Source organism: Protopterus annectens, chromosome 5.part0 (genome assembly GCF_019279795.1).
Source record: "Protopterus annectens isolate FY-2018-M chromosome 5.part0, PAN1.0, whole genome shotgun sequence".
In the NCBI taxonomy this organism is placed as follows: domain Eukaryota; kingdom Metazoa; phylum Chordata; order Ceratodontiformes; family Protopteridae; genus Protopterus; species Protopterus annectens.
The window spans coordinates 1,552,305,368-1,552,377,456 of NC_056735.1; positions in this window are offsets into that span (position 1 = coordinate 1,552,305,368).

A 72,089-nucleotide genomic window follows, 5' to 3' on the forward strand; every position below is an offset into this window, starting at 1 on the left:
GTTGCTACACTTTCTTGTTCAATGTACCCACTCTCTGACTGTCGATATCTGAGGATTGAGCATGTGGAGGAATACTGACTGTGTGCAGTGACAATGAGGGCAGAAGAGCTATGTCAACCTCTGGGACATATTCTGCCCCTGAAATCCCCACATGTGCCTCACTGTGGCCACCATCATCATCAGAGTCTGAAGAGACACTGACATCAAGTTGTATAGGGGACAGAGACCAACCCCCCTGGTCACCTGTGATAAGAGAGGAAAAAGCAGTACATTAATACCTACAGTATTATGCTCTGCAGTACTATGTTGCATTAAATGTACAGCTCTATACACTTTGGCACTATTACAGACTGTTGAAACCTCAACCTCATATAGTAGGTGAATAAGACATTACTATTCCCACTAACAGCTGTAGTTACTTGAAAATAAATGTTCTTTACACAGCAATCTCATCCACAAAAATAAGGTTCACGTTTGACATTTGTACAGTTGACACATATTGCAATCTGCAATGTCCTGACAATACCATTGCATCTATCAGTGTGGTGACACCTACAAGGCCTTAGTATGACTGCAACATGTGTACAGTCATAAAATATCTGTGCAGTTGACAATCATGCCAACAGTACAGCACTCCAGGCAGCAGGCCTGGGATGACACTTTAGAGATTGCTTTACTGTAAACCTACATCCATAACAAAACAGTGTTGTGCTTACCAGGAGCTGAACCTTGGCCTTGTCCAATACCTCATGGACCTGTGAAAAGTAGAGGGAGAGATAATGTCAGCACCCCTGCATGTTGCACCACAGCAGGGTAGTACATCCATATATCTCACATTTACAATAGCTACTATGTTAATGATTATATCAGTCAACATCTGAGCAGGAGAGTCAAACTGCAGTTAAACCCTTCCCCCAGAAAGAACACAGACCTGGCATCCATGTAAGAGTATATATATCCTGACACACTGAATTCGACAGTATTGCAATGGTGATCAAACTAAGCTTACCTGCACGTTCCTCTGCCATGGAAACTGTGGCACCCACATCCATGATGTACAGTATGATGGATGCCTGGGAGATGTCACATGTGTCTAGGTTCACCAGGAATTCCTCAGTGTCTGAGAGTGGTTGTTCTGCTGCAGGCCCTCTACTGGTGATGCCACAATCCCTGGCTATATCTGCTACTCTTCTGCATTGAGCATTGATCATGTCTGTTGCACTGTGTCGAACCTACTTTTATGTCCTGCTCTTATGACCTGCAGCATTCACATCATGGACAAGGTCAGCCCACAGTGCTACCCGCTGTTCCCTGTTTTGCTTTCCCCTGGACAGTAGGAGTGCATGGTGTTACTGGAGGCCTTCAAGTATAATCTCATTCTTCGAATCCATGAAAGGTGCACTGCATCTTGGGTACATGTGCCCTGAAAGACAACAGAATGGGAACTCATGTCAGGATCACATGCATGGAAGTATACTATGTAGTGATAGAGCAAGAGCAGAATGGCTGGCAGTATCCACTGCTTGCTCACACATGTCATATTTCACAGTGTGCAAACATGCTAAGTGCTTGGACACAACTAAGATACTAGTGATAGTTAGCTATTCCCATGTGTACCAGACAGATACAGCTGTATCATCATGCACCCAACACTGGAGTCTGTTGTAGTGTGTTCCCTAGTGGCAACCTCCCTTGATAATATGTCGAAACAACAGTACCAAACAAATAGTATTGTGCAATTATAACCGTTATAAAGGGACAGTCCCAAGAGACCAATGTGCTACATTGACAAAAAACATTCCACCCTTGATGTATTGTACTTCCTCTGTAGGTGTAACAAATCTGGATATCAATGATATGTCATTATCACAGTTCTAAGGAAGGCATAATGCTCTAACCCTTATTCACTGTAAGTATATTCACACATCTGCATCCTGTTGTAAGTAAAAAGGTTACATACTGTACCTACTGGAGTGCAAAACTGCTCTGTTGATACGTGGTGATATTTAAGATTTTGCAAACACATGTTCTGTGTGCAGAACATCTCATACAGAATTCTTCCCCATAGCTAGCATATTTGCCTTTTAACATGCTTCTGATTAGCAGATGATTGCCTTTAACCAATCTGTGGTTCTGAAATGCTAATTGCAGACAACACAGCTTATTTACACTATCATTAGCCAATGACATGCAACCATTGTACAAGATATAAGGCATCCATGTAGATTACAAGCTCTTTCTGATATGTTGTGCTGGACATTACTGTGGTGAGGAGACTACGTCATTGCAGAGAGTTGGTCTTTAGAAGCTACTGTTATTCAGAGACGTGTGTGGTACAGGCTGCAGCTGCTGTTGCAGGTAATAGGCCTAGGCATAGAGTGTGAACACTTTGGAGGACAACAAACTGTAGGTGTAACTGTGGCAGCTGTGGCAGCCTTGTAGTAGAGGCAGACCCAGAGTGATGGTAGCCATTCCACTCCAATTAATGCATGTGTTTAAGGTAATTATGTTAGGCAACAGTATCATTAATAGAGTACTAGGCTACACGTTTGTTGCATCCTTGAGCAACATAGGCGATATATATATAACATCATATCCACCATTTGGGCAACTGCCAGATGACATGTTACAGTCTTTTACTCATTTGGAACATGTATGCTGGCAGTCCTTGTTACAAGCAAGGGCTGCATATGTGTATATTAGTTGTGCAGCTATGTTAATCTGCACTGTGAGTTTGAAAGTATTGTGTACTGCACTCTGATAGTAGTGGGCCTCATTTGCATTACCTGAGTTAAAATCCTCTGTGAATGCATATTAATGCATGAGGTGACACTTTATGCACTTATAGTTTTGTTATAGGGATATGTGAAGTGTGTTTCCATCTGCAGGCCTGTGACTTCCATCAGTGACAAGCAGACGTTTCATTTGTAATGCATTTTGTGGATAAAGACTGCATGACTCAGTGATTAATTGGCAGTTTTACAATAATATTATTGCTGCGGTGGTGCAGTGGTAGCGTTGTTGCCACACAGCAAAAGGTTCTCCTGTTCGATTCTTGGCTGGAGTGCATTCTGTGTGGAGTCTGCATGTCCTCCCCATGGTCGAGTGGCATTTGAAAGACATGCGTGAATGGGCGTGCCTTTGTTGAAAGTTGAGTGTTGGGCTGGTGACTTGGCACCATAAAAATCTACTGCCAATCATTAGTGGACCGGAGTTCCACTGTGGCGACCCCTAACCGGGAAAAGACAAACAAACAATAATATTATTTAAATGCTATACACCACTGAATTTGAACCAAGGACTGTTTGTGGCAAAATGTGTCTGCGTGCAAGGCATTTAACAGATTGAGTCACTGTTACAGCAGGTGTATTTGCAAGATATAAGCAAACACATACAGGCTGCGACATACTATTTTTACAGCCATCATTATGTGCATGGCTTTATATGGATGTATTTCTGCACAAAGGTTCCTGTTGCACATGTATTTTGCCAGTAATGCCTTAGCAAGTGCACTTGTAAATGTTGCTGAGAAAAGGGGACATTTACCTGCTATTAGAGACCTCACTTGAATCCATTATTGTCTGTTCTGGTAGTGTACTCTTGCACAAGACTCCAAGGTGAAATCTTAATTTTTCCATTTATCTTTAAACAAGTTTGCACGACATGGTGCAATGTGCTGATCAGTGATAACATGCTTAATGCTGTAACCTACAATTACTATGTTTTTCTTAAACCGGCTGTTATAGTTAACAGCTGTGTGGCATGTCAGGCTAATGCAGCACCCCACAGGTGTGATGTTCGTGGGTTTGCAGTAGGGGAGAGGTGTTTATTTTGTACATGTTTATTATTTAAAACACATATATCAATATAGCTCCATTTAGCTGAGTTTAGAGAAGCTGCGCAACACGCTGAAAATATATAAAGAAAAGAAAAATGGGGAGATAGGAAAGTGGTGAAATGGGGTGCAAGCAGGGGGAACAACATAGTGAAAGGCAGGTAGGTATGTGCAGGAAGGGTGCAGGAAAGAACCATAGCTACCCATTTCATACACAGCAGCAACTGTGCACAGTAATAGAATTTGTAGATGACTTTGGACTCTAATCTCCAGAGAGAGGAGTGAGGACAACATAATTGCATTAAACCAATTGGACCAAATTATGTGAGTCCAGTGGACCATGTGTGAAATGGACAGCTATGTATGAGACAGTTTTTTTTATTGGGGGGGGAGGGGCAGGTGCCCATTTTTTTAAGGTGATAGTGAAATGTTGGGGGAGGGACATAGGTACTTGTAAGGGAGGTAAATTGGGTAGGTGAGGAAGCTTTTGCAGACAGACAAGATAGACAAAACAGCAGACAGGGGTGGTGTGTGACACAAGAGGGTGGGTAAACACCTTGGATGGGGATTTTTTTTGGAATATCAGTCCCATGTGCCTCCAGAAGGCAGCAGTATGACTCACATCCCCACCCATGGGAATGTCATCACTGCTCTGTCACTGCCCTGAGGGTGGCAGTGGTGGAGGCTGGGCTCCAGGGTGAGTTACCCACAAGGGTGGCCAACATGCTCTCCATCCAATGCAGGCATCATCCAAACCCATGCATGGTAGATGATCCTGCACACCAAACCCAGCAGTTCATCATGGATGACAACTGCTCCCCCGCCACCGCTCCCAGAAGGGGGTCTGTCCCATCCCATGGGGCAGTACTACCCGACACCAAAGGTAGTACAGGTGCAACAGATGGGGCACCACCAGGCTGGGTTCCAGATGTGTTGGGACCTAGTGCCACAGTCAGAGGAGGCAAGGTAGGTGGATCACGTGGAACCAGCTGACATTGATACACTGTAGTAAAGTACTTATACCAATAAGTTAAAGTTAATATTAACCAAACCAATGTTAGTATTAACAGAATGGAACATGATATTTATTAATCCAAATACATATTAAGGTCCTACTCTTATTCACATTCTCACTACTACCTCCTTTAATCTTCACCTACTTACTCGCCTCATTTGAACACCCACTATGTCCACACCCTCACTACCCGAATAAGGAAACCAACTTTCCATCCCTTCCTCTCCTTTTTATCCATGCTAATATAACATCTTCACCCAACTACATACTTCCAAAGTATCATAGAACACTACACATTAAATACAACAATCTAAATCCCAGGAAAGGCCTACTTCTATATAGCAGATTCCCAGATTCCCTAACCCAAACTGTCTAAGTCCACTACTCTCATTAAAGGATGGTGACATCCACCCTAACCCAGGCCCAACAACAATTCCTATCTCTCTCCATAACCACAAACAATCACCTACTCATGCCCTTACTAAACCATCTAACTCCCTCTTAATAGCCCATCTTAATATACGTAGCATTAACAATAAAGTAACTCAACTCCATGCTCTAGTTGAAGTCTACTCCTTTGATGTTCTCTGCTTAACAGAAACATAGTTAATACCTGTAACCAAAGACAATGAAATCATCCCACCTGGATATAATATCCTAAGACTTGACCGAGTAGCCAAGAATGGTGGTGGGGTTGCTATTCTATATAAATCTAGCTTACAGTTAACCACTTACGACTGTAAATTACCTCTAGATTCCAATGCAGAAATTCTTATCTCCAAACTTCATCTTAACAATGCCAAATCCATCTATATTATCTGTATATATCTACCACCTGGTAATAAAACTGCCACCATGGAAAATATCCTTTATTGGCTGTCCCAACACCTGCTCCAAGAAACCATAATCCTAAGTGATATAAACATTGATTGGAACTGCTATTGTAGCAGCCCCCCTACCACCCACATTAACCTATATGGGTATTCACAAACCATTACCTCCCCCACCAGGATAAACAAATCTAACAAGAAAGCAAGCTTATTAGACTGGATTCTCATAAACCATCATCCTCACATTTATGATTCTGGAACCCTCCCTGATGATATAAGTGATCACTTACTTACCTACATCATCAGGCATAAAACCAATACTCCCATTCCAACATCTGTCAGAAATATCAGATCTAAAAAGAACTTTAACCCTGATCTACTCCAAATGGAACTAAGAGCTTGCAACTGGTCTCCCTTACGACACCTCCCTTTAGAAGAAGCCGTTAATTACTTTAACTCTAACTTCCTTGCCATTCTTAACCACCATGCCTCAACCAAATTAATTAGAATTAAACCCAACTCTGCCCCATGGCTGTCAAAAGAAACCAAACACAAAATACATCTTAGAAATAAATTTTGGGCAAAATGGAGAATGACGAAAAACCCGGTAGACCAACAAACCTTTAGACAGCTAAAAAATGATACCAAGAAAGCTATAATTTCTGATAAAAGAAACTACTACCTACAATCTCAACAAGCTAACCAAAACAACCCACAGAAATTTTGGACTAGCATTAACCAACTACTCCATCCAGGTCAACCCACTACACCAAACCCTCAAAATACTGACCAAAAACATCCCAGGAATACAGCCAATGCTTTCAATACCTTTTTACTAATGCTATCCAAACACTAGCTAGTCAGCTATCACCTAATAACTTCACTCTACCTTCCTATAAATCAATCTCACCCCCCTCCTTTTCATATTCAACCTGTCCCAACAACATATATTCTAACCCTACTACAGAAACTAAAACCATGCTCTCCCTCAGCAGACCAACTACCTGCTGAATTTCTACAGCAATCAGCCAAAGTTATCGCTTATCCCATTTCCATTCTGATCAATAGAACTATTACTGAAAGTTATAACCCTAGCTTATGGAAAATTTCCCATATTATCCACTTCCATAAAGGTGGACACTCCACTGAACTCTAACTACCACTCCATTGCCCTTCTCCCTCCTTTGACAAAGATCATGGTGAAATGCATCCATAGACAATTACTTGACCACTTAACCCAAAATAATTTACTTTCCAACTGTCAACATGGATTCAGGCCTTCACATAGCACTACCACTGCCCTTCTTTCCTTCACTGATTGTATTAATAAAAAACGCAACCTTAACAATCTTTCTTCAGCACTATTTATTGACCTGTCTAAAGCATTTGACATGGTACATCACCAGATTCCCTGTCACTAGATACATCTTCCATAAAGTAGTTCCAGTCCTACCTAGATAAAAGACAACAGGCTGTACTATGGCACAAGTCTCTATCCACCCTCCTGCCCATTAACCTTGGTGTCCCTCAAGGGTCCATCCTAGGACCACTACTTTTCTCCATATTTATTAATGACCTTCATCTAGCCATCCCCCAAGCCACATGCATACAATACGCTGATGACTCCACACTGATATGCTCAGCCACTTCCTCTTCTGAACTTCACTCTCTTACCCAGAAAGTATTTAACACAGTTGAACAATGGTTCACACAGTGGTGCCTTCTCCTAAACCCAAAAAAAACTCCTCCTCTTCTCTCCTACTCACAAGTCCTCTCCTTTTGATTTCTCAGTTATATTTACCAATAAAACTATTATATCACCAGACCCAACCACCAAACTACTGGGTATCACCATTGACAACAATCTGAACTTTGATATCCATATCAACAATACTATAAAAACTGTCAACAAAAAACTTGACTCTCTCTATAGGATTAAACCCTTCCTTTTAACTACAGCTAAAACCACTATAGCTCACACTCATTTAATCTCTCCACTTCGTTATGCCTCACCCATTTTTACTAAGCTATCTAAAAATAACCTCAGCAAATTGGACATGTCCTACAATAACATTGCCAGATTTGCTACAGGCAACCCATTTAGAACCCACCATTGCATTAATATAAAGCAGCTTGGATGGCTTGAACTACAAAACCTGATTAAATTCCACCAACTATCCATAGCCCATAACACTCTTTATAAACCTTCCAGTACTCCTTTTCTATCCACCCTCATCACCCCCTATAAAAAACTGAAGTCCTTAAGGTCATCTCACAAACTTCTAGTACATACCTCTAAACCCAACAACAAGGCTGGTGACTCTCTCTCTTCTCTAATACTGTTGGAAAAGCCTGGAATCTTCTCCCCAGTGAACTTTCCTCACTTCCCTCATTATCACTCTTCCAAAACAAATTGAAACTGTTCCTCAGAACACACTGGTTATGCCCCTGTACTAAACCTGGCTAGTCATCTGTCTCTTCAAACTTGGCTCTACCTACCCTTACTACTCGGTTGTTTGTCCTCACTGAATTTTCTGTGTTAACCTGTAATATGCATTGTAAATATGACTCTTGTTTACTGTTGTTTATTTGTTATGTGTTGTTTTCATTGTTCTGTCTTGGAGCTTATCTCACCGGGCCTCTACTGAAAATGGACATATATCCAGTTAGACTAGCCCAGTCAACACATGTAAAATAAAATAAAAAATAAAATAAATAAATAATAAAAGGTATATTATATGTGCCGCAACATTAAGCAACATAACAGTAAGCATGTTAACAGCAAACCAGTATGAATTAAACTATATGGCCAGTAAAACAGTTAGTTAACAAAATATGTTAATATTAAATCACAATAATAAATAACAATAATACATTAAAGAAGATAAAGGGTGGGGACAGAGAGAGAAAAACATACCATTAGTTACCTCACAAGTAATACTACTACTCAGAGTACAACTACAAATTTCTACAGGTGTGCAGTGTCAGTTGTGAGTACAGTGACTACAAAGGTGTTATGCAAATGGATTTGAAAATATATAATATTCCAGGTAATCATTTATGTGGTAATCATGGAACAGACATATTCGGCAGTTGTAATTACATTATGAAAAATCATGACAGTTGAGAGGCATGTTTGTGTACATTAAGTAAATAGACAGGCATCATGCCTTAGTTGACAGGCATGGGAGTAGAACCCAATAGCTGTGACTTCTGGGGATATCTGCAAATAATATAACAATTGACTGCAGCAAATTAGAGCAGACATGCAATGACTACAGCCCTATTGCAAATATTAAGACAGATTTATTTAGGAACCCACAATGCTGCTTAACACTTTATTGGTATTTCTGATAATTCTCGTGAAATCTACACACACTATCGGCTCATAACGTGGGCTACCTCAGCCATATACCTTTTATTCCTGCAGTGGAAAAAAATGTGAGTATTATGTGACTGAAATTGGTCTGGAGACAACCTTGAACCATACTATTAGTTGAGAACAAACATTTTACAGGGCATTCCTTTTGCACTGCAGCACTATTACACAGAGGGACACTAGTCACTTTAAAGATTTATTGCATATAGTTACCTTAATTGAATGTAATTGGATGTAATTGAATTTGGTTGTTCATTCACTATTTAATGTGTAGTATGACTTCCGCAGTGGTGCAGCGGTAGTGTTGTTTCCTCACAGCAAGAGGTTCTCCCGTTTGATTCTCGGCTGGAGTGCGGGGAGTGCCTTCTGTGTGGAGTCTGCATGTCCTCCCTGTGGTTGGGTATGCTCAAAGACATGCATAAATGGGCATGCCTTCATTGAAGGTTGAACGTCGAGCTGGCACCTCGGCGTTCATGAAAATCTGCTGCCAATCATTAGTGGATCAGAGTTCCGCTGTGGCGACCCCTAACCGGGAAAAGCTGAAAGACAACAAGACAACAACATTCACTATTTAATGTGTGAGCATTTTGTACTTTTTCATCCCATGAAGGCGATAAGCTGAGGCACCAGGATGGATTAAACTGGTAAAACTCTTCTTCGTTGTGTTTTTTTCTATTACAGTTTTATACTTGACTGCAGTGACATTAGAACACACATGCAATGAATAGAGCCATGCTGCAAATATTAAGACAGATTTATTTAGGAACCCATAATGCTGGTTAACACTTTATTGGTATTGGTGATAATTCTCTTGTTTATTGCAGTACACTTGTTATTGTTCATTTATTGCACTACAATTCTAATTGCCCATTTATTGCACTACATTTCTAATTCCCCATTTATTGCACTGCAATTTTTATTGTTTATTCTTTATTGCAGTACATTTTTTTTATTCTTTATTATTTATTGCACTACAAGTAGCATAATATATCCATACTTACCACACTCACGGCACGACCTGACCAGGCACCTGGCATGGGACTGGATATTGCAAGTCCTCTCAGTTGCAGCTGTTGGGAGAGAAGCACACCATTATGCATACCAGTTTTGCACACATTCAGCTTGTAATTTGGTAAAACAGTGGAAAAATACTTACATATTTGTGGGGCATGCAAGCTATAGCCTCTTGGACCCAGGTGTCCAATGTTCCCCTCTTTCTCTGCTTCAGGTTGTCATAGTGATGACGACACTGCTCACCAGAGTGGGGGATACCAGTAAGTACTGGCAAGATCCCTGGCCAACTAATCCCAGATTTCAGACTTACACTCTGAGCCCTGGTAACTGCCCTGCAGCAGGCTAGGTTCATAATTCCATATGAGGAGTCCAACAAAAACCTGGACTCATGCACACCCCATCTCTGTGCCTGAAAGCACACACCTTCTCCATCACCACCTGACATATCAGCAGATAAGCAGACTCCAACAAATGGTGCAGAATTCCTGCCTATTGGCCTTAATATAGGCTGTTTTCCAGCCCTTACATGTCATTCACCAACATTCAAAAAAGCGCCACATTGCTTAGCATCGTGCAAACCAGCTAAGTGAAGCTGAACATCACAAAAACTTGCAGAACCGTGGTTTTAGTGAAACTTAGCAATCAGCAAAAATGTTAGCCTTTAACCACATTTAAGCAGTACTTAGCAGCGTGCAGCTATCGCAAATGTAAAAATATTGATTTTAATTTAAAAGACATTTTACATTGCATTCAACAAATGATATGTGTGCTCGGGAATCAAACACAGGACCTACAAAACTTTAGATGATCACTCTACCTATTTAGCTACTTGAGTAGTATATAAAGTAGTATACCTACACATACACTACTAAGCAATTGTGGCACACCACACAAACGGGCTTAAATGAGTGTAAACAAAAGCAGGAATAAATAATTAATTACATCCACTTTCTATTTTTATTTGTCTGGCAGGTATCTGCTGTGTATGTGCACAAGTGCAGCTTGGCATTGCTGTACTCCACGCTGCGCAGACATTAAAAAAAAATCCCCCCAACAGTTATCATAATTAATTACATCCATTTTCTATTTTTAGATGTCTGTTCGGTGTCATCTCTCTATGTATAAGCGTGGCTTGGCATTGCTGCACACCATGCTGCTCCATGCAAATGGCCATTAAAAATCTAAATAAATAAAAAATAAAAAAAAACACATAAAGCTTTGTACAGTTTATACACAAACTATTAATACACAGTAAATTTCACCAATAGTATGGAATATTACAGGGAGCCACGCCATATACGTAACATCTGACCAGCCTCTACACTTTTGCCTATACAAATTCAATATTCCTGTTACTATGGTCTCCCTCAACAGCATGCATAGCAAGATGCCAAGGGGGAACCATGGGCGTGTACATGGGTACATTCCATATAGGTTCTACATGAAGCCTACACAGAGTTTATTAAATCCTAGGGAAAGTTTATTAAGGATGGACCAAAAATAAGAGGCAAAAATCTGGATAGTTTAGGGGTATGGTGCATGTATGCAGTTGTCTGTTAGTCCATGCTGTGATTATATTTGGATGATGTGGTTCCAGTACTGGCTGTGTTAAGATACGCTTGTCATTCATTTGTAAATATGTAACTGGGCACCCTGTCCATACAGTAAATATGTCCAGTTAATCACAAGTTCTGCATTTGGTGTCACTGGCTCCAGTCCTTGCACTGCATGTTTTATGTTTTGTTTTAATGTGCCAGTGATCCAAACAGATCTAATCCTCAGATATGCCAGTTTAGACTGGGTGCTGTTTTAGTGGGGCTGCACTTGGCTTGGCTCATCACTTAAATGTTAGTTGCTTTCCATACAGGGACAAGTGAATGTCGGTTGGTAGTTTTTTACATTTTTTTTATATATGGCAGTGCAGGGTATGTATCAAGACTCCCTTAAATTGGCTGTAAATATGTACATAGTACATGCATGCATTGCATGTGTGTGTGTGTGTGTGTGTGTGTGTGTGTGTGTGTGTGTGTGTGTGTGTGTGTGTGTGTGTGTGTGTGTGTGTGTGTGTGTGTGTGTATTCTTTGTTGGACTCATCATGCTTCCAGGATTTATTATATGGCTTATCCTTATTGAGTTTCAGGACAGGTTGTGACTTCCCTGAGATCCTGAATGGAATAAACTGGGAAGTGGAAAGTGAATAAATAAATGAATGGATGCATAAATGAATGAGTAGAGGGTATGTCAGCTGGGCTCCCTATTGAAATGTTAGCACTCAAAATGCAGAGTACCAAAAACCTGATAAAAAAAAGACTAAAAATGCAGGAGAAGAGTGAATCTCAAAAATTGCTCTTCTCCTTGAATCTTCTTTTGCTACCCTCACCCCCCACCCCCAGACTTACATATACCATCTCTGAGATTACCATACCTCTGCCCAAAAGGAATATTCTAAGAAGTATCATCTCAGGCTTAGAATATGTAAGCCTGATCTTTCGGCCATTCAGTCTCCATATTTCAGGACTCACTCTAGAGGATCCTGACGTTTCAAATGGTTACTTGTCAGCTGACTATGTGCTGGTGGTTGTGTTAGCAGGCTATCATCTTCTTTGACAGTGTTTTTTGCTATGTGATCCTGATTTTTTTGTGTTATTATACACTGCTATTCACTGCTGCATTTTCCAGCAGCACAATGTGTGCGGTGAGCTATAAACCAAACCAACATAACTGAATCTGTGAGGAGTGCATTGCAGTGATTCAGTTGGGGATTCAAATATCAGAAATGCTGCTTCAGATGACCATATGTAAACTAAACAATGCCCTAACTGTGTATATTAGTAAAGCTTTATGCTACTTACTCTACATCTGTGGATGACTTGTGGATGCTATCTGTCATGTTTGCAGGGAGTATGCACCACCTTCTGAAAGATCAAAGCAATATATTGATGTCAGATGGTATTGAGTGCAGGTTGGTTTTCTGTGTATTGCTGGTGTCATTGATTTTATTTAGTATATATAATATGCATTCCAGGGTTTCTGCAATGTTCATGGTAATTCATGAATGCATTGGAAAGACCACTGAACTGACATATGTATGCAGGTGTTCCCTGCCAGGATGTCAGACACTGATGCTTGTGATGAGGTTACTGGCACTGACCATAGACTGGCAACTGATGCTGTAGTATCCCTAGTAATTGACTTACCACTGTGTTGCAGGACCTGTGGGTACCTAGATGCATTGGTGTGCACTGCATGGGCTTAAGCACAAAGCCATATCTCTGAGTCTGCAATATACATCTGTGGCTTAATGCTGCTGCAGATGAGTCCCTGGGAATCCCTTATGTTTCTCAATTTACTATGCTATGACAACCAAGAGGGTATCAAGATCTTGAATGACGTGGCTGTCTTACTCCGATATTCCAACAGTCGTGTTTTGAATGGTACTTTGGCCAAGAAACACAGGGGCTTGTAATTCTTATTTTCCAGTGGATTAACCCAAGTTTGATCATACTATCGCATATTCAGCTGGTGATTTTTTAATCTAATTTTGCTCATAGTGAAAAATTTCTGGACTGTGAAACCTAGAATTGCTTGTGCACTTATTTGCTGTCACTGTGTTTGCCTATTGCCATTAAACTGTTTTTAGGCTCTTTTCTGCCTGCTTACTACTGCAGTGTCATTGGCTGATATAATTAACAGAACTGTAGGAAGGGTGGGCTGTGAGAGCAGCTGTCCTAGGTGCCAGGGGGAGCTAAACAGGTTCATAACTTGTTAATAACCACACTTTTAAAAGTAGCAACAAGTTATTCATTTGTAATATAACTTGCTGCTACCAAAAAAAAAACTAAGCACTATAGCAACAGAAACTGTCATACAGAGTGTCAAATTGGTGTGTTTTACCCACAACATCAAGCTCCATAGGTGCAGCTGTGAAAGAAAACCACAAATAACTGAGAGTTGCCTGAAATTTGTGTGATGAATAATAACTAACCTATAAAGATCATGCAGATGAAATAAGAAGTACATTCTCAGATCTGACACCATTCTGTGAACCTTAAAATATGAGATTCATAGACCAACATGGAGTTCCCACTCATTTTTCACCAGACACAAGTGACATATCTGTGGAAGTCACAGCTGAGGAATATGTCTTTGTTTCAGTTATGAAAGAAGTCAGACATCCAATAAAATCTTTAGAAGTGTTGATGCCACTCTATTTAGACATTATATTTGTGAAAATAATAGCTGAACTTGCCTCAAAACAACTTCTGATTGTAGTGAAACACTTTTTCTTTGGAAAATGCAATAATTTTTTCTAGTTTTGTGGAGGTCTGTTTATCTGTCCAAGTCTAACCTGTGAGAAACTGATGCTAAATAAGGTGTAATGGTCTAAATGTTTTTTTTTTCACTTTTTTGTATTTTGTTAAAGCTGTTTTATCTATGACTTTGTATTGCCAGTTTTTTAGCATTTAAGTCTATTTTTTCTTGTAAGTGGCACAGCTTTTTTCATACTGTAGCAAATTTCTTATTTCTCCTTTTTTCTTATTAATTACTTAAAAGCATTCTAAAAACTTTTAAATATTTGCAAACTCTTGCATATTTCTGTTGTTTGTTCATGATGTTTATTCTTGTCTGAGGCCAAACTTCATGGCTGCAGCATCACAGAATTTTTTCAGGCAGCAGAGTGTGATTTCATAACACAGGATTAATGCTGGAAAATTTTACAGACAGATTTCAAAAGCTCGGCACAAGGACAGTTTTAGCCTTGCGACGAGCGTCCTCACTACAGATGGTGCAGCTGCGCCATATGAATATGTATGAGGGTGCGCCGCCGCACCCTCGACATGCACAGAAAACGTGTGCAAGTGCAGGGGGTGTGTACAAGTGCTCTACGGAGGCGTAAACATGCCCCGACACTTGCAAAACCTACTATACCTACTAGTAGAGCCCGCCCCTAATAGTAAGTCAGTAAGTCAGTGTCTGTGGATACCGAAATGTATGCTAAACATAAAAGAGTGTCCATGAACAGTGAAATAAAATCGAAGTAGTAAACACACAAGCACGTAGTGGAATGTAGAGCCCTGTCCCTAGAACTTTCACAATTAGATTCCCTGTCCCCGTGTCCCTATTATACATTCGAATTGCAGCAATAGCGAAGGTGTAAGCAAAGCGCAGCATGTCTGCGCGTCGCCGCCCTCCGCCAAGCATAGCTTACACATCATATTCATTCAAATAGAGAAAAACAAGCAGAATCAACGTAAGTGTCAATAGTGTAGTGTTTAGAGCATCCACCTATCAAACAGGCAGTCACGGTTCAAGCCCAACAATAGCACATATCATTTTCCATGTGGAATGAATGTCATTTTGCCATAAAACCGACATAAGAGTATGGCATGAGATATTTAACTTAAATATAATTCAAGCAAAGTGGCACTGTCATAATGAATAAGGTACTAGTAAGCAGGTGTAAGCGCAAATAAGCAGCAGTAAACACATATAAGTACCAGTAAGCAAGTCTGAGTGCGCTTGCACAGGTCTAAGCAGTGCCCAGCATAAGAAATGTATATAAGTATATACAGATATATATATATATATATATATATATATATATATATATATATATATTAATATATCTATGAAGAAAGAACGACGTAACAATAAAGCATACAAAAGGAATGAGAAGGGAATCAACAGCAACTCCAGTATTATATAGTGCTGTCAGCGTATGTCATATCCAGCTGGGCAGGAGTGAGCAAAGCACTGCTACTCACACCACAGGCACCAGTGGGAGTAACATTGTTGATTTGCTAAATCTGCTTTACACACAGAGAGTAATCTCTGGTGGGACTACCCAAAAATAGATAGACCATTTGGCCTTCTGACCATTACACAAGCAAGGGCAGGTATGTTCAAGGACTAAATGGTGGGAGAGCTGAGAATACATGGGGTGAGACAACATACATGTAGGGCCCCTAACGCTCTGAAGAGAGCAATGTGTGGAGGTGTGTCATGGCTGCGATAACAAGTGGACAATGGAAGGTATGCATGTATTTTGAACACAGGTGGGATGGAGGAACTATAGGTATGAAATTATGGAGCCAGGCGTGCCAGGAGTGGATGGGCTGGTTCTAATTGGACCACCCCGTGGAGGTCAGCGAGTTCGTTATAGGTATATATGCATACACACATGCAGACATCAATATATAGAAGTACATTCTCTGTAATACATTCATTCCATTTGCAGACATAAATAACATCAATGTTACAAAACTCGACAGTAGATAGAATAATAGGTTGTACAGAAGAGGGATGGGACGAAACTGCTAAAATGCAGAAGTGTGTATAATGTCCGAAGTCAGTGCTGTGCTGACAATAATCAAATGTGAGGACTTCCCCACACATGGAATCATTCCTATGATCTGCCTGCTACGGCAACGCCAATTACTAAACCAGTCTATTTGTAAAAGAAATACGCCGAACATGTACATAATTAGGCTCTCATGTGTAACGTGTGCATTACCACATAGTCATCCATATTAATTAATTGTAGTGTCATGTTAACGGGAGTAAGTACGTAATGAAGTATAGAGTCTAATCTTGACATAAACACATGCGTGTCCCATGTGGTACAAACCAAAAATTGCGAATAGTATCCTTTTGGTCGCTCACGTCACCAGTGTTTGTGGACTAAATGTTTGGGAGTTCTGAGGATATGTGGAGTTAGTCAACTGATGGGATAGGTCTATAGGAGTAGGGAGTGGCCAATGTGTAGTGGTGTGGCTACACCGCAAATCTGACTGGAGAATGGATGACAGCAGTGTTAGGGAGGCATCGGGGTGTGTATTTGGGGAACCAGGAGCCATAGGTATATGGGTATATATACAAATAAAGCAGCACAGCAGTAGTGTATTGGTTAGAGACATTCCCGTACCGAATCCCATTGTATCACATACCATTTACCATCAGTAATCTGTACATAAACATATTGCAACATCTGACCACTGTATAACCTGCGAAATATCAGTTAAAAGATAACTAGAGTGAAGTGTCAGTGTCATAATGAATAAGGCACTAGTAAGCAGGTCAAGCATATATAAACACCAGTAAGCATGTGTAAGTGCGTTTGCATGGGGTATGTATTGCTTTACAGACACACACACACACACACACACACATATATATATATGTATATATGTATATATATATATATATATATATATATATATATATATATATATATATATATATATATGGTTGCAGACGTATATATATATATATATATATATATATATATATATTCACACACACACACACACACATATATATATATATATATATATATATATATATATATATATGTGTGTGTGTGTGTGTGTGTGTGTGTGTGTGTGTGCGCGCGCATAGATATACACAAATATACAGCTATGATAGGAAACAGCACACAAGAATAACATATGTTCACAGGCTATGCCAGTGGAAGTGAGGAGCCCAAGCAAGAAACATGAAACATGTAGCATGACCTTCCACTCCCCCAGCTTGACACGGGAAATATGCACACAAACAATGTAAAGAGTCCACTGCTCCCCAGACTACAGGCAGGATACATCCAGGGGGTACACAGTGCACCCATGAATTCTATTCTTGGAACAGAGACTGGAGCGTCCCTTGTGGTACACTCCAAAAATTGCCAAGATCAAAAGAAGGTGATAGACTGGCCATTCTGGCTGCGATGTATACATAGTCGGAATAAAAGGGTGGGAAACCCTGATGACCCATGGGCGAAGGCAATTGTATGAAATGGGTCCCATGAAGTGGAGAGTGGGCAGTGTGTAGTGGTGTCTCCAGAACAGACCAGGACCCAGAGTAAGGATGGGTGCTGTTGAGGAGGTGCTGGTGGGGGAACTATGGGTAGCTACTTATGGGTCTAGGTGTGCAGGTGTTGGCTGATGTGGGCCTATATGGACAGCCTTAGGGATGAAAGTGAATGTGTTCATTGGGCAGAGGCATTGCCCAACGAGCAGCCACACCCACTACGAGTCCCACTGCAGCAAAGTGTAATCTATATGGCAAGGAACGGAATAACCAGATGTAGACGTATATATGTAGAAGTATGTGTGTGTATATCTACCCATAGCAACATAGAGATAAGTCTCTCCCTCTCCGTAGTACAAATGTATACATACAGAGACAGAATACAGATGCATACCCACATATAAATATATACATATGTAGATACCCATAGATCCATATGTTGTGAGATATAAATATACATGCATGCATACATATACAGATATATCTGTATATAGTAATGCAAAAAGATATATATATATATATATGTGTGACTGTAAATATACACATGTATATAGCTAAGATATGATACAGCAGTTACGAGTAACATATGTTCACAGGCCGTGCATATGGGGGTGATGGGTCCAATAAACAAAGATGTAACACGTAGCATCAAACCACCCCAGCTAGGCTAGTGAGACATACAGACACACAATAAAGGTAAACACAACACTGCTTCCCAGACCACAGGCAGGATATTACCAGTGGGAGAGCCCTGCCAGCTCTAATCTTGAAACTTAGACATCGATGTCCCTTGTAGGACACCAAAAATTAATGATCGGAGGCAGTCCCGGTAATGACATATCAAACCAGCCTGTAGATGTACACATACCAGTAGGTTGTGCAAGCCTGATAACCCATGGGTTGACACAACGTACAACGTGTCCCAACATGGGGTGAGTGGGCAGTGTGTAGTGGTGTGTTGATACCCCACCTGCACCCACAGTAAGGATGAGTGCTGTAGAGGAGTGGCAGGTGGGGGAACTATGGGCATGCAATTATGGGCCTAGACATGCAGGTGTTGGCTGGCAAAGTTGTATTAGGACCACCCCGGGGATGTAAGTAATATTCTGAAATGGGCATAGCTGATGCCCATACCTCTCAATCCCTAAGAGCACATCCACTGGACAGGACATAAACCATTGGGGGAACAAATAGGGACCATACCTCTGAACTGTCCCCGATTTCCAGAACGTCCCAGATTTTGACTCAGTTTCTAACTCTGCCCCACTTAATCCTTCCTAAAACTAGTGACATTTGGAGGAAAGGTGGTGAATTACACGTAATGAATAACGACAACAATAAAGAGCTATAAACATCATTTACCTCACAAAATGTGTATGAATTCATATGCTCTGAGTCTGTCAGTGTGTCAGGTTAATAGCACCAATACTTTAAATGTGTCCCTGATGTTGGTATGCCGTGTCCCTGATTCAGTTTGTATATTTCCCCAATCATATGAGAGGTCTGATAGGGACAGAAAGCACATATTCCACTGACAACCTTAGAAAGATGATAGAATATTAGGTATGCAGTAGCATGACTCGGCTGAAGGATGTGGATTCCAAAACACAAATACTTGTTTGTATTGAAGAGTGTCAGTTCCCATGTATTAGCCACACAGACGCAGATTGTAAGAGGAACACACCAATAATATGACTCAAACTCTGGACAGGCCACGGATTCCGTACAGTCGAACAGCATACTGTCGCCTAATGGGCAGCCATTCCCGATACTGTAGGCATGTAATCCGATGTAATAGGCATCACAAGGTAATATTGTAGTCCTCACTCCCACGCAGGCGTGTGAGTGTCAGATGCAAACACCAAATGCACTGCATTTCCAAGTGCGGGAGCAAGCAGGTGTAAGCTTGTTTGGCCACCAGTATGCTAATATTACACTGGTAAAGCAATGTAGAGGCTAACTGAGTATAAGAAACTGTAACCAGAGGTTAGCATTGCTTAGCACCATGCAAACCCATGCACACCTGCTCACAACTGCTTTAATGTGCCTTAATCACACTGTATCCAATGGCATTGTTCTGCCCAGCAGCAAAATAAATGGCTTCTGCAAGGCTCCAAACCAGGACCCTGCACACAGAGCTATAGTGATTTACCACTAAGCCATAGCAGATATACAGGCATTGGACCTTATCACAAACATATCATCCAGCTCAGTCATTCAACAGTATAGGAAATGTATTTCATCATGTAGATATATGTGTGAGTGTTTATGTCCAGATATAGATACATACATATATATAGATATATCAGGAACATCCCATGTGACAACAAAGCATTACAAAGGAATGAAAAGGGAAACACCAGCAATGCCTGTATTATGTAGTGGTGTTGTCCTATGTAATATCAAGACTCCCTCAGACATACCTGTGTCATTAATACATGCAAACATTTGTACATTGGCCATATACATCACTCTGTGCATGTTATTTACATTAACACAACAGTTCCTGTCCAATCATTATGTGAGAACAGTACTCTTGCAAGGTGCTGTGTGTGACATCATCATCATCATGCTAAAGGTACATGGGGTAACCATAGAGGTACTGGTAGTGTTGTGTGTACAATGGGGTCATCTGCATCATGTGTACCTGGAACATTTAGGAGTCATGTGCATACTAGGATCGTGCACCTGAGAGACAGGGGTGAGGACAACTGGAGTATGTTGTGATGCATATTGAAAGGGTTACATGTGTCCAGTGGACATGTGTGAGAAATGGACAGCTATGTATGGGGCAAATTTTGTTCTAGGAACCGATTGGCCTTTTGTTTCCGTAGGGTGAGAGTGGGATGTGGGGGAAGAAGAGTAGGTATGCTTGTGGAGGATAGATAGGGTAGGATGACAGACAAGACAGCATACAGGGTCGGTATATGAAACATGTGGGGGGATACACCTCGGACGGGGAGGGGTGTTCGCCATTCACAAGCCCATGAGCCCCAAGATGGAACCAGTGGGATGGAGTTCCCCAGCCATGGGCAGCCACCACTGCACCAAAACAGCTGCAAAGGTGGCAGTGCTAGGGGCTGTCTAGGAGGGGTAGCCTCACCCTATAAATGTGACACTCTGCCCTTGAGCTGGCGTATCTGGCCTCAAAACCCCTTATTGAGCTCCCTATGCACCACGTCCGGGACTGTACAACAGCGGACATATCCCTGTCTGGACCTGCTCCCAGGGGGGACAAGCCCCATCCTCAGTGGCGGTACTACCAGAAGGTGGTGCAGAGCCAACAGAGGTGGAGGTCCAAGGCTGGGCCCCAGATGTGCTGGTGCCCAGTGCCATGGCCAGCTGAAGTGGGACAGGAGGTTCTACCAGGACCTCCAAACCCATACAGCCTATGGTGTTGCAGTTTAAACACAGATATGGCTTAGTAATAGTCAACAGCATTCAGGATTACTTACAACAGCATGCATAGATATCACCATCAACCCAACACAACAGATGGTATACATTTGCAGAGAGCACAGCACATGCATATATACTGCATGGCATCTGTACAACGTGTAGAAGACTTGTGACTGCAGCTATGAACAGTGGCCCATTATTGGCCTATCACTGAGAACCCCAGACAGTGTCTGTCATACCACTGTTTCATGTGACATATGTCCAGTCAGGGATGCAATGGCAGTAGCTCATCACTATCACCATGTACTGGCTGCAATTCCCACACTATGCTCTTGCTGTTCATAGATGTGTGTTCAGTGAGTAACACAGGAAACAAATGGTTCCACACACTGACCAGTCCATGGATGGCCCTACAGATGGGGGTCCCTCCCACACAGAACACTGTCTTGTCAGTTTTAAAACATGCAGAATAACCATTATTACACACACCTTGTTAAACAGGCAGTTGTCTCAATGAAGCATAGCTACACTTACATGCTGTAGTCATGTCTGGCACATCACCCTCCTGTCTTTAGGCTATTTACCACTGTGTATATTGTTTGAGGAACATCCAGATATCCTCTGTGATGCCATTTACCAAACACCAGATCCAGGTACTACTCACAGTGACTGTCATGGGCAAACACCAACATGATGTTCTTAGATATTGTACTGTGTTTTTCATGTGAATGGCTATGGGAACATCATTGCAGCTGTTCCACATGCAATCAGCTAGAGGAGGACTGCAATAGGTGCAGAGGCCATCACCCGAACATGACCATCACTTACAATACACAAGCTGCTGCTGAGCAGGTGTATACCTCCACATCCACCAGAGAGTGTGTGGGAGGGACAGACAGAGGCAAAGTACATCAGAGAAGGGCTTGGGGACTAAATCCTAAGCATCGTCTGTCACACACCTACCAGTACAGGGGTTCAAACCCCTAACTGACTAGTCATTACTATTACAAGTACATATAGTTACTCCATGTGCCACAAAGCTGACATGTTGGGGTGCTGTAAGAACATATATGTGTGTGGGTGTGCGACATTTGCAACAGAAATATAGTACACCCCGGGGATCACTTCTGTGTCTCTGCTCGACAGTGGCACAGGAAAATAACTTTCTTGGATGGTGTAAGCCATTGAACCTTGTTGGCTAGGCTTATGTAAGCCCTAGGGCCGATAGCCTAGTACCTACCTATGAATCTATGAACCTATGAACCTAGACAGACATTAGGTGTAGCACAAATGACTGTCCACATGAATGGATGTCATTGTCAACACAACCGCACTCTCTAATGGACTCACATTGACACTCTTTGCCAGGCCCACAAATAAAGTCTCAAACCACTTAGTGTGCCACACTGCAGTAATGCACAGGTACTACATGCACCACAGGGGATATCCGGAGGATCTGTGGGCTAGGGCATGTTAACATGTTTGACATCTGTCGGTATGCCAATGGGAGTTATACTCAGAGTGACTGTGGCTGGGAGCATCATACCCCACACGCAGACACAAGGTGCCAGTACTGACATGCATGTGTGCATTGCTTCATGGGTGTGTAGTAGTTGGCTGTGCAAGATGGCTGCACAAGACTGGGTGAGGGGTAATCCTTGGCATCACGCCACCCGACAATGGTGTGCAGTGTGGTACAGGGGTGTAGTGTTTGCAATGTCCCACACAGATGGGTATTGTATGAACTGACATCCTGGCTACCATTGTGTATGGCCATAGCTTTGCAATGCATGCCATGTCTGTGTTTGATAGTCCTTGACATGGACATTGCTTGGGATGTGCATGTCCCACAATAATGTACAGTGACATGTACAGGTGTACTTGGTTTGGCTGGCACATGTTGTGTACACAAACCGTTATCCTCCGATATGCCAGTACTGGCTTGGTGTGGCAGAACCTGCTTATAGTCAGCAGGTTGACCCTGCACCTGCATTGATAGCATGATACAGGTATTCCCTGGTGTCAGTGGCATCGGTCCATACAGGGCACGTGTAAGGCATTGTATGGCCTCTGTGGATCACATTTGATGGCACCACATATGTTGCAGGCAACCAGTGGGGAACATAGTGAAGGCACATTGTCCGCAATTATGTGCCTATTGTACTGGTGGACAGGGTGCCATGCCCTCTGCAGCCCACTGCAATCTCACCATGCCTACTATCTGTCATCCATATACAGGGTACTAGCAACATAGCGGGATATTCTAGACAACTGTGTTTGTGTATGACACATGGGTTCAGGACATATTCTGGGTAATAGTAGGGTTGCATACTTTGTTCACCAGACCTTTTGCCAGATGTAGGGGTATGGCTTGCCAGCACAGTCCCTTGGCTGACTGATATCTGTACTCCTCAGGAGGTGGACATTGTGACATATAAGATGAACACCATATAGGAAAACTACAAAATCTGCTCCCCAACATGTCCAGTGGTTAGACACTCACAGCCACCTCCACACAGGCTCTGACAGTCAAACACACACACACACACACACACACACACACACACACACACACACACACACACACACACACACACACGCTATGTCCTAGAATAGAACCCCTACCTAACTAATATATCACACTACAGCATTACGCAGTTACGGCACATGCTACAGAGATTACTGGGTTATAGCTATCCCAGAGGTGTACTTCTAGGTAGGTGACATCAGCAGGATTGCCAAAGGTGGTCATGTGAATCGTAAAGAGTGTGCATACTCTAAAAAGCATTGTTCCTGTCTCAGGCAGACAGAGACACGCGCGCACACACACACACACACACACACACACACACACACACACACACACACACACACACACACACACACACACAGTTGGTCTCTCTTGGAATAAAACCCCTACCTAACTAGTTTATCACACTACAGCAATACGCAGTTACAGTATGCGCTATGGAAAATACTGGCTTACAGCTGTCCTAAAGGTGTATATGTAGGTGGGTGACATCAGCAGGATTGCCAAAGAAGGGCATTCCAAGTGTACCATGGGTTGTACATGTCTGTTACCTGCATGTACCCGCTGCTTACTGTCACGAAAACACAGTTACACCTGCCTAAAAGTGTTTTATGCAGTCCTAATTGACAATATCAGCAAGGCTTGCAGGTCTCGAACCCTGGACCATGCACACTGAGGTCACTGGATGTACCTCTATGCCATCTAGGTTGTACATATGTTGCATGGAGTCTAAAATGCACATCCTACTACAGGTATTCCACAGTACTGAAAACAAATGGGACAGTCCTCTGTGTACATATGTACAGTACCCTTGAATGTACTGTACTCTGTGAAACAACAAAGACAAGTCTACATCTGTACAACTGTCATACTTGCATATATATATGCACCTACAGGATGTGTACATACACACACACACACACACACATATATATATATATATATATATATATACACACACACACACACACACACACACACACACACACACACACACACACACACACACACACACACACACACATGTCTGAACGTGCCCTTTGTGACACAGAAGGGTTCTAAAGGAACTGACGTGTACACAAAACAGAGGCATCTCTTGTGTTATAACATTTAAATCATAAGCAGTTCACCAGAGAAGGGATGGTTGCTGTGTATGTGGAGTTCGGGGTGGGGAAAGATGGCTAATGTAATCTACCTCGGGGACTGTGGAGTTAGGGTGGGGGAATGATGGGTATGGACCTACACCCCAGCGACCACTTCTGTGTCACTGCTCGACAGTGGCACAGGAAAATAACATACCCAACTGTAGTCATGCTTGACTGTGTATTCTTTACCATTCCTAACTGTGTAATGCTTTGTAGACACTGGTCACCACAGATGGCTACCATGGTGTGCTAAACAACATTACACATGTGAATGCCTGGCTACAGGGTAGTCACACACACAAACATGCACACACTTGCCAGTATTGTGCATACACGTCTTGCCAATGTAAAGGTAACTACTACAGTAGTATCCAGTTGCGGTATGTGCCACAGAACACACACAATTACACTTACTGATTCCACGTTTGAGCTTGGTGACATCATAGGACCGATTACTTGCAGTGGGGAGGGGGGAAGATAGAGGTATAGTGGTTGACAAGCATAAAGGCCAGTGCAAAAGAAGGTATCTCTTTGGAATGCAGCAAAACCCGCTGCCATAACAGGATGCAGACACAAATACACACACACAACCACACTCAGCCTATGCTGACACACACACTCAGGCATTTGCTGTCACACACACAAACACATGCACACAGTTGCCAATGGTGGGATCAGAACTCCTGCCTATCTAAGGATCACTATTACAGTACTACGCAGTTACAAAATGCGCCACAGAGATTACACATCCCAAGGCAGTCAGACTGCCCTTCTACAATTGAGGACAACAACAGGGAAACTGACAGTCATGAAGTACATAGCTGTAGACCTGTGTGCTTAAAGTAGGTGTCCATTACAACCTGTATGCACAAACAAAACACACCATCTGCAGGTAGGCCTGAGAGGTATAGTTGTAGCACAACAGGAACCTGAACTGGAGTATGGCCATCTGCGGAATGGAAGCTACTATCACTATACAAGGTTACAGTGGGCATGTTCATACACTTAGTAACAAAGGGCTTGTTGGATGCACTGACTCAAATTACACAAGGTGGCAGTGGGTACGCTCATACACTTAGTAGCACAGGGCTGTTTGGGATGCACTCCGATTCTAACCACTGAAGGCCACAGTGTGCATGCTCAAACACTTACATGTACAGAACACGTTGTAATGGACTCCTATTGTAAACACACAGGTTTATAGTTAGGTACATCTTACCTGTCAGTATATATGCACATCATACTGGTTTACTACCAGATACCTGTATGTGGCTTGTAAATTATTTATCTGTGCCTGTGCTGTGTGATACACATGCATACATGTACATGAAGTACTGACATATATATGTTACGTATACACATTCATGCATGTGTGGACATGACAGACAATAGTTTACCTGGGTCGCACAGGTGGATGCTACCTACAGCATGTGTCACACTCCTTGCTGCCCTGAAAGGCATACATTGATAGCAGGTTGTGGACAGTGGCATTATACGTGGAACAGTGGCATGTGCAAGCATAATGTGTGAGCCACCTTGTGTAATGGTACTGAGGTTCAGGTGACAAGATGACCTCTCCCGGCTGTGGTAATAGTTGTCATTATTATCAGGACTGCTACCCTAAGTATATCTCACATTGGTCATATACACAAGTTCTGCCGCTGTCCATCACCTTACATAGGGCATTTGTTACCAAGCACATTAATGCCATGCAGAGTGATGTCATGGTACAGGTGGCAGTTGATAGACCAAAACAATGAGCCAATGTCCTGCTGTTATTATGAGATTGTCCAGTGTCTGTCATTCTGGGCTGTCATGACCGAACGACGAGCCTTCAACACAGAGCAAATGCATCCATGTTACACATGTGTGTGGATAATACCTAGATCAAATTTACCCATATAGCCGCATTCCAAGGCAAATGTCCTACACACAGAAGTAACACCCTGACACCTACATGACAATTGCACTGGATGCTGATGCTAACCCATGCTAGATGTGTGGCTTTAGTAATCCATTTGCTCAATGTAGAACCTACAGTGGGGAATACCGACATCTGTGCAGTGAGGAACACCTGGCTGAAGGTTCTGTAGTGCACAATTGCACTACCACCATATAACTCAGATCCAGACATGTGGGCCATAACAGTGGTATGGACCATACCAGGTGGTGGTGTACACATACTCATAAAGGCTACTCACATATAAAGACCACTACTCTGACATAACGCATCACAGATGAGTCAGGTACAGGTGACAGTGGCAAATGCTGCATTCTAGGTTGTATCCTCATATACATTCACCACCTTGTTCCCAGACTACCAACACACATCCATATGTGATATGACATAGCATGGCAGACCACCAGATAACCCTCGATTGGTGGACTCTACCTAGGCCTACATCAACTGTGCAATGTGCCCATGTACAGACACAACTGCATAATGTGTTATGCAATGCAATGATACCACTGCTTGTAACCTGTTCAGTTGTACACATACCAGGGTCCCTCGGATGTTGTCAGCATTAACATGGTCACTGTACACCAGTAAACAACACCCTCATGGTTGAATTTGACCTAACCGTACCTGCCCTGGATATGTACATCCCACACTCATACAACATATATTACATTACCATAGCTTTTGTTTACCTTTCTACATACAGGTGGCTACAGTCATTACACACATGCACATGGCAGATAGCATGCTAACAGTACATAAGGTTCAATATCTATGTTGACAGAGGTAATATCCTCTCTCTACTGGTCACCCATGACACCTATCATATCATACAACACCCCATGTGGCATGTATGTCTTTAGACATGTCCACCTAATGCAATGCCTACAAACATACCCAAATAACAGGACCATAGGACCTACACAAGGCCTGTATTAACAGACTCAGGGAATTCCAGCTATGCACTGTATGTTCCTGAGTAGTCACAGATGATATGTTCATGACTTGTACAGCCATGTGTGGCCACAGCTCCTACATATACCCCATGTCAACAATTGCAAGCCAGGCATGCTGTGTACTGCCTGGACATTATCCTTAGTACCATGATAGCCAGTACATGCTTGGGTGAGATGTTTACAAGCCACAGACCTCGCACATGTTTGAATGAGTGTACTGCCTAGCTCTAACAGAGCACATTGCTGGCAGTCTTCCAGTACACATGAGGCATATGTGGCAAATATGATGTGCTCCCTGTTGACCATTACAGTGCCCTGGCTTCACCATGGCACTGTCAAGTAACAGTTTGTAGGAGCATGACATGGAATAATGCTGTGTGTGTGTCACGCTGATATGTGCTGTTGTAATATATGTACACTTAGCTACTCAGTGAAATTGGTGGTGTCCTACCAGTACATGAATACAACATCCATTATGGTGTAATGCTCAGCTATGTTTCACACAAGGAGTGGTGAAAGTGTGGAATGTATCCTCTTGACCTGCTAGTGCACGTACTGATGTAGACCGCATATGTCTACATGTATTGCTGTTTGTGTAGATTCCATGTGTTTGCAGTATCTGATGTCTGAAGGTGATTGTTGTCTTAGTACATGATGATGTTGCAATACAGCACCAATGTTGCCAACTGTATATGGTGATATGCTCAAAGTACAGTAAGCCGTACATAAGGTATGGACAGATGTTTGGACATGACTACTAAGTGGTGGGGCTTCTTTGCAGATGAATGATTACTGAGGACAGCTCACTGGTGTGTTACAACCAGCCCTACAATAACCTGTGTACCTGCTAAGGTCAGGTTTTGTTAATTGAAGTGGAAGACAGACAATATAGAATGCTGTAAGGGTGACACCAAAGGCAAACCCCATGACACCTGTAACAGTAATACCTCCCCTGTGCATATATTGTGCATATATCAGCAGAGTTGTCAAAGGAAAGAGTCAGTAAGCATTGTACCGAATGTGATAGTGCTGTACTGCTGTAGTACCTATCATGAGATAGGCAGGTGCTTGATTCACAGTACTGGCACGTGTGGGTGTGTGTCCATATATGTCACGTATGGTTGGGAATACATCCCACATGTTATCACTCTCCTGAACACTGTTGTTGACACCAGTACAGAGTGAAGTGTAGAAAGAAAGACATAGGCAGGTGGTTAAACCTCACACATGTAAAATGTCTGTATGTGTGTGACATAGGTGTATATCTTTGTGAATGCCGGTGTGTGTGTGTGTGTGTGTGTGTGTGTGTGTGTGTGTGTGTGTGTGTGTGTGTGTGTGTATGGCTGTCCGGTTCCTGGAGTGAGGCTGTATTTTACCATAGTGAAATGTTAATGCCCCCTCCCCCCATCCACTCAAAGCAGTCTAGCATCGCTGTTGATAACATCAATCGTAGATGGGCATACTAACCATCTGTTAACATGTATACCCTGAGGTGTGACCTGTTGTTACATAGCCTACTGATGGACCCCCCCTCCCCACATACACTCACTGCACTGAAGTATCCCTGTCGATGTCCATGATCTTAGGCCATTCCAACTACCTGTATATGTGTAATCTCTGTGGCACATCTTGTAATTGCATAGTACTATAATGACGATATGCACATAGGCAGGGGTTCTCATCCGAACACTGGCAACTTGTGTGTGTGTGTGTGTGTGTGTGTGTGTGTGTGTGTGTGTGTGTGTGTGTGTGTGTGTGTGTGTGTGTGTGTGTGTTAGAGTGTGTGTTACTGTGTCTGGAATCCCTGAGTGTGTGGGTGTGTCTGTGTTTGCATGCTGTCATGGCAGTGGGTATTACTGCTTCCCAATGAGAAGCCACTATTTCCACTGGCCTTTACCCTTGTCATCCAGCATGCCACTCTTTACCCACTCCACACTGCAGCTAACTATACCTGTGATGTCACCCACTATGGATGTGACAGCTCTGAACACAGTAGCTTACTACACAGCTATCATGCTATTGGATCATTAGAACAATAAACATAATTGAAACATGTGAATATAACTGTGATGTGGAAGCTACAAAGTGCATGCAGGTATTGTCATACTGACCTGTAGGTAGTCATCATGTACGTATGGGACTCCAGCAAACACCAACATCCCCCGGCACATGCAACTACACCTGAAAGAGGAAGACAGAACATCAAGATCAACATGCTGTTAGTGTTGTTACACATGATGCATGCTGTCAGACATACAAAATACAATCTAAAACTGCAATACATGGTATGTCTGCTACCTGTCAGCACTACTGAACAGTATTAATCTACAATTGTCTATCTACCTAGTATGTTCACCCTGTGCATCAGACCATATGAACATGTCCCTGCACCGATGGTGTGGATGGCAGGGATGCCGCACAGGCATCATCATATGCACAGGGTGAGAATGTTTGCCAGAGGCCTAGGCTGTGCCATTGGATGACATCATGTGTGTGTTTTAGGGCCTGTGATATCATTGGGCATTTGTGGATGTTTTGTGTGTGTGTTGAGGTGCCCTACATTTGTTTCCAGTGTGTGTGTATGCATGCACACAGTTCTGAAATGTGGCTGGCCTACACAGGGGTAATATTGACAGCTGCAGACTGTACAAGGCAGGTGTCACAGTTCACAGTGTCCAGCCATGGCCATGTGACCTGCATCTGCCAGGGGTTGCACTGGCACTACCAGGCAGAGGTCCAGATTGGGTACCATCTGATGACACATCCACTGGAATCATGTCCCTGTTGGGACCATCTAGGACCACGTGCACATGGCCTGCTGTGTCCTGTTGTGCACTGCACAGCACCAGCAGCACTGCTGCTGCTACCACCACTATGGGAGCAGGCATGTGCAGTAGCATGTTCACGTAGACCTTCAACAGGTGATGTAGCTGGCCTACATCCACGTGCCCAACGCCTCACTCCCACCAGATGTTCCAGCACAGACATTCCACGCTCGAGGATTGACATGCCACAGTCAAGGACTCCCACCATGTCACCAAATCGTGTATCCAAAACATCTGCAAGATGATGGTGAGCATTTGCAAATGTCTGGATGTTGTCAGTTAATGAGCGGACAGCAGCTCTATGAAGCCTCAGACCCTCTCTGCTGTACTGTTCAGCACATGCCTGTACCTCCTTTACAGCCCGAAACATGCAGCTGGTGACTACAGATGATGTGTTTGGTCTCGCAGGGGCATGTTGGCCAGTAGTCATCCTACAAGCAGCGCTGGGCACATGCCTGTGTGGGACATCACCAGTCTGTTTACTGGGATCATGGTGTGCAGGCACACCTTCCATAGTCACCACACTTCCCTGTTCCATGCTACACCTGCCAACTATCCTTCTTCTATGGTTGGTCATGATGGGATATGTGCAGGTAGGGGAACTGTGTGCGAGGATGAGGGGGAGACAGGTGGAATGGCAACCAATGGCACAGATTCAGCCCCTGACAACCCTGCCTGTGCCTCAATAATACTATCATTATCACTGCTAGAGTCTGTAGGGACACTAACATCAGGTGGACTGCAGGAGGGCAACGCACCTACATCAACACCTGTGAGGGGAAGACAAGAACTGTACATTACAAGTTATACAAGACACACAAAGACAAAGACACACACAGACACACAGACAGAGACACACACAGACAGACACACACAGACACACACACAGACAGACACACACACACAGACAGACAGACACACACAGACAGACACACAGACAGACAGAGAGACAGACAGAGACATACAGACAGGCACAGAGACACACAGGCAGACAGATAGAGACATACAGACACACACACACACATACAGACACACATGCTACATGCAGGTGATATGGCAGATGGCATTCAGCTTAGACAATTATAGTTTAAGCTTAGGCAATTATAGTGGGAGTTATCATACATCCCTAAGATGCACATAACAGCATGCATGTGGTATAGCAGATGGCATGCACCTTACATAATTATAGCGGTGGTTAGCATGCATACCTATATTGCACCATTTGTGTTAGTAGCCTATGCCCCATACCTGCAACACAATGCATGCACTTTGCACAATTGCACTGCACTGCCATGGTGTGTGCAACATACACCACATGTTAACAGACCATCGCTGACCTTTGTACATCTGCCACTGATGCTTTGTGTTGGCCACCGCCCCTATGTGTGAGGACATGAACAGTAGGGTATGTCGACTGCATACTATGTTTGCCTGAGCCCTAGTTTGCATATCTCCCCCAAAGCAGTGCATGTCTGTTCAACATTATTCCGCCTACGCCTGAGCTGAGTGTAGACATTGTGCATGTGGCTGCACACACATGTTTGACATGGCTGTCCCTACTTTGCAATGGTGCCACAGACCAGCACAGGTTTACAGTACACCAACCTGCTGTGTGACGTATGACCTTGCCAATCACATGTAGTATGACATGTCTTCTGCTGATGTGTTGAATGACATGCATACATGTGTAATACAATGGTGTCCTTTCTAATCTACAGTATGGTAATGGTGTCCCAATGTAGGGACGTGTTATACTAACATGGGCTTTCAGCCGATGCAATGTTGTCTGTCCACCCTACAAATATGCAGGGACATACTGCACATTGAGCTGATGTGCATAGCCATTGCAGGGCATCATGTGGCTTCACAATTGTTATACAGTGTGAGCTACTGACACAGTTCATAGCCATGACTACCACATACAATACATATCGAATGTGGCATGTGAACCATGTCACCGAGGTGTATACACAATAAACCCTAATGTGGAATGCATGACACAGGTCACAGAAGGGTATGCAGATGACACCCCTGCACATCTGCAACCATATTACTGATACCTGGCAACTATGCCCACACATGGCTAACTTACAAGTTCTCTATGTCCCACATGCCATCTGTGTACCTCACACACATGAGGAGCAGGCATGGCAGTGATGTCTGACACCAGCAAGGTGAATGTACTGTATCTGTGGCTTGATGTGTATGTATGTGTATGTTATGCAACACATGTATGTATTTGGATACTGTATAGGTAAATGCTTCCATGTCGTGACACACTCCAGATGTTCAAGACATGTTATGTGGTGGTTTCTTGTTATGCCTACACAAGCTGTGCACAGGCCTGTATGATGTTTAGTGTTTTACATCTGCAATATCACCATTACACAAAAGCCATAGTTGTATTGTGTCAAGCCAATGTACAACAGGGTGCACACACATGTACATCACTTCTACTGTGTGTTTTGCTTCATGTCTCTAGCCATCCTCCATGGCCATGTGTACACATGTTCAGTCTAATGATTGTGATGGCCATCTTATTTCACATGTCAGTGTTATCCCATATGACATACACCCATAGATGTCATATGCTCCACTGAGGACAGGGTTATGCAGACAAAGGGTGGTATGTATGGGATGTGAGACATGTTTTCAAAGATAGTTGAGGAGTGTTGCAGTCAGCCCACTACATGTCATGGACATGTCTGATAGCACATGACATTGTGTGACATTCATAGCAAGGGTATAATCTACAAGGGTGTATCCTGTGGTCCAGGCATACTCCAGCTCCAACACATTTAGTGTGTGTGCACACACATGCTCTCTGTACAGTACTGTTCATATTCCCAACATGTGTAATGCTGCTATGTAGTACCTGTCCCTACAGTGGAACACACCTCCACCATTGTATTTACTGTTGTCCACACATCTGGCAATGACAGTTTGGAAGGTTTAGTGTAGGTGTTTCATATAGTCTTCTTTTGTTTCACATAGGTAAACAGTGTGATGCATTGCAGGTCCACCATACATTATGTGTACGTGTGTCATGGCAGATAGAATGCAATTAATATGTTCTGTGCATTATCAAGCCTGGTAAATAATAGCAATCTCACCTGACACAGGCTGCTGTCACTGCAAAATGCCAGTGGTACCTAAACAGGAGTGTCACAGCAATAAGATTATTATCCACACCTGTGTGGTAGATACAGGGTGCAATGTCAATGTTAGCACATAAGCCAGTACAATACACTATACTATGGAGTATGCACATCTGTGCATACATAGAGTAGCAAGCTATAGTATGTGGCATGTCTGCATACATGCCTTGCATAGGATGTTACATTACATATTATACAGTAACACATGTAACTATGTGATATATGGTTGTGTTTTATGTGCAGTAGTGACTTACCAAGCAACTCCAGACTCGGTGGTTGAGAGACACCCACCTCCACAATACCAGCTAAAGCTTGTGGATGGAGGTTTGCAGGTGTCCCCAGGTTGGCCAGTAGCTCCTCGGTACGTGTGAGTGGGGGCTGGGTGAGTGGCCCCCCACCTGTTGCACCTTGTTCCCTGGTGATTGCATTAGCACGCTGTTTTGCCCATCTTATCAGGTCAGTGCAGTGTCAGCGCACCTGCTGATAAGTGAGATTGTGACCTTCAACATCATTTACCCTCCTGCAGAGTTCCTCCCACATGGCATCCCGCTGCTGTGCATCCTGTGGCACATGGCTGAAGAGCGTTGTGTAGTTGTCGAGGAGGTATGGGATGAGGACCTCATCCTCCAGGTGGCTGTACGGTGGCAGTCTGCTATGTGGCATACCTGGAAGACATAATGATGGAGACAGGTCACAGTAACTCACAGAGAAGTACAGCAGTACAGCTGAACATAAATGTGTATCACATTTATTAAGATTACAAATACGTCTTTGTAGATCTGCATGACACTAACACCACTGACATGTATAAGTCACACATATTTGACACCTACTGGTAATGTGATGTTATCGCCATATATGTGTGTGTCATGCGATGACATTGCTCATATACCATGTGGATGTTGTCTTGATGTGGAGATGTCTGTTTGCCTGTAGTGGTGTCTTTACCTATCAGCACATGCTTGGATGTGTTCACATTAATGCAATCGACCATAATGCTGTGTATATGCCACATATATAGTCATACATAGCCATTAGGGACATGACCTGTGACCCTGCAGACTTGCAAGCATGTATGTGTTTTGCCATATGCATCTACATGGCACTGTACAGCTGTGTAGCATCCTGCAATGCATTGCTGTGTTGCACATGTTTAACACATGGGACAAGAGCTAGCCAGATGGTATTTGCAGGGTTGGATATTAACTATGGCATGTATGGTCATAGTGATCTAGTAGGCTATATGCCCTGGGCCATTTATGAGCCTAGGCAGACAGGTTACCTGGCTGTAGGCAACAGACAGGTACGTTTCAGTGGCCAGTTCAAGCAGTGCCTCAGAACCGATACACATGGTTACTGATATATTTGGCATGCGGTCATCACACCATGTCACAGAGAGGGGCAATGTGCAGCTTCACTGGACAGGGATGCATAGTATGGCAAGAGAATGTTAAGTGTATGGGACAGAGATCTATCAGGCATGTTGTGATCCTTGTACTAGAAAGGTGAATGTCCATGACGCATGTGTTTATTTGGGATCAGGATGTGTTAAGTGTAGCATGTCCAACACCTCTGGGTTGGACATGGCTTTATTCAGGGTAGGCTGCATGCTACATAGTGCAGGTAGGGATTGTGAAGGGCAGTGTAGGCCATCTACACATGGGCAATAACCCTTAAAGGAAATATGTGATCTATTATGGGTCACATGGGTGTTGAGTATGGCTGAGCAGTTACCTCTATATTCCTGGATGGCACCCTGTCATGATTAGGGGTGCTACATATGACTACCTGTCGTTTGTGGTGACATAACTATCAAAGGGAAGTACTGTCCAGCTGCATCCCATACACACAGTTGCCATTATGTTGACCGCTGCCTAGGTGGTAGTTAATGGGTACAGGGTTTGTAACATGTGGGATGACAATGCACTACTTAACTGTCAGATTGTGGCCATATATCACACATCACACATCTGATACACTAAGGCCCTTCTGTATGGTGAATGCAGCACACAATGAGTTGACTATTGCTCCTAGTTCATAGTCATTTGCGGACATCAATAGGCTGATGGTTATTCTATGTGGTATAGATAACAAAGAGGGGGAGTACCAGGAATGACCCCTGTATTACTGTGGCTGGCACTGGTTTGATGTGTGTGTATTCGTCAGACACCTTCTGTAGTGTGGGTTCTGCCAGCAGTCCAGTTGCCAACCACTCCTGTGACATAGGAATATACACCTAGTTTACTGAGTGTAGCTGGAACACAGTATGGGTGATGGTGTCCTACGACCTGGCAAGGTCATGATTTGCAGTGTGAATCAACCCTACTGTCATCTACATCTGTACCGAGTACATCAATTACATTGACCACGGTACATAGCCATACAGACCAGACTCAGCAGGGTAGTTGTGCACTATGTCCCATTATCAATGGTGTCTCCCCCTTTGTGGGGTGTGATAACTGTTGCTGTGCACCATTCGGTGTGTACATAGCCTGACATTGAGCTATGATTGAACATGATGAGTATGTGGATAGCTGAATGTTCTTACATTTGTGTAGGATACACCCTGGGATATTGACAGGTCCCATGAAAGCTGTATGTATGGCATTAGAGAGTACAGCTTGTACCTGCATAGTCGTTAGTACAGGGGCCCTGTAGTGTACATGGATATATGTACCTGTTGGGGTGGGGGGAGGTGGGAGTGGGTTTAGGTTCTCAGAGACCCTATCTGGATGAACGGGTGCTATTTCTGTAAGTGCAATACTTCCCATGTCATAGTGCTGTGCAGCACCGCAGGTCTTGTCATTGCCATTATGATTAATGACACAGCTATAGAATGCTCTGTGCTTGGCCTAATAATATGTGGCTGATTGGTTTCACAGTAGCTTTGGTAGATTTTATATGGTGTATCTGCATCTGACTGAGGCTGACCAGGAATCACCTACACTCATGTGTGTTCACTCTTGCAACAGCTACTACCTTCTGTGGTACAGTTTAAAGCATGGTACTACCAGTTTGCCTACTTGTTTGTGTTGTTTTGACTCATGGTTCTGTTTCAATGGCACAATGACTGCACATATGTGACTGCTTAAGGTTCATTTGTGTAGGATTCAGCATTTGCACATGCATTGTCTAGCTGCATGGGTGCCATTGCACTCACCACTTTGCTCTTAGGAAACATAACATTGGCATTGGAGACTAACTATGTGTAGCATACTGTTAACCCTGTTTGTGTGACTACTGTGATCCAGGTCAGTGGATTTGATGGAATCCAACATGCATTGAGTGCAGGTGTTGGTACATGAGGAGTCTTCCCAGTTCATGATGGAATAGTTGAGATTAGCCAATATTATGGTTCTGTCTCAGACCTAATCTTCCCCATTACAGCACATTATGACAGTTGGGAAATCCGCAGCCTGGTGGGTGATATGTCTCAAGGTGCATTTTGAATTCCACTGTGGCGCAAAGGTAGTTGCTCAGCATAATGCATCTGACGTTATGTAAGGACAATTAGCATGGGGGTGTACATATCCTTCAGTAATATGGACACACGTGCGGCCCGTGTGTTCCAATAAAGGATAATGGGCAAAAGGTGAGGTGTGTGTTATAACATGGTCATGCAGGTGTGCTTTCCAGAGCATTGAAACATGTCTCAGCCACTGCACAAATATGTTCTCCATGTTAGGGATTGACATATGTGTGTCCGTATAGTGTTTCTGACATGTATCATTGTGTAGCGAGACCTGCAGTTTATTGCTTGGCTTTCGCTGTAACAGCAGTGGACCCTCACCTGAACTGTGCATGATGAAGCCACTCTAGGGGAAGCATGAGCCCTAGGCTGTATCCAGATTCCCAGGGGAGACAGGTGCAGGCCCTGTCTGGCAAAGCATCATGGTCTGTCAACCTTTTTATCCAAGGACGACAGATACTGGATACCTTGCGACATGCACCACTACACTAGACAATTGTGGAATACAATCATTTTGTCCCTGTACTGCAGTATCATTCTGGCCAATGGCAGAATGCTACCCAGGCCTTGGGACATACATGCATGGGCTACAAGACCTGACAGTTCCCACATGTCTTTCCATCCAGTCCAGGCTACTGCATCACAGGTCCTGCACAACAACATGGAATATGCCAGAGCCATGTGTATAGTTCAAAAAGTGGTCTGAGTGTATGAGTATGTGGCTAATCATGGCAGAAAAGCAGCTGACAGTATGTATGCCCTCATATAGGTCATTGTGTAACATAGTGCTAGAGTTTGCATTCACAAATGAGTACTGTTGGGCATGTTTCCAGTCATATGTTCAGAGGTGTGGCACAATTATGCAAACTATGTCATACAGTTTGTGTATTTCAGTGTCTGTCTCTTCCTGCTTGGGGGGGGGGGTGGGTCACTTGTTTGGCCAGATACTTAGACACGTCTGTGAATGTGTGTGATTTCCAGTAGTGTGTGTGGGTGTCCTTACTGTGTTCTGGTAAGGGTATGTGTTGGATGTGTTGATGAGCTGCATGTGTTAACCTACACCTTATGACTGTCCAGTCCAGTCATGGTTGTAGACTGGGCTCCCTTCCAACTTACCACTATAGCTGCATCCCAGACAATGTGTGGGGCATGGTGTTAGGTGCTTCTGGCAGTGTACATGGCATAGAGATTACATTCCCCCAGGATGGCCATATACACAAAGCTGACATTAGGAAACACCAGTAGCTGACTATTGGATCTGCCTGTATGAGCAATCAGTACTAGAAGTACCAAGTACTGTATTTAGTTTATGTATTGCCTATGAAGATGTTTTAGACAGTGATGCTTACATGTAAATATTTGTGTTATGGACATGACAACACTGGCTATTACAGAAACATTGTAGCTACCTTTAGTAGCAATCCTCCTCTGAGGAGCACATCACATCCTGTTAGTTGATTACAGATGATGCAAGTGTCTACAGGTCTGTTTCCTTATCTGGGTATATACTTACATATCCACCAGGACCATGAGCTCTTTTGGGCACAGACACCCACTCCCCAAACAGAGTCATGTATCAATAGGCTCTGATGCCGCTATCAACATGATCAGGATATAATCGGATAGTGTGAGCCATCACCTATGATGCAGATATTACACATGAGCAGCAGTCTCCTACATCATACACTCCTACTGCAGATGTTGCACTGGAGTTAAAGATGATATGCAACCTGTTTCATTACCAGTGCTGTGCACTACCTTACATACAGTATGTGCAGGCGGCTGTCAGGTTGGCGATGAGAGGTTGGGCTACACAAACCTAGTAGTTCAACCAGTGTGTCTCTACTCTCAATAACCACTCTATGTAGGTGTGCACATAGCCATTTGGCCCAACCCTGTAACAAGGGTCACTACACATTTGCATAACATGTACACATGCACAGCTGTTATTGCTTGCAAATGATAGTAGACAGGTGGATATTACATGTGTTATGTGCATGGATAGTTACCTGGCTCTTCCAATTATCTTTGCTATCATGCTGCTAACCTGTTAGATGAATACTAATGCTATGTATCCTGTCATTGAGTATTTTAATTGCCAATAGATATAACTTCTGTTTGCATAACATAACAAAGCTGCTATGTAGAATAGAATACAGATCTGCCTAGATTACTTTACATTACACAGTTATTGGCACAATATCCCACAATGCTCACCATATTTGCACAGTAAGCCCACCTTTAACATGTTCATCTTACTTATACACCCATACATATGTCGACTGTTACAATATATCAACATATACTATCCCCTGTTATAGCACATACTTGTTGGACCAATCCTGACACTGACAGTGGCTGGAAGCGAACTGGTGCTTCCAAGCCCATATCATCCCTTGTGGTGTATGTGGAGTGTACCGTGTGACCTACAGCAGTACACACATAGAATACTATAAGCATTACTACTGCTCAACAATACATCGCTACAAGATAGCTATTTCCACTCTATGCATTGATTACACTGTAATTCTTACAGTACAGATACTACATACACAGACATACTACATGTTATACATACCGTTTTAGTAATTGGAGGTGTTATCAACTAGTGTAATACTCGTTTTCAGTTCGTCTTTCAGTATTTTATACTGTCCTACAGGTAGATACAGATGGTCTGAATGTGTGACTTGGCAACCTTTTATAGTTACAGATCAGTAACATGTGCTATCCCAATGGCCAATTGGTGTTCCTAAGTAGCTAATTACATGCACATCAGCTGTGCTGCTACTCCCTTAGCCAATACCATGGCTACAGTGGAGTATAACTGAGTACTCCACTTGGGTGTTGTCCCTTTGCCTTACTTGTGAGGAAGACAGCATGGAAGTTTTGTTTGGAATCTATTCCAACAGCTGTATGGAGATGAACAGTAATATATTGTGTGTAATGCCTAGAGGAGTTGGTCTAAATGTGAGTACTACTGCTATATTTCTGAACATTGCTACTTGCGCAGGGTTTGTCTGTACCTAATACTTCTGCATATGTGTCCGTTTGTCCAGGTTGTTTGACCAGCTCAAGGCTACATAGCTATGCATATAATGTTAGGGGGTTTACAGTGTGCTTACCAGACATATTTAGTTTGGTGTTACTGTGTATCATACTGTGCTAATAATCAGTACTTGGTAAAACTTCCTGGTGTACAAACCTTTCAACCCTCTGAAACGGGATTAGTTCATACAAACCCTGTTACATCAGCAGCTGTTCAATTGTATAAAGGCAACTTTTTCACATAGGGCCATGTTAGTGTGTCTGTGTCCAAGTATGTTAAGGTTTCAGCAGATGTTGTACAGTAGTTGCATAATTGGTTATGGTATGACAGTATGTATTGATGTAATTATTTCAGTTGTGTTGTAGATGTTGGTGGGTGTACATAGCACATGCAGGTGTGTAGGAACCCCTTTTATACAACGTCTATATGTGTGTGGGTGTTCTTTCCTTATGTGAACACCTATCCTGTAGTGGACTAATATTATGGTAATTGCAGGCTGATTCATTAAGGTACTATTAAATGCTTCCTGTATAGCATGCAGGTACTGTTAGTCCTTGAATCCTTTTGGCAATACATCGGAATGTAATAAAGATTTGCAAAATGAAAGCTGTCTGTGTAATTCTGTCATGGATATTTTTAGTCAATGCAGTTGTGTTGGTGACTGTGTCCATAGAGCAGATTTGTAATAGTGTATTGGCATATACTCTTCATATGTTATGTTCATATAGTTTTGTGTGTGGGGATGTGTGATTGCTATGGTCCATGTTATACTCAGATATGACCACTTCGGAAGCTGTCTACAGACATGTATGTATGTATAGATAGATATATATATATATATATATATATATATATATATATATATATATGTGTATATGTATATATATATATATATATATATATATATATATATATATATATATATATATATATATATATATATATATATATATATATATATATAGATATATATGTGCGTGTGTATATAGATATATACATTATAGCATACATTTATCTGTACCTCCATAGATGTGTAGATGTCTTTAACCTATCTATATATATATATATATATATATATATATATATATATATATATATATATATATATATATATATATATATGTAGACCTGTATATATCGACATGTCTCTATGTATCTCTCTCTCTCTCTCTCTCTATATATATATATATATATATATATATATATATATATATATATATATATATATATATATATATATATGAGCATACACCTTTAATTGGGTACATGGCGGGTTGTCCTATTTCAACACATTCCTCCCTTTTGTGTTTTAACCTGTCTGCATACACTACTGGGATAGGTACATCCCAGGTAGCTTAGTGTTAGGTTACTCTGAGGATGGAGTACATGGTTGCGGGTTCTCCTCCTGGAAGGTGTTGTTATATTACCTCTCAGACTAGGCACTGGCAGGGAAAGTGTGAATAACTCACATTTACATGGTTGTGAGCAGGTTTGCCAATGGTCTGCACGACGTTAAGCAAAGGTCATACGTGTGAAGCGCTTCTCTGTTTACCGTGTTGCAGAGCTTCTTACAGTCACACAAACAAGTGGAAACCCGCTTACAACTGCTTAAGAGTGCTTTAATCCACCTGCATCCAAAAGCCCTTATTCTGGCCCTCAAAATAACCTAACAGCCCTTGCACCTGGGACCATGAACACCGCAGTCACTGACTTTACCACTAAGGCATCTGAGATATGCACAAATGTTATGGTGTTTAGAATATACATTGTACTACAGACATTCCGCACTACTGAAAATAAATGTGGCAATCAGTTGGTGTACATATGTCTGATATATGTTAATGTTCATATGTTTGTGAAAGTAGGTGTTGCAATGTGACATGACAGGGTGTATTATGAATGAGTAAGGTTCTTGCTTTGTGTCCTTTTTATATTGTCCCCATACTCCATGTATGCCCCTCCAGTTCACGTATTGGACAATCGACCCAGGCACTCCTTGATGCATGATTGCATTACCCATCATTCCTCCCCCACCCCAATCTTCACATGCACAACAACCAGCCCTTCTATGGTGAATTAGGTTAATATTAATTGTTATAATACCAGAGCTGCATGCATGTGTTTTGTGTACACTCCAATTCCTTTGGAGTGCTTCTGTGTCACGAAGTGTGTTCATAGATGCTTATATATATGGCTACTGATGTAACTGTATATAATATATATATATATATATATATATATATATATATGTGTGTGTGTGTGTGTGTGTGTGTGTGTGCAAACATCACTGACATATATATATATATATATATATATATATATATATATATATATATATATATATATATATATATATATTTCATATTAGTTTGTAACAGTAATACATCTGTAGACTGGAACGTGTTGGTTCACAAACTACAGTACATTACAATGTACTGTACATATGTACACAAAGCTACTGTCCCATTTGTGATCATTACAGTGAAATGCATATGGTATAAGGTGTAGTCTCAGGACCATGTAACATGTGTACACCTCGGATGGCTTAGTGGTACGTCCCATGACTATAGTGTGCATGGTCAAGGGTTCAACACCTGCGATGCTTTACAGATTTTTTTTACTGCAGAATAAGGCTCGTTTAAGCAGTTGTAAGCATGTTTAAAAGTGTTTGTGTAAGATTATAGCAGTGGTTAAACACAGTTAAACAAACGTTGTAACATATAAACTGTGCACGCAAACACAGCCACTTCCAGTAACTACTCCGGATATATACCTGTCAGTGGCATAACATCTCACTATGTGCTGACATGACATTACATTCTGTGTTGACTGTACTCTCCTGCACACATGGGTTTATGTGGGTGATTCGAATGTTTATTATACAGACGATTGTTACCTATATATGCAAGCTGTGGTTAAGGTATACATTTGCACATGATAAACATCCCTGCCTTTATCGGGATTGTAACCTCAAATGCACAGATACTATGCAGATGCTGTAACCATTACATTGTTGACATTAACTTTGCTTCTGCCTATTTCCTATTTAGATGATTTCTATATGTAAGCTAGGCTAAACAAAGGGCGGGAGCTCCCAACTCACTGAGCTTCATGTACTCTTGACATAACAACATATAACAAATGTACCATGAGACAATACATTACATTCCTAACTACATTAGGCATAGCTCCTCACTGACACACTTCAAGGGAAACCTTGTTGTGTGAATGGGTAACAGACTATACACCCCTGGGATCATGTGTCCCAGAACCATACAGCCAGGGGGTGGGGGAGCCTGTCCAGTTTGATAGCTGCAAGACCTGTTTGGGGAATTGAATGGTGTTGAATTGCCACATTAATATGCCCTCTTTAGATCACTAAGTGGCCTTATCACCCTCCACAACTGCAGTCTTCAACAGCTTCCAGCAACTCTGCCTGGAATTGCTTCATTGGCTATGCTTGACAGAGGCTCAGTTACTTCATCAGTGGTGTGGGAAAGGACAACACACTGTTGCTATGCTTTTAATTGCCCTTAGGCAGATAGATAGTAGGCTATCTGTGAACCTCTAACATGCAGGCCATCACAGCCATAATATCTGAATAAACAGACCTTCAGATCACAATATACAGTGTGAACTCACCATGTAGTCAGGAAACAGTTGAGTACAGCAAGAACATACAGAACACTGATACTTAGTCACTCCAAAAGCCCATGTTGGAAGCTAGAAGACTTGTATAAGTTTAAGACTTTCTATTGCTTACCACGAGGTTATCTACAGGGGAGATGAAAAACAAGCACAGATGGGGAACATGCATGCAATGATATCATACCGGCCTATGTGTCAGGCTTACACTTTCGAATACTGGGCAAGGCTATTGGCGCCCCATGGTGCCATATTTAGGAGAGTCTCAAAGGTGAATACAAGCTCCGTAAACAGCACAATAGCAGACTCAATGAGGTTTATGCTACTCAACACCAGGGGTTGTGATCACAACACGCCTGCACTTACAGCACTCCTCAGGATGAACAACATTAACATCTGTGCATTAACTGAAATCTGTCTTAAAGCTCCTGAGAGCACACCAGCACTACCAGACTACAACCCATACCACACATTTCAGCCACAGAACATGGACTGACAGACATGGAGGGGCTGTATCCATATTCATCGGGGATACCTACACCTCCAGGTTAGTGGGGCAGCATGATACTTCTGTGATCATCCATGTGCAGCTAACATCAGCCACAACTGCAGTGTGGAATGTGGCCTGCTACGGATCACCCTTAATTACCCAGGACCTCAACTCAACCTACCTGGAGACAGTGGAGAACACGACAGTCCTAACGCACACCCTGGCATTGGTCAGTGTCAACTACCATACCATTAACTGGGCAATGTTCTCCGGTACTCACTTCCAGGACCAGCGCTTCCTGGAATGTATAAACTCATATGCCCTATATCAGGTGGTAACCTCCCTAAAGTGGGGTGGAAACTACTAGATGTGGTCATCACCAACATGGGCAACAGGTGCACCACAGTGGAGGTTAACCGGTCACTGGTTAGATCTGACCATGAACTATTCACTGTTTCCACACCCTAGCATCTCCCCCACCCACGGATACCACAGTGTATATCTTTCCTACAGCTAAATTTACACTACTAGTGACAGGGGTGGGGGATTTCACAGCCCCCATGCTAAGCGGAAACACTGCTCAAGATACAGACAGATTTACAAATGCAGTCTATAAGCACCTACATGGATGTATGGATCATGCCATTGCTGGTAAACCATAAACCAAGACTCACTCCTCCTAGACAAGGACACTGGTCTGGTGGACCTCTGCAATAAACTGGCTATACTACAGATGTAGGTGAGTGTTCCAGACACACAGCAAATCCCATGAAGGGCAGACATCCGTGACCACTATTATTATGATACATAGGTCCCTCATGACATCATCCAAGGCTAACATCAGCAGGAGAATATGCAAGGATTCGAAAGATAACCACAAAACCTTCTTTGGCTATGTCAAGGATCTACATGGTGACACACAGATTTGCACTGTGCCAGTGAAATATAGCATAACATATGCTGACCCTACTGATATCGCCAACATCCTTGCAGATACATTCGGTGCATGCATCACCCCCTAAAGAGCGCACGGCACTGCTTGAAAGGTACAGTATTCCAACCATCAGAGACCCACAGGTGGAAATAGCCCTCTCTAACAGCAGAACACAATGTTAATGGAGGCAGATGTTGACCCAGACTGCATCTTGCAAACTGTACAAGACAACATGACCCCACCTAATTAAGCATTCCTACCTCAGCCTCTCCATAGGCTACATGCCCATACAATGGCAAGTGGCAACGGTTATTCCACTCCATCATGGAGAAATCACAGCTGACCATGGTAACTACCACCCCATAAGCCTGACTAGCCTGGTCTGCAATGATATGGTTTGCATCCTCATGGCACTCATTACCAATGACATTGGTAACCTTTGAACACGTGACCCAACCCAGGTCAGCTTGGTTGAGTGCAGTTCATGCCTACTGAACCTGTTTGACGTCTTACATACAGTCACAAAGATGTTAGATGACAGGGGAGGTGGTTCACACATACTACCTGGACCTCACCAAGGCTTTTGACACCATGCCCCACTCAGGTATTATTAATAAACACACCAGCCTGTACATTAACCCATACATCAGAGGTTGGGTTGCCAAAGGACTTACACACAGAACCCACATGGTACAACTAGCGGTCTCAAGGTCCAGCTTTTGAACAGTCATGACTGGTGTCCCACATGACTCAGTCCCGGGAGCCCTACTGTTTGGCATATATGTCTCAGATGTACAGGCAAACACAGGTGGATTATGACAGACCATGTCTGGCAATGACTGCAAACTGGGAGCCATGATTGATAGTCCAGCTGACACGGACATCCCTCAGGGGGCCTCACAGAGAACATCACAGGGTGCCAATGACATGGCCTCCAGCCAAATGCCACTAACTGCATGGTCATTCCATTGTGGAATTAGCACCCTCATATTAATACATGAGCGGCAGCCACTTTAATACACACGAGGTAATGGGGTATTTGGGGACTAAGGTACATAGTGATCTCCCCTGTCACAATCATATATCCACAGTAATTAGGACATCCTTCTATGTAGGCCATCTGACTACTAAAGGATTCCCATCTAGACATACTGGGGTTATAGTGCCCCTTTACTCATCACTTATCAGTCCCATCATAGGGTATAATAACCCATGTGGGATGTACCTCAGAGGACACGTCCAACAGCTGGGGGGTCCACGAATGTACCTCACCAATAGGAATACTAGCCTCCATCATATGGCCTATGCAACCGGACTGTATAAACTCCTGCTTTACTCAGTGACATCTCGTTTACCCAGAGATGATCTCCACTGACCAACACAGCCATGTCAAACTCAAGCTTGATATGCTCCACCTATGAGAATCCATGTCACAGTGATCCACACACTGTAATGAGCTGACTTTGCCACAACGATAACCGGGAGATGCTGGAGGGACAGCTTCCTGTCACAGACACTCCCCATACTTTGGAACAACATCCCTAACTACATTATACAGAGCTCCTCACTAAAACTCTGCAAGAGAAACTTTGAAGGGTGGATGGGGAACAGTAGATGCACTCCAGGGATCCCGCCATTGGCTCTGCTCCACAGAGGGACGGTTAATGAATCAATGGGGTGGCAAAAGCTGACACATTTTTGCTGGCCTTATGAATGGCCTCTGGCAGTTGGCCAAGTATCTATGTATGAATCTATACACATACAGTATCTGCATATGCTGATAGCTTAATTTACTGTTCAGGTGTTGACTTACCTTCTGCCAATGGCTGTTGTGTGTGCAATAGTTGAGGGCTGCCTATGTTGTATGCATACAGTAGACTGCCTATACATGACAATTTACAGGTGGTCTTGTGTGTGTGCCATCCATTTGTACTGTGTGTGCAGGTGGAGAAAGGTGTCAGTTCCTAGGTGCCTACACTGTCAGCGTGTGTGCTATACATTTCCTCTTTGCCAAGGCATGGGCATACTGGGCATGCCTCCATCTGCCTACTGGGTCTGGCTCAGGGTGTTCATGGTCTGAGTACCTCTGTGCCTGTGGGGCCCTTGGCAATGGTGGTGGGCTGTGAGGGCCTTCACCATTCTGTCCCTGCTGCAGCTGTTTCTGCAGGACCATTTGTGTAGCATGGCACACACTATAAATATTTGGGCACACATGCCTGGAGAGTACTGCAAGGCTCCAGCAGATATGTCCAAGCAACAGAACAGTGATTTCAGCATCCCAACCACATGCTCTATGATGATTCTGGTTTGTGCGTGTGCCTCATTATGGCATTCCTACATGGGTGTGTGCATTTCTGATGGGAGTCATCATCTATGGTTCCAGTGCATAGCCAGCATCCTCCACCAGGTGGCCATTTGGGATGTCCCCCTGGTAAATAACTGATACAGCTGTGAGGCATGCCAGATGTGGGAGTTGTGATAGCTTCCAGGGCTACCAGCACACACATCCAAGATTATGCCCTGGGCATTGCACACAACCTGGGAGTTGATGGAGGGGTATCCCTTGCAGTTTATGTAGTGCCTTCCCTGCTCACCGGGTGGTGACTTGATGTGTATGTGTGTGCAGTCTATTGCACCCAGTACCTCCAGGTATTCTGCCACACGGTGGAAGAGATGCATATTGCTGGCCAACTCCTCCTGCATTCGGGGGAAGTATATGTGCTCATTGGCATGTGGTAACATGGCATCCAGGAACTGGTGTAGTACCCTGGATGCTGATGCCTGTGAGATACCCATGATATCCCCAGTTGGTCTTTGAAAGGTACTTGTAGCTAGTATTCTCAGGCTTACACATACCTTCGTATCCACTGGGATGGGTTCCCCTCTGTTTGTTCTGGCTCTGAGGCATGTCCGGCACAGCTCCACAAGATGCTGTAGGGTGTCCCTGTCCACCCTGTAATGCTCTACTATCTCCAGATCATGTAGCCCCTGGTAGGTACCCTGGGTCTGAACACTCTCCTCCTCCTCTGGTGCCTGCGGTGGTCGTGTGCATCATCCTCCACACCACCTTCAGTCTCCAACACATGCTGGTGGATCAAAGCTATGGCAGCCCCTAGCATGTACATAATAAATGTTCCCCGTCTGTATACACCACTGGTGCAGAGTGTATAGGAATACACAAATGTGTGTGAGGTGCTTTCACACTTTATAGTATTGTGCTATGGATGCTGCTGATGTAAGTGGGTGTGTATGAACTATTCCAGCTGCTGCGTGTCTTAATTATGGGTTTTGCAATGAGTATTGCAAGTGTGGGGCCTTTACTGTGGAGATCTACTTGCCTGCCTTGATTAATCTGTTGCCCTTTAATTCACTTTTAAACCTGCATCCCCTCACATTATCAGGCATGCATCCACCTGCCGTCTTTCTTGTTTTGTACTTTCCCTACCCAGTCATGGTGAAATGTTCCTTGTAGCTGATATACTACATATTGCCTTTGTTCTGCTTTGACACTTTGCTGTTTTCTTTGCAGCACAGCCCCTCCCCTTCCCTGTTCTGCAAGTAGCTACTTGCAACCTTATTAGCTGTTGTCAATGGCCCACTGTAGGCTCCTAGGTTTTAATTAGTCATTTGTACTCCAATTTCATTGCTGCAGCATTTCCTTATTTCTTTCATATATCCTTCCTGTTTCGGCTTCAGTGTGCGACGCTCATACCTGTTTACCGGGTTTATGCACGTTTTCTTCTCCGTTCACATGCAAACTCGGTTACCTTGTGTACTCTCAGCTAAGCATAGCTATGGATGATTCAACACACCCCTATCCTGCAGCTTTGCCTAGCTAGGGGCAGACCAGTTTAGCAATGCTCCAACGTGCTTACAGCAATGGTGACACCCCCCCCCACTTGATGTCATCTTTATCTCAAGGACTCACCTGGGTGTTATAATGCTATGCTGTGAGGTGCATCCTTACACCAGCAGGGAGTCTGCGATTCACTATTACTCCTCTCATTTGCATGGATTGCCTACTAATTCCTAGCTACTGCGCATAACACTGTCACTTGCCCTTAGCAACTATTGCACCACGAGTATGGTGTGGCATGCCTGCCATTGACTATTATGGGGAAATCGTGATATGTGTTTCATTGCAGTTTTATTCTATATTTTTATATATTCCTTGCGATCCCCTTTGCGCATCGCTGCCCTGCACTTCCACATCGCGATAGTGTGACTATATATATTAAATGTTAATTTTATATTTTGTACATGTTTTTTTATGCCAATGGCTATATATTTAGCCATTGGCATATATTAATATTATAATACATGTGTTTGGTCGGCTGTCATGGCTCTGATTTTCTGTTTGCAAAAATGTAAACCGTTTTCTACGGTTTACATTTCTGCATGCTTTCACTATGCCTGCACCACTTCCTGAATTGCTACATACCTTAATTTGCATGCTACACTGCTGCACATGGGGTAATTAGCATACATGACTCAGGAGTTGTGCAGGTGTAGTATACGCAGGTAGTGCACATGGAAACAGCTCGTAACTAAATCGCTCAGCGGCCATATTTGGTGTTAGAACACCGACGCTATGCCTGTACCTGGCGCAAGCTTCATGAATCCCTGGGCATATGTTCGAACTTATAAAAGTTTGATCAGACTGAATGGAGATCTCTGTACAACATGGAATGGGAAGATTTCCCTTTTCCGCAATGTAGTGTGATCTTGGAGTTGGTATATTTAAGTAAGGGGGGTGTAGGGGGACATAGCCCCCCTGCTGCAGAAATTTAGTTTTTTTTTTGTTTTTTTAATTTTTCTTCAGTGTTTGAACCTTTACAAGTTTGAACATATGGTCTCGGCCATGTGTGATTCAAATTTGTAAAAGTTCGATCTACTGAAGTAAATATATATATATATATATATATATATATATATATTTTTTTTTTTTATTTATTTTTATTTAACATTTGTTGACCGGGAAAGTCCGATTAGGTTCCACGGAGCCTGTTTTCAGTGGAGGCCTGGGTAGAAATGCTCCAGATGCATGTCTTTGGAATATATATATATATATATATATATATACATATATATATGTGTGTGTGTGTGTGTGTGTATGTGTGTGTGTAGACAGACAGATAATTAGATATTCTTAATTAAATAACAGGTATGGACTGGCTTGTAATTTTGAAGACCACAATTATATTCCTGGAAATGTGATTCTGCAATAGTGAATGTGAGAGGAGCACATAATAACTCAAACCCTGGACTATCTCAAAAGTATTGCACCCCAAATCTGTGACATAGTGGTCCTGCGGTTAGAATATAGAGCTAGCATGGCTGTAGTCCTGCAACCCTTCTATTTACATTTTCACTCTCAATAGTAACAACATCTTACTTCCTGTATTTTTATCTATCTTTAGTGTTTAGTGAAATGTTTTTCTAGAGCATTTTTTCATATGGCGTGATTAGTAGAGTTTTTGCTATAGTATGATGGAGACCCATCTTACAGCAGACAATATTCTAGATGAAAAGCAACACAGCTTTCTTTTCTTCTTCTTCTTCTTTATGTTTCTTCTACAGGATCTTGTCCAGTGGCTCCCCTTCCTCAGCCTTGTTGGCTTATTTGTTCCTCCAGGAGTCAGAATTGAGAATCTTCAAACCGGATAGCCTATACAGCCTATAATTGCAAAGTACCTTGCTAAAGTAAGGGAAAACAGCTCCTGTACTTTACAAAAAAAAAAAAAAAAAGCACCAAACCAGGCATGTCCAAGGGTCAGCTTCCGGTGATTTCTCTTGTCCACCTGGTGAATCTGGGCATACTGGGGCAATGCAGCAATTGCCTCATGTACACAGACAACCCTCTCCTCCTACCACCCAACACTACAACCTGTGAGAGATGCACTTACATAGCCAAAATGGAAGCAAAGCTCTCTCCACCCAAGATTGTACTAGACAGTCAAGAGGAGAAGGTTAACACCCACACTACACCTCAAGCAACACATAGCCCTTCTAAACCCACACCACCAACACCCACATATAGCAACACGAAATTCACATATGCAGAGGCCCTTAACTGTAACCTGCCCAAGCAACACAGACCTCTGAAGCTGAAACGCAAACAAACACCAATCACAACCAAAGTGTCACATAGTTCACAACACCAGTGCGCCACCCAGCAACAGTCCCTAAGGCAAGACAACGTACCTAACACTTTAGTCATAGGTGACTCTATAGTTCAGCACACTGATGTCCCACTCACCAGGTTGAACAAGGAGAAAATTACAGTCAGCTGCCTGTTGGGTGCCAGGATCCGCCACATAACGCATGCACTCAAGTCACTCCACAAGTACAAATATGACTCTGTCATTGTCCATGTTGGAATGAATGACTTGAGATGTACCTCCCTGGACTACATGAAAAGAGACATGGAAGAGCTCATGGATTATGTGGCCCAGGCAGGTATGACCCTAGCCCTGAGTAGCATCCTGCCTTCACCCAGAATGATACCACAATATAAGGACAAAATGATTGACTTCAACAATTGGCTAAGCTTCTGGTGTCATTCAAGGGGGATCCAGTATCTGTCTGCCTGGGACGACATGATCGACAGACCAAGATGCTTTGCCAGAAATGGTCTGCACCTGTCGCCCCTGGGATTCAGGTTACTGGCTAAGGCTCTTGCCACCCCTATAGTGTCGTTTTTAGGAAAAGTTCAAAGGACAAAACCACCACTGTAACATACATGCATGCAAAATCTGATGGTAATGCTATTCAATGCTAAAAGTCTAAACCTCAAAATGTACTCTTTTGAGGCACTCCTAAAAATGGAGAACATCGATATCTGTGCAGTAACTGAGACCTGGTTCAAGGCTCCAGAGAGCACCCCTGCAATACCAAGCTACAACTCTTACCACACTTTTCGGCCACCAAACCAGGACAGAAACACTAAAGGTGGAGGAGTGTCAATATTTACCAAGGATATTCAAACCACCAGGCTAGTTGCCCAACACAATGTGTCTGAAATTCTCCAGGTGCAACTAGCACTAGGTAAGACTGCAATCCAAACTGTAGCTTGCTACAGATCCCCCAACATACCCCAAGATTCTCACTACACCTTTCTAAACATACTGGAAAATATTAAGATAGAACCAAATACCCTAATACTGGGTGATTTTAACTACCCTGCCATTAACTGGGAAAACTACTCATGTACCAACACCTTTGCCCAACGGTTCTTGGAATTCATAAATTCCAACTCCCTGGATCAACTAATCCATAGTCCCACCAGGGGCTCCAATATCCTAGACCTGGTCATTACTAACATGGGAAATCGATGCTCCACACCTATGGTCACCCCCTCGTTAGTCAGGTCTGACCATAAGCTAATCACTCTTAACATCCACATCCTACCCCCACCCCCCAGTAAGGAAACCTCCATAAAAAACTTCTCCAAAGCCAACTTCATGCTATTCAAGTCAGAAGTGACAAACTTCATGACACCCATGCAGATGGGAACTGAAAGTTCGACTGCTGAGTCCTACACTAAGGCACCGTACAAGCACATCCACTCATGCATGAATCGTTCCATCCCAAATAGAACCAAGATGCTCTCCTCCAAAAAAAGGAAGCCAATCTGGTGGTCCCCTGCCATAAACAAACTTTACAACAAAAGGAAGAAACTGTTGCAGAAAAGTGGAAAATCACAGGATGCAAAAAACTCCCTCACCAGCCTCAGTAAGAAGCTGAGATCCCTCATAAAATCCTCAAAAGCTAGTTACGAAAATAAAATTGCCAAAGATTCCAAAGACAGCCACAAGGCATTCTATAACTATGTCAAGAATCTAAATGGCAATGCTCAGATCTGCTCTGAGCTACAACAGAATGGCATGAAATATACTGATCCCAAGGATATTGCCAATATCCTGGCATACTGATTCAGTGCCAGCTTCACCCACCTCTCACCCCCTAAATGGCCCATCTCAATACCAGAAGATTGCCAAATTCCGGTAATAACGGCCACACAGGTAAAAAACGCACTCTCCAAAGCTAAGAATACAGCATCCATGGGACCAGATGACATCCCAGGCTGTGTACTACATGAACTACAATATGAACTGCACCTCACCTAAGTGTCATGTTTAATCATAGCCTCACCTCAGGTTTCGTGCCCACTGAGTGATGCAGAGCTACAGTTATCCCACTCCACAAGGGGGATCCACCTTGGATCCCAGAAAATAGCATCCCGTCAGTCTGACGAGCCTTATCTGCAAGGCCATGGAGCATATTATCATGGAACTTATAAACAAAGACATTGGCAACCTTCAAACACTGGACCCCACCCAGTTTGGGTTTGTGAAGGGCCAATCTTGTCTCCAGAACCTGATTGACTTCTTCGAATCAGTCTCCAGAGCCATGGACAAGGGTAAGGTGGTCCACACAGCCTATCTAGATCTTGCCATGGCCTTTGACACCATCCCCCACTCTGGAATCATAGATAAACTTACTAAGCTGGGCATTATTCCCTACGTCACCCAATGGGTTGCTAACTGGCTTACTGATAGAACCCACACTGTAAAAGTAGCCGACTCCAAATCCAGCTCCAGACAAGTGACAAGTGGAGTACCTCAGGGTTCAGTCCTGGGACCGCTCTTGTTTGGCATCTACTTCTCTGAAGTACAGCCCAACACTAAGGGACTCTGGCTAACAAAGTTCGCAGATGACTGCAAACTGGGAGCCATTATTGAATCCCCAAATGATGTGGATACTCTACAAAAGGGTCTTACAGAAACAGATGCTTGGTGCCAGAGCCATGGGCTCAAGCTCAATGCCAAGAAATGTATAGTTATCCCCTTTGGGAAAAAACATGTACCTGTGAATTACCATATAGGTGGCAGTACACTAAACACCGAAAGTGTGATAAGAGATTTAGGGACACAGGTGGACAGTGGTTTCACCTTCAATAAACACATCGCCACAACAGTCAGGAAATCATTCTATGTGGCACACCTCATCACTAAGGGCTTTTCATCCATAAAAAAGGAGGTTATTGTCCCACTGTACTCATCCCTCATTAGACCCATTATAGAACACAATGCACCATTTTGTATGTACCTCTCAAGACATCTGCAACAACTGGAAAGGCCACAGAGATACCTCATTAAAAGAATCACAGGCCTAAAGCAGATGCCCTTCGCTGACCGCCTTAAAAAACTCCAGCTATACTCTGTCGCATATCGTCTACTCAGAGGCGATCTCTACTTAACATACAAGGCCATGTCAAACCCAGAGCTGTTGGACATGCTACACTTAAAGAAATTCCAATCCCTCAGAGCCACACGCTCCAGGGATATAAACCTTGTCATCACAATAAACAAAACATGCTGGAGGGATAGGTTCCTGACCCAGAGACTCCCCAGACTCTGGAATAGATTGCCATACATGTCAAGCAGAGTGCCTCTTTGGCCCTCTTCAAAATTAACCCTAACGATCGGATGGGAGAAAGGAAATTCACCCTAGGGTCACGTCAGTTGCCCTGCTAGACAGGGGTCCAGGAAAGTAAATAGTGTGGGAAGAAATAGACAGGGAATTGTTATGGCTAAGCTTGTATAGGCCCTAGGGCCGATAGCCTAGTACCAACCTATGAACCGATGAACCTATAAGCCTGCAGCCCTTTCTTTCCAGGTTGGAAGCCTGACTGGAACATTTGTTTCAAAGGAGGTGAGAGTCAAGCTTTAGGGGGCAGACCAGCATACCAATCTCATGACAGTTGCACCCCCTCCTTCTTTATACCTTCCCAGAGGTTATCATCTAACTCGTAGTTGCTGCTTAGGTGGAGAATAAAATGCATTTGTACAGAGATGTAAAAGTACATTTCTGACATTTAGGGGAGGCTCAAGGACTTTTCTTTGGTTTTAGGGAGGCTTGTTTTGAAAGTCTAAGAAGCAATATGCTAATGTATACATTTACATTAAACCAATGTAATTTAAACATGCCATTTTCATACTGCTGTTGTTCTGCCTTGTTTCATATCATGAGGGAACACATTTTATTCTGAACATTGTGTATGATAATCTGTTTTATGTCTGATATAAAGAGTCATTAAAACGGGAATCACCACGTCATGTTGTTAGTAGAACTGCAGCTGTGTCAAGGAAACTAAGAATATTTATCTCAGATGTGAGTTGTCATTTTGTGGATTTATAAATAAAATAAATAAATAGCAATATATTATGTATATAAATATATGTAATATGCACCTGTATTTTACTAGTCTCTGTAAATATATACACATAAATATGTATTTTCTTAACTATCTGCAGACCTTTAAGCCATTTTTAAAACTGTATTGTTCAGGCAATAAAGGGAAGAGTTTTCAGTGATTTAGTGATGGTGTGAAGCGTGGGGTGGTCACAGTGGGGCAGCGGTTAGTGTTGTCGCCTCACAGCAAGAGGTTCTCCAGTTTGATCCTTGAGTGGGATGCCTTCTGCACGGAGTCTGCATGTCCTCCCTGTGGTCACTTGGGTTTCCCCTGAGTGCTCCAGTTTCCTCCCGCATCACAAAGGCATGCAGTAGGTGGATTTGATGCACTAAATGAGCATGGGTGTGCCTTCTGTGGAATGTTGGGCACCAGTCTGTCATCTCGACACTGTAAAACTCTACTGGCAGTCTTGAGCAGACTGGTGATCTGCTGTGGCAACCCCTAAGTGGGAAAAGAAGACTATGTGAAGCTTGTCTAGATCTCCTGAGAAGTTTCAGTACCTGGAGTTCTACAATGGTGGCAGATTTTACTTTGAATCTGATAATGGAAGACAATGGCTGCAGATAAGAAAACACAGAACATTTTTAAACAAACATTAAAGCTTTTGAAGTAATGTATATGTCTGTCAGACAGATACAGGAAATATGAAAGAGGTGAAGCAACTTAGTAAGATGCTCCTTAGTAAAATAAGTGTATTTGTCCAGAGAGAGAACAGGCTTCCAAATCAAGACTTTGATACTTCAACCAGTGGTGTCAACATAAAGAGGATCTCTAGACTACAGTTTCAGTGGCTGATTCCAATCTAATGAGAAAGAAGAAGGAAGACCTCAAAGAAGAAATGCTTACACACAGAATAAAAAAATGCATGAAAGAGACGACTAGAGTTCTTTGTTGGACAAAGAGAGCCTTTTTCAGAGAAAATTATGCCAGAAAAGGTGGTAAGTGACACTGGAGGCCAGAAAACCTTGTCTGAGTATGTTTTAGTTCAAACTGAAGATACAGCTGCTGAAAGCCTGATTCTGCTTAGGTAACTGTTATTAGTAGTTGAAACAGAATTCAGTAGGGAAAAGATGCACAAAGCACAATTAATCATAGTCAAGATGAGTTTACTGATATGTAGACAATGTTTTGGAATGTTGCTTTCCAAAGATGATGCTGATTTGGGTCATCATAGTTTTGCATTTATTTAATTTAAAAAATCAAAATAGGGTTGGTATTGAATCCTTATACAACCTAACATCAATATTATGTGTATAAGAAACAACCCCACCAAAAAGCTTATATCAAAACACATATAAAAGCAAAAAAAGCAGGTCATTTTGTGGAGGAGTAATTCCCCACTCCCCCTTCTATAAATATGCTAACCCTGAAATTGCATAACAGTGGAGATAAGTTCAACCTTTCTTTCTTCCACTACTGTTTGATCTCAGTATAAAGCATATTGATATAATTGTTTCATTGAACTGGTTCCTGGAGCAATGCAGCTCCCTAAATTATATATATATATTTATAGATAGATAGGTAGGGCAGGTAGATATTGGGGGTTCTACTACAAGTGCTTGCATGTTAATAACTTGTGACATACTTGCTGTTACTTGAAAAGGCAAATGCTCAAACACCCACTAACCTGATCTTATTTAACTATGTAGAACTCCAATACAGCTGACCCTATGAAACTGTGACCTACCTTCCAAAACTCTAAGTCTAACCCTACACATCTGATCAAGTTCCTAACCCAAGTCCTTGCTCAACTGCTGCATACAAATTTCCGCCTTCACCAGTTCAGCCTTCTAACACTCCTCCAGCCATCCATTCAGCTTTCACAAACTCTTAAACCATCTGAAAGGACTGTACTGTATATTTTATTGCACTGTACTAGGACTGATATTTTTGTATGCATTAACAGATTATTTAGGCAATGGATTGGAAAGTGATGTCAGCCTATTTCCCATAGTCTACATGCAAAGCAGAATGGGTACTGTGACAGTGTCTTGGCAAAATATCTTGGCCATGCTTACTAAAGCTAGGTTTTACTGCAGAACAGTATAAGTTCTGCACAGGACTGTAAACCAGACAGTAATATTTGTGGGACAGAAAGAATGGGGTTAGGCATTGATGAGTTTACTGTGTATTTGTAGGAACTATAGCCTACTGCTAGAGAAATAATTTAAAAAATCTTTAGTAAGTCTCAGAAATGGCTGTCTATCAGAAGTATGACAGCCAGTAGTACACAGCCCATCAGTTTGTAGATTTAACTTCTTAAACATTTACTTTCCTCAGACTTTGACAGGCACCCCTCAGAGAAACAGATGTCCACATTAAAGCTGGTGCTATATTTTCTGCCATGATTTTATTTTCCCCTGTCAGACAGTGCATAGCTTCAGAGAGCAAATACAGCTGTGCTTACTGCAGTTGCACTTTAGGCCATTACATTTGCTATTTCAAGATTTTTCCATTCAGTCTTCAGGAGTAATATACTTGAAGCTGTAAATACTGAACCCATTGAAGTCATAGGTCTGCCACATTGGATATCTGCAGAAAAAGTATCTTGTTGCTTGACAAACTTCCATCAGTATTAGATCATTTACTTCTGAGTATAATCATGCTGACTTCTCTGAGTATCATGAAGGTATCCGCAGGGATTCACATACTCTACATCCCACCCCTACCTTTTGCGCAATTTTCTCAAGGAGTGAATGTATAAATGTCATAAAATGATTCAAGACCTGTGTGTATTAGAGCTAGGATTCTTGTTCATTCATGGTTTGAGCTGTTTATTTTTTACTGCATAACAAAATTGTTAGGTGATTGCCAGCTCAGATTCATGATGCATGATGCATAGTTAATGAAACCATCTTGTGACTTGCTCTCTGGTTGCTGCAAGCACCTATCATCTTAGTTCTTTCAGTATCTATAATCATTAAGGACGCATTTCAATCATCTGAACAGTTTCTCAAATAGCTTGGTCTATCTACCTGTAAACTTTGAAATTTGGAGACTAGATTAATTTTGTTGTGCATATACAAGACTCAGCGTAAGCCTGAGTTATAATTTATGGGACATCCATCTACCTATTAGAAGTGTTAGTGCCACATGAGATAGCATACTTGCCTTTATTTCAGAAGGCTGCTGGTTCTATTCCGACACCAGGTACATGGATTGCTAACACTGCAGTGCAGCATAAGGGTGGTACAGCAATCCTGTGTGTTTCATCCTTTGGATGAGACATTAAACTAAGGTTCCATGTACTCGAGTTGGTGGTAACTCAGGTAGGTAAGAAAGATCCCAAGGCACTTATCAAACAGAATATTAGAAGTTTCCCAATACCCTGGCAAAATTTCCCCAAGTAGTATAAATACCACCTCATGTCTCCACCAGACTAGTGGTATTAACTTGTTAAAAAAAACAATAAATAAGGATCCTAATGGCTTCCAGATTAGCAGTTTAAATTTTCAAATGATGTGTGTATATGTGTATGTGTGCCTGCATGTACATGAGTTACAATACATTCTTTACATAATCTCACTTAACTTTAAATCGGAGGAAAGTAAAGGCAAAAGAATTTAAGACCATTTTGTAACAGCAGCACTAGTAATGTTCTGTATCTGGAAAAAATGCTGTAAGTGAACAGCAGTTTATTTTTCTGTATGCTTTCCAGGAAGGATTCAGAACAAAACCATTCCAAATTAGATACATCTGCTTTTGTTTAAATAGGCTAACGTCTCCAATGTAGCACCTTTTTAGTTTTGCTGTATTACCTAAAATTGCCTTATGACAGTCTTTTTGCCTTAAATAAGAGAGCCAATGAGTATTACCATTGCTGCCCTAGAATGCAGTCTATAAGAATGAAGACAATGGGCAGTAAAGCCTTCTACATAAATTGCTGTCTTCTTTGACTGTTGAGCTCTCCAAGAGTATATTATTTAATCATATAACAGAAATATTATCACCAGGGACCATGCAAAACATTATGTTTCCAGATATAAAGTGATTAATTCCACTACCTGCAGAGTAGATGGTTTAATGTCATTTCTCCGATTGCACTTTGTGCGAGTTATCATGTCATCGAACCATATGAGTGAAAACAAAACCCAACGATTGCCACAAAAGTCGAATTTGACACATTATGAATATTCTCCACACTTCCGCAACAGGTAATACTGTCTAACACACAGCGAACAATGTTTTGGAAGGGGGGCTTGCCCCCCCCCCCAGCATCCCCCACACCCCTTGCTACTTATATATATACAAACTCCAAGATCGCACTACAGTGAGGAAAAGGGTACATTTCCGAATACCCACTATACTGCGATCTGCATTGAAATGTTGAAATTCACAACAGTAAATGCTGTAGTGTCTTTGCTGTTGTGCATTTCAACATTTTGTTTTTTCATTCTTTCCAAATCTCGAATAGGGCATTCAGACTAATGTAAATCGAAAAAAAGTCAGATCGCCCTTTTGATAACCTTGAGGAGAAAGTCTCTCCTAAACAGCAGCATATATGACAACCTTGAGGAGAAAGTCTCTCCTAAACAGCACCATATATGACAGAAATGTCTGTCTAACCACTGCACCTGTCAGGGAATGAACCAGCCAGAGCTAGCTAAAACCATTTGGGGTACAAGCTAGATAAATGAAAGAATGATTGCGGTGTGCTGTAGACAAGGTTCAGATTATGTGGAACTCTCTGTCTGGGACAAAGGATGTGCTAACAGCAGATATGTTTATTTATTGGTAATTGCCTTATAAGGGTTGTAACACACGGCTGAATTTCATTAATGTTAAAACTGTGGTGATCCAGAGAACTGATAGCAAAAGCACACACAATCCAATGCACATCCAACACCATTACAGGGTATAGGTGGTACAGCTAAAACAAGGCATTATGTGTCAACATAATTAGATTTGAATTAGGCTGCAACAATGGAAAGAAAAGAAAAAAAATGACGTTAACATTCTCAAATGGACTGATTATATTTTATTGGGGCAACAGAACCCAGGAAGTAAAGTTATTAGTAAGGCTTTAATTTGCTTCCTGCTCTTGTCCAGTTTAACCAAACTTTAAATATGAGGTAATCTGTCTTCATATAGATGCACTGATATACAAATGAATATAATGAAACAAAGTTGATGCACATATGAATATCTAACATGGAGAAGGTCCATTTCTTACTTGTTAAAGTTTCAACCAGGACACTGATTGTTTAATATTGCTCCAGTTTAGATAGGGATTGGCACTGTATATAAAAACTGGACTATAATCAAAAATTTGCTGATTATGATGTCCTAAAACTTATAGACATGACTTGATATACATTAAGCATGGAGCATATCAAGTCACATAAAAATATACAAAGAAAGAAAACACTTACAGTTGTCCAACTGAATACACTTCTGATTTCACAGATCACATTAAAAACAAAAGGAACTGAAAAAAAAAATGAAAAAAAAATATGTGTGCATGTGAATCATTATGATCAGAATCATGCAATCATCTGAAGTACAAAATAGTACACAGAAGTAAAGAAAGGAAGCCTGAAAGGCATATAATACACCTTATGTCTAGGGTGAATGTAAAATAATTCTTATAATCATATTTATTTATGTGCAGTTTTTTTAATTCGTTCTCCTTTTTTTTTTAAATATAATACAGAACAGGCTTTGTGGAGGCACATAGGTATGTGTCTCCAAAAATACAAACAATAAGCATTCATACTCCTAATGCAGATATCAGGACTGAAAATTAACAGGATTGTGGATGGGAGAAGGCTTCACATGATGTCTTCCAGTAGAAGGTATAGTGTCGTGCGAGATTTCTTTTTCAGTTTTTGAAGAGTCATATTTCCATGGCATGCAATCCTAATGCTTATCCAAATCCCTCTATCTGCAAGAAGTAGATGGATGTGATTGTCCATATATCTGTGGAATACAGCAAGTAAAGTGAATAAATCAGTGAAACTATATAAAATCGTGGGCTTGTTCCATTACCTCTCCTCAGAGCCTTGCATCATAATTGCTGAAGAAACCATTGAAACTATATCAAATCATGGGCATGGTTCCACTAAATCTCCTCACAGCTACACACCTCGTGTCATAATTGCTGAAGAAACCATTGAAACTATATCAAATCCTGGGTATGGTTCCACTATATGTCCTCAAAGCTACACAGCTCACATTGTAATTGCTGAAGAAATCAGTGAAACTGTATCATATCATGGGTATTGTTCCACTGCATCTCAAACCTGCACACCTCACACAATAATAGATAAAGAAATAAGTGAAAGTGGGTCTATATTAAAATACCGAAACCTCACTTACGCAAATACCTAAACGCCGACACATAAATAGTGAACCATGAAAACACCAAACATCCTGAAGCGCGAAATTTGAAATATCGAATTGCCATAGTTGGCCAACCCCACCGCCTGTCATGTACTACCTACCCAAACAAAATAAATAATCCACACTTCCCCATATCTACACTTCACCCATATATCCCATATCCTAATCAAACATTCACTACACACAAATGTATCTAACTATAAACAAACAGCACCCAACTACAGGAAAAGTATAAATTATGTATACATTCAGCTACACAACTATATTACTATATATACACTTAACATAACCCTACTTCTAACGATAAAGTAAAGGTTGCATGTATTACTATGTATGCACTTACCTTAATCCGCACCCTAACCCAAAGGTCTGTAACTATTGCACATTTACGTTAGGGAGCTATACCGGATAATGGCCAACTATGACAATTTGATATTTTGAATTTGGCACTTCAGGACGTTCTGTGTTTTTGCGGTTCACTTTTTATGTGTCGGCGTTTAGGTATTTGCGTAAGAGAAGTTTCGCTTTTTTAATATAGACCCAGTGAAAGTATATCAAATCATATGTTTCACTGCAGCTCATCAAAGCTACACATCTCACATCACAATTGCCTGGCTGAAATTCAAAAAAAAAGCTGACAACTTGAGTACACAAACCCTCAAAAACAGACGCACACTAACCTGTATTTATTTATTAATATTTGTTGATCGGGAAAGTCCACTGAGTCAGAAACCCATTTTCAGTGGAGGCCCAGGGAGAAAAGCTCCACAATACATTACAGTGATAACAAGTTTGACATAGGCTTTAAAAGTATCACATGTTAAAAAAGTCAGTAATTCAGAGAAAAGAACTATGTGTCTACAATACTATTTACAGGATTTACAGAAGTCTAGATACAATTTACAAGATTTACAGAAGTCTTCACAAGATGAAAGAGAAAAAGCAAATTTCAAGTAACAAATTTGTAGGAGTTTACTTTATTAAACATTGGAGAAACATGGAGTTTGAACTCACAATAGACATTTAAAGTGTTCTTTCAAAAGGAGCAAGCACCTCACAGCTTCCATACCCACTTACTTTATTATTATTATTATTCTGAGGTTGGATAAAGAGCACTCATGAATGCACTTAAAATGTACAGTCTCACTCTTACTATTTGATCACGTTTTGCCCAGAAAGCCAATAGCTTGGAGAAAACAAACACATTTCAGGTACAAATATATAACACTTGCAGAAATGACCAAAACATACATGCCAGTTGATGAAAACATACATGCAAGTAGTCCCCTCAAGTAACAAAGCTTGAGTTACAAAGACTTGTGCAGTTCCACCCCATGCACTCTAAATAACCGTATGGCCATTAATAGACTTTGTAGCAATGATAGTTTAGAGGTAAGCCTGGTCCAATGATCTAGAAACATATTCGCCACATTCATGGATAGTGACAAAGGCTCAACCAGCAGCTCTTGGGTCAGAAACTCAATCAGAGGAGGAAAGGGCGAGCTGAATATCACCTGCACATCTCCTTTTTTCTGGATAGATGCACCATACTGCTATTGCAGCACTTCTGGGTCTTTGGAATTCTGGTCCAAATTCTAGAATGTAGGAGACTCCCCTTCCATTAAGAGTGCATGTTTTTGTGCAGTGTACATTTTCAATACTGAAAAAAAAAAGTGAAATGAAAGGCTTATCACAAAGAATGATTTAGCCAACAAGGCATTTAAGGAAAAGCCACATAACAAATGATTTAATCATAAATCATGGCAGATATACCAATGATTTTTAATGCAAAATCTTGCTCAACTTACTTTAAAAAATGAACTAAATAAATAAATAGATTCTTTTTTTTAAAAAAAACATATATCATGATGTAAATGGTGCATGCCTGGTTGTGTCCTTCCTCTCTAGCCCTTATATCTACATTGGGCCAGGATTTGATGATGGTAAAAGAGTAGGTGGAGAAATGTGCCTACCAAGTCTGCATTTAGGTCATCTGGTACTCTTTAGCCTTAAGGGACCATGCAACTAATAGAGGGATATTATGTAAATCTTTTTATATGAAGACATTGGTATGATACCATACCTCTCAGCTGTCCAGATTTTCACAGAATGTCCACATTTCTGCCTCTGTTGCTCATAAAATGTATGTTTTTTGAAAATCACTGAGGACTGAAGTTGCTAAATAATGATATGCATTTAAGTTTCAGACTTCATATCCATCAGAAAATACATGCTATTACATAGCCTGTTATTCTATCAACTTTCTAAGTTTATAAGAACAATATTTGAAATGCGTCCCTATTTTAGGACCTTTATCCCCCCATTATTTTAGGCTTTGTCCAGATTTCTTGCTCAAGAAGGTTGAGAGGTATATCAGTATTGGCTAACTCCAGCTCTCAGCCTTGGATAGAAACAATGGAGCAGTAAGCAGTACTTCCTGGTGGGAGACACAGTCTGGCGTCACTTCTTCCCACATTAGATTGGTCAAGAAGTATAAGGCATGTGAAACAAGCATTTGTCAATATCACATACTGGCTTAAACAGCACTAGCAATTACTGGTTTGTGAGTCTCACTGACATGCATAATTCATAAGAATTGCTTTCGAAAAAGAATCAAAAATAGAGTTAAATGAAATTGCTCAAACTTTAAAACAGATAAATAATAAAAAGGTACTTATTTTTCAGACTTGTTTATTTCTTAAATAAGCAGTACAGGCGTTGGTAGTAGAGTGATTGAATAATGGGCAATTCATCATTTTAGTATTGCTTACAGTTAATATTGGAGTATTTTTATTCTAAATGTGTACAGAAAATAATGCTGTTAGTTGCATTGCTGGCATAAAAATGTAGGCAGTGACAGGCTCAGTATGTTACAGTCATCTGGGAAATCTTTGGTACGGTACTAAAGTTTCTATCCTTTGCACAGCAATCCATTACAGTTAACTTCCATTACACTGCAACTTCATACAGTTGCAATAACAGAAACACATAAACACCCATTCTATTGTGGCAGCAACATAACTGCTCTGTGTGCATCAGTCAAAGCAGTTACTTTTGTGCAAATACCATCTCTTTCATCCATTACTCTTCCCAACAGTGTATTGTTGCACTTATCTCTGTCTGAATATCTATACAAAATATTCATCATCTGCACACTGCCCACGACAGCTACACCACATAAAGCAACATGTTGCACGTTGATAATTCAGCTCTGTGGCATGACACCGCAGACTAATTAGCACAGCACCAATACCACTTTTATTTCAACTACATGAGTTCTCTATTAGAAGATTTATTAGAAATCTTCATATATTTTCATGCATCTTGCTACAGGATTATTCTGTAAAGCAATGCATAAGGCTTGCATCACTTCCATTCACTACTTTGAACAACAATGGTCATCTTTTGCATAAAATCTATAAAAAAGTTTTACCATTCTGACATTGTTAACTAAAGTTTCTCCATATAAAGCACTGTGTTGTATCCTGATTGGTCAGCTCTGTTATATAACACCACCAATCTGATTAGTGAAATATAAATACAACATCAGTTTCATCCACTACGCTGTGCAATGACTTATATTAAATATGTTTGTAGAACAGGCTTCCTTTCATTTCATTTTATTAAATAAAATAATAAGCAGTTTGAAATCTCTATATATGAGATAAACATGGCCATAAAATATTTATGAGTACAGATTCCTTAAATTATCCTAATATACTTTTGTCTAGCTGTGAATACCTTTGCTGAGCAGACCTTTATACTGTCAGTAGCTTAACATGTTTGATACTAGAAGATCAGAAGACTATGAGTTCTGTTCCCACACCTGGTACTTGGGTTCATTTACCATTACTGACACTCCAGTGCAGCAGGATGGCAGGTATACTCCCTGAGGTGCCAACATCAGAATGAGATGTTAAGTCAAGGTGCCACCTATATGAGCTGACAGTAGCTCAGGTAGATGTAAAAATCCTACTGCAGTTATCTGAAAAGAATAGGGGCATGTTTATTGCAAAGAAAATTAATAACACTAAAATACATTCACTAGCCAGTTGTCAAGCATATACAAATGATACCTGTCATTACATGTTTCTTAAACATTACATTTCTTGTTGTTTAAAATGAAAAGCAAAAATGATTATTCCATATTCCCCATAAAATGTACAGCCAGATCAGCACTTCAAAGTCAGGAATACATTAAAATGTAACAGCCCATGACATACAATCAATAGACAACAAATGTAATTGAAATATTGAAAGTGTTATTTCCCAAATCTGTTTTACAGTAGAATACTGATGACCAAAAATATGAAGAATGGATTGAGTCTCTACACAGATACAATACTTTTCTGTAAAATGTTTGAAAGTAACAGACATTTAACAGACAAGTTTTACCCGGCTGTCATACGAAACCCTTCAAAAAAGGAATTATTTTTCAGCTACTTCTTTTTAAGTCTGATCCCCCTTGCAGAATATCATCCAAAGCTTCTCAGCTAGACTCATGACATTGAGCGTTGACCACATAAGCCTACTTTTTTCTTTTTTAAAACAAGAAACATCTTTATTAAATTATCATTTATGACACAGGCAGTGATACATTTGTATAAGTGAAAGAAACCTACTTCTTTCTATCGCTATCTATTAAGTTAAATGTTATATGTAATTGCTGTAATATTCCCCATACATATTACATTCAGACTTTGATTCAGATTTAGTGTATTTCCTCCTGAACATCTCTGCCAAGACTTTTACCTATCTACTAAATTGCCACAGTAACCCTACAATGAAATAACCAACAAATGCATTATGCAAACACTGACAAAATATATGAGTAAACACGGAAAATTAAAAAAAAAAAGTACAAGGTGTATTATCTACAAAATTCCATTAGATGTAGGTTGATAAAAGTATCTCATCTGACAGGACTCAAATGGTTCACCAAAAATAAAAAATAAAAATCTTACACTGAGTTTCCATCCTCCCAAGAAGTATTGTAATTCCACGTAAGTAAGCCCTCCCATCAATATTTTTAGTAAATAAACCTTCTCAAAGGACCTACGCAAATCTTTCTCTGAAGAAATCTGAGATATTCTTAATGGGACTTTCTCTGACAACTGAGACTCAACTGCTTTCCTTAACTTAGACCATAGCCTAGCACCATAAATTCACCATTTAGAAATCTAATAATTTGTAAGGTACCTCAAAAAACAAACTGTAAACATTTCCCAATATTTGTATATTAAGCAAAAGCTTTTACACACAAGCATACATGATACATCAAAATATAAAACTGAAAAACAATTTCAGCATATTATATAAGCATATGATATAAGTGTAGGGCAATCTTCTGTACCAGAAACAAATACTCCTTGCTTGAATTCCTCAACTATAATAAACATACAGAGGCCACTTAAAATGGAAGTAAAATAACACCCTTATTTTACCTCTCTCTACAAATTAATGTCTTATTTATATGGCAATTTACTGTTGGTTTCAAAGATTAAGTATACATTTCTTCTACTCCTGTACAAAATCTGAGGCATAAGCTTAGTTGTTGCAGCGCATTCATTCATTTATTACTGGACTTGCTTGCTTTTTTGTTTGAGTTTGTTAGCTGGGGTGCAGCACTGATCACAACAGATTTATTTAATTGCCTCAGACTGGAAGGAGAAAAAAAAACAAAATGTATAGCATTTTGTAAGCAAGGAATAAAATGCACCAATCTAAACTGAGCATGAGCAATACTCTTTTTACATGGATTTTGCAGATGGATATGGAAGTGCAGTGAAGTGTCTAACTAGATCCCAAGTTATCTGAATGAAGCAGCATTCAAACATCAGCAGTAAAACAAGATATACAAATATATAAAGTTCCAAAGCATATGCTTTTTTTAATAACAGAATTTAATCTATTGGATAAGGGAAATGAAATAATGCAACATGAGAAACCCTATTATTAAGTTTTTTTCTATAACTATCCTTCAAAAAAAAAAGAAAAGAAAAAAATGCTGTACCTGTGTTTGATTGCCTAGGATAATTTTAGCTATCTATAAAATATAAGCACTATTGTGTAAAATCAAACAATCTGACATTGAATGAATTTCTGTATCCTAGATTGATCATGCTTCTGCAAAACATATGCTAGTTACTTAAATTGCAGTTTAGTAATGACACAGGTCTTCAGTTATCTATATTTGTTTTATTTCTGCTGTTCCACAGAAACTTTCAAAATAGTAATGCAAAGGGAAAAAGGCAATGTGTTTCTGACCATCTTAAGATATCACTCGTTCCAAACAGCCAAGCTAATGTGTAACTCTCTTCTGGTAAGAAAATAAATGTCACTGATCTGCAAATAGCCTTCCCTCAGTTCTCATAAGAAATTACTTCCTGCCTTTGATGCAGATAGTCCTGAATTCCTTTCAAGGGTATTCATCAGCAGCAGCAGTGCTTGATAATACATGAAAACCTTCCACAAACATACTTCGAAATATTATATAATAGTAAAATGTCTTCTTTCTTTCCACAACAAGCATATCTTTTGTTTCTACACACATTTCCTAGTTCTTCTTTGACAGTCCAAAAGAAGAAGTTTAGAAACAAATGAAATGTTATTTCATAATAAAATACAGTTATTATAGTCTGAAAAAAAAAAAAAGATAATGCAACTCCCATATCTTTATCACATATTCCTCTCCATTTGTGCTTTCTCAACAGCTTGATTTTTCATCCAGTACACACACAAAAAATAAATAACACAATTAAAAAATGATTTCTTAAAATATAAACATATTACCTCCCTTTAAAACTGTTCATTCCCAATCTTAAAAAATCCATTATCTTGTAGGTTAAAACATTCTAAATTTATTTCAGTTGATAAAATTCTGTGATCTGGGAACCACCCTCATTAAGCACAGCCTGTTTGCTTTCTCAAAAGAAGTGACCTGGTTAAAGCATCTTCCTTAAAACTATGACCAATCAGCTGTCTAGAAATGAAAATGGGAAATGGACAATTTACGTCCTGATATCAATCTTTACTTACATCTGTTTTTTTTACTATAATGAACTAGAATTAAAATCAGCTTCTATAAACTACCATAAAATTAGTGTCTAACTGTGGGCGCAACTTTTCCACAAAATATTCTCAATGAACAGCTTTATGAAAAGAATAAATGTTTATCTCCATTTATATGACTAATACTCCAAAAAGAAATATATTACCTCTGAACATGTATCTTAACCACAGCAAAACCTCCTGACTACTAAGGTTAATGATGAATGTTTTTGGTCAAGCAATGGAAAAGTACTCACATCTTGGGATAATCAAATACGAACACACTGAGTTATTAATATGCTGCACTAATCTCTTAATTTTTTAATTATTTAAACCTAACTCATATTTTTTTTATTTAAGAACTCCAGCTCCATGTTCAGAATCATGTTCAGATTCTTCATGTAAACAGCCTTCCCCTTTTCATTCAGACATCAGTACTGAAAATATGTTTTAATGATGCAAAGGTTGAACAGTTGAATCCAACCACAGCACTACATTGGGAAGATGTTCCCCAAAAACTTTCATCCAAAAACAAAAGTTATGATGAAATTGGATCCTCAATATGAACATTTTCTTCCTCTTTTGAATGAATAGCCCATAACTTAACTGACTAGTCTCCTTCAAGCAATCTAGCAGAATTGATTTCTCCTCCACATTTGCCACATTCTTTTCACATTTTTCCATATTATGCCTCTCCTATACATGTTCAGAACAATGTAGATTAGGAGTTTCTCTTAAAATTACCTAGTTCACCAGAGAGAAAATAATTTTTAGGTTGTTCTTTATAACATAATATGCAGTGGTTTCCTCCCACATATATCTGATTGCCAATGTTAAGTTGACATCTGCAGAAAACTCAGATAAATCAACTAATTCAGTAGATTTCTTGATTTTTCAACAATATTTGGCCATAATAACTTCTGCCAAACAAAGTTTGTTCAATACCATCAAGAAGTACTGACAATAACATTTTCTCTTTATGTCCACATTAAGGATCATTATGGCAGGAATACACTATCTGAATAGGTTAGCTGTTGCCTGCAAGCTTTGTTTGCCTGTCCTAATCTTTAAAGGCATCTGGACATGTGGCTACAATCTGATTCCATAGACCTTAATGGAAGCATGGATGTAGAGGTAAATACTTCATTCACTTAAGTTCTTTTTTGGTGTCTAAGAAACAAAACTAGTTAAACAAAAGATGGTCATATTTGCTAACTACAAAAGAGGATCTACAAATGTAAAAGAAGTAAGTAAAGAAAGAAACTGTTGCAAAAAAGAGTAAAATCCCATGACTGGAGGAACTCCCTGGTCAACCTCAGTAAGAAGCTGAGATCCCTCATAAAATCCTCCAAAGTTAGTTACAAAAACAAAATTGCCACTGACTCTAAAGACAACCACAAAGCATTCTATAGCTATGTCAAGACTCTAAATGGGAACACTCAAATCTGCTCTGAGTTACAGCACAATGGCACTAAATATACAGAACCAACTGATATTGCCAATATCCTAGCAGATAGGTTCAGTGCTAACTTTACCCCCCTCTCACCCTCTAGAGGGCCCATCTCTATACCGGAAGAATGCAAAGTTCCTATAATCACGGCTGCACAGGTAAAAAACACACTCTCCAAAGCCAAGAACACAGCATCCATGGGACCTGACAATATCCCAGGCTGTGTTCTACACGAACTACAGAATGATCTGGCACCCTACCTAAGTACCATGTTCAATCATTGCCTCACCTCAGGCTTTGCACCCACTGAATGGTGCACCACAACGGTTATCCCACTCCACAAACGGGGAGCCACGATGGACCCCGAGAACTACTGCCCCATTAGCCTGACGAGCCTGGTCTGCAAGGCCATGGAACGTATCATCGTGGAACTCATAAACAAAGACATTGGTAATCTCCAACCTCTGGACCTTACCCAGTTTGGATTTGTAAAAGGCAGATCATGTCTCCTAAACCTGATTGACTTCTTTGAAGCAGTCACCAAAGCCATAGATGAGGGTAAAATGGTTCACACAGCTTATCTAGATCTCGCCAAGGCTTTTGACACCATCCCCCACTCTGGAATTATAGATAAGCTCACTAAACTAGGTATAAATCCCTATGTCACAAGATGGGTTGCCAACTGGCTCACGGACAGACCCCACACTGTGAAAGTAGCGGATTCCAAATCCGACATCAGACCAGTGACAAGTGGAGTACCACAGGGTTCAGTCCTGGGTCCTCTCCTATTTGGTATCTACTTCTCTGAAGTGGAGGCCAACACAGAAGGTCTTTGGCTAACAAAGCTTGCAAATGACTGCAAACTAGGAGCCATAATCAAAACTCCTAATGATGTGGACAAACTACAAAAGGGTCTCACTGAGACAGATACCTGGTGTCAAAGCCATGGCCTGAAACTCAATGCCAAAAAGTGTATTGTCATCCCCTTTGGTAAAAACTCTGTACCTATGAACTACCACATAGCTGGTAGTCTACTTAATGCCGAAAATATGATGAGACCTTAGGACACAGGTGGACAGTAGTCTCTCCTTTGATAATCACATCACCACAGTGGTCAGGAAATCCTTCTACATGGCTCATCTCATCACAAAAGGATTCTCATCCATGAAAAAAGAGGTCATTGTTCCCCTCTACTCATCACTCATTAGACCCATTATAGAGTACAACACCCCTTTTGGTATGTACCTCACAAGACATCTACAACAACTGGAAAGACCACAGAAATATCTCACAAAGGGGATTACTGGCCTCAAACAGATGCCCTATGCAGACTGTCTCAAAAAACTTCAGCTTTACTCCATCGCAAATCGCCTACTCAGGGGCGATCTCTGCCTAACATACAAAGCTATGTCAAACCCAGAGCTGTTGGACATGCTCCACTTAAAGAAATCCCAATCCCTCCGAGCTACATGCTCTAGGGACCTAAACCTTGTCACCTCAATAAACAGAACATGCTGGAGGGATAGATTCCTGTCCCAGAGATTTCCCATACT